At 37.2% G+C, this 71,142-nt stretch overlaps 5 protein-coding genes across 10 annotated transcripts in view; 4 read left to right on the forward strand and 1 right to left on the reverse strand.

Annotated features, from left to right (window-relative positions):
- LOC18783496 (serine/threonine-protein kinase EDR1) lies at nt 455–18,121 on the forward strand. Of its 4 annotated transcripts, none has more exons than XM_020560733.1 (18): nt 455–773; nt 2,802–3,179; nt 3,597–3,800; nt 4,080–4,268; nt 4,421–4,680; nt 4,813–4,932; nt 5,128–5,217; nt 6,701–6,763; nt 7,386–7,481; nt 8,244–8,336; nt 10,498–10,594; nt 12,052–12,280; nt 12,738–12,861; nt 13,015–13,034; nt 13,152–13,308; nt 14,759–15,047; nt 15,176–15,248; nt 15,371–15,688. In XM_020560733.1, exons 2-18 carry the CDS (start codon nt 2,931–2,933, stop codon nt 15,451–15,453), a joined length of 2,436 nt encoding a protein of 811 aa, XP_020416322.1. In that variant the 5' UTR covers nt 455–773; nt 2,802–2,930; the 3' UTR covers nt 15,454–15,688. The 4 variants fall into 4 exon arrangements, with proteins under 4 accessions (XP_020416322.1, XP_020416323.1, XP_020416324.1 ...); XM_020560734.1 differs by having other exon boundaries at nt 455–770; nt 15,371–15,669; XM_020560735.1 differs by lacking the exon at nt 6,701–6,763 and having other exon boundaries at nt 15,371–18,121.
- LOC18784278 (F-box/LRR-repeat MAX2 homolog A) lies at nt 15,569–18,073 on the reverse strand. Its single transcript, XM_007214923.2, has 2 exons — nt 15,809–18,073; nt 15,569–15,707 (listed from the first exon to the last, which is right to left on the reverse strand). Exon 1 carries the CDS (start codon nt 18,042–18,044, stop codon nt 15,855–15,857), a length of 2,190 nt encoding a protein of 729 aa, XP_007214985.1. The 5' UTR covers nt 18,045–18,073; the 3' UTR covers nt 15,569–15,707; nt 15,809–15,854.
- LOC18781710 lies at nt 30,304–33,270 on the forward strand. Its single transcript, XM_007215111.2, has 7 exons — nt 30,304–30,599; nt 31,383–31,479; nt 31,643–31,705; nt 31,803–31,850; nt 31,954–32,007; nt 32,767–32,824; nt 32,962–33,270. The coding sequence occupies exons 2-7, from the start codon at nt 31,423–31,425 to the stop codon at nt 33,003–33,005; spliced, it is 324 nt and encodes a 107-aa protein (XP_007215173.1). The 5' UTR covers nt 30,304–30,599; nt 31,383–31,422; the 3' UTR covers nt 33,006–33,270.
- LOC18781888 lies at nt 39,011–40,669 on the forward strand. Its single transcript, XM_020560391.1, has 4 exons — nt 39,011–39,449; nt 39,557–39,601; nt 39,811–40,262; nt 40,338–40,669. The coding sequence occupies exons 1-3, from the start codon at nt 39,324–39,326 to the stop codon at nt 40,252–40,254; spliced, it is 615 nt and encodes a 204-aa protein (XP_020415980.1). The 5' UTR covers nt 39,011–39,323; the 3' UTR covers nt 40,255–40,262; nt 40,338–40,669.
- The window catches only part of LOC18784213 (trihelix transcription factor ASIL2), a 4,160-nt gene continuing 586 nt past the window's right edge, over nt 67,569–71,142 (forward strand). Inside the window, exons 1-2 of one of the 3 annotated variants that reach the window (XM_020558754.1) lie at nt 67,569–68,960; nt 69,434–69,516. In XM_020558754.1, the coding sequence (XP_020414343.1) occupies nt 68,063–68,960; nt 69,434–69,516 (981 nt within the window). In that variant the 5' untranslated portion in view covers nt 67,569–68,062. Of the gene's footprint in view, nt 68,965–69,433; nt 69,517–71,142 lie in introns of all 3 variants that reach the window. The other 2 variants (XM_020558755.1, XM_007215679.2) reach the window with 2 other exon arrangements.

Consider the following 71,142-nt stretch of genomic DNA (forward strand, 5'->3'; position numbering starts at 1 on the left):
GGCTAAGCAAGCATAGGCTAAAAGCCCCATGGGGCTAATATTGTATTGACTGATTTGGTCCACCAAAGGTGTACTCTTGGTACTAAAAGACAGGTGGTGGTGTTTGGTTGTGGTTGTTGTTTGTCCATTTACATCTTGTACTACTTTCACACTTACTTTTATTATTATTATTATTATTATTTCTTTCTCTGCATTAATTAAATAATTAATTGGTTTGAATTCTTATTTTTCAATATTAATTTGTGAAAGATTAGAGATTTAAACGAGAAAGGGGTGTTTCACGCGGATGAAGGTGTGTGGATGTTGGTGAGCCACCTTCTCTGCCAGCTGGCTGTCGGGGAGAGGTCCCCAGATCCCCCCTCGCTCTGCACGTGACTTACCACCTCACACACACTCTCTCTCTCTCTAAAACCCCATCGCTTTCCTCTCTCTCTCTCTCTCTCTCTCTCTCTCTCTCTCTCTCGCTCGCTCTCGTTCATTTCTTCCTCGTTTGCATCACGCACTCATACTCTCTCTCTTTCTCTCTCCATATATATAGCGCGGAGAGGTATCTCTACCATATTTCATCTCTCTCACATCACTCTCTGTCGTCCTCTCTCTCTATGTATACGTATTTGTATACGTCTATATAGATACACAAATTTGGTTGTTTCTCTCTGGGAATCTGCGAGGGTTTGACGTAGGGGATGAGGCTTTAGATGAGGAAGAATTGAGATTCAAATGTTATTGCAACAAAAAGGGGATTGGAATTCAAATGCTTGGATCTGCTGGTGGTAAATTTTTGCTTTGTTTTTAATTTTGTTGTAATTTTTCTTGTTTTTATTGATCCTGCATTGGTTTTATGAAAATGGTTAATTTAAGTGTATGTGCGATGTGGAATTTAGCTTTCTTGGATTAGTGGGAGCTTGATTTAGATTTGCATAGAAATGTGGGACTCAAGTGTAACTGTATTGGCGATTTGAAGTGACTAAGGAGGAGCATTGTGTAATTAGCTATTTCTGAAGTAGTCCAATGCGTAAACTTACCTCTTCATGTGATATGAATTTGGAGCAGGTGGTAGGTTCTTTATCTTTTCTTTTTGGGGAGGGATGTTGGTTGAAGTTTGTGGATGTGGTGGTGATCAGAAATGTCTTTACTTAATAGAGAGTGGTGCTGACAAAAACAATCTAAGTGTTTGTGTGCTGAGGTTTTGTGGGTTGGGATGTAAGAAGAAAACTGTTTTTGAGGAGGCAGTTATAAGGTTGGTTTTGCGAGCATGACATGGGTTTCTCATGATATTTTTGTCTCTCAGCATGCACTTGTTTGGTGGCAATGGGCAGGACATGAGGTATAGAAAAAGGAAAAAAGCATCGTAATGCTATGAATGTCTACAACTGAGGGGGTTATCTTTTGCTATTGATACATGATTGAAGTTTCAATTGCACTCTAGTGTATTACTTTCGAGTGGGTGTGACTTAATAAAGTGTTTAGTGTTGCATATTGCTTTCAGTTTCATTGATGCTTAGCCCTAGAATGTGTGTTTGACCAAAGAAAATAAAAACCCTATAAGGTATGTTTGGAATGTGCTATTGGTTGGTTATTTTCACTCGTGTATTCCTCAAGTGTCGGGGTCACTTTGGTACTTCCCATATTTGCTAAAATATTAGGTGATAGAATAGTTAGTTGAATAGGAAATTATAAAACCGGACTTTCCCGTATGGCTGGTTGTCATATTGGATGTCAATAAATAGTGTAAAGAAGTATGGAAACTTAAAAATAAAATGAAAACCCCATGATACACTGCCTATTTAAGGCAAATTTGCCAATTTAAAGTATCCATTATAGCTCATCAGCTTTCGACTATCTTCCCATGTTATCTCATTCCATTAGCTCCCCCAACTGTCAACACTTCTCTCATGTAAACAAGTTTTCCAAATTTTTTTAATCTCTGATGTTTTCGAGGTGTGTGAGCAGCAAGGACATATAAATAAGAGTACATATAGAGGACAGAACAATGTCATTCTAACAGCCATGTATCATTTAAATTGTACTATAACCATCTATAGGAAGGTAAATTACATATCCTTTGAACTTGTTCGAAATAAAGTACATTACACATTTCCTTATCAAGTTCCAATGAAAGACAGGATATGAAACTCAAAAAAAGAAAACAAGAATGCAAAACAGATAATATTGTAAGAAGAATGTTTTATGTTTAACATTAGAACTTAGGCTAAGGGCATATGTAAAGTCTTATGCCTGACACAAAGGTCCTTTTCTCCTCAAATACATTACTCTTTTCCTATATTTGTTGTTTTAATTAACAAATGTATCATCATTAATTCAGATAGAAAGCCGTTATGTCTTTGGTGATCGATGGAGCAATACAAATATCACGAGACATAATTTAGAGAAAGCTGTCTAGTTGTTTTGTTTCGCATTTTTCTTTTAAAAAGTGATATCAAGCAGTTTAATTTCAAAGAGATGTCTAATATCTTTGTTGATTCACGAACTATATTTATAAGGAGGGCAAGACTGAACAATGGGTTTGAAGATTACTTATCCTTTGTTTTAGCTGTTATGTGTTGTTCCCCTTTACTTTTACTATACCATATTCAGGGCAATATATTTTTCCTTTAAAGGGTTTGCACTTGTACATACCTTTGACAAACTCTTACTTCAACGGGATTTCTTGGTTATTCTGCTCTACTTCGGTGTTATTTTCAGAAGACTGTCCTGCCTTTCTATAGTGGTCAATGATATTCCCCTTCTAAATTGTCTTTACTTTGATGTCAAATTTTGACCTTTTGTCTATTTTTCAGGTCTTATGGCCTCCAGCCTGAAGAAATCGGTGGAATTGTGTTTTGTAAGGAATGCTGTTAGGTTGAAGACATCTTTTATGGGGTAAGAAGTGGGGGAGAAATGGTTTTGAATTTCAGATATTTAAATACATGGAGGAGACACGAGATGATGCAGGGCCCGCAGAGCAAGGGCCTCCAAATGCTTCATGGTGGCCTTCAGATTTCGTGGACAAATTTGGATCTGTTTCTTTGGGTTCCCATGAAGAAACCTTGAGTAATACCGAATCACCTAGAAGTCCGTACCAAGATGTGTTGTCATCTCAGACAGCATCACAAGTTCTATGGCAAAGTGGAATGCTTTTAGAACCGATTCCCAATGGTTTCTATTCTGTCATTCCGGTGAGAATTAATTGTTGGTGGTACTTAGTTGTTATTTTCTTAGTGTTGATAATTAATAGCTGTTGTTTCTGTTGCTTCCTGTCACATCTTGCCTGTGTGTCTAAGAGATGAATGTCGCTGTAAAGAAAATGGTGCACCCTTGTTTTTCTTTCCTTCTTTAAACAATTTTGAGAAAACAGTCTGATTGTTTCTTTTTTTCACTATCCTAAAAATGATAAACACCTAACGTGGATCACTTGCTTGTTCAAAGAATAGATGTACCAATGCAGATAATGAAGCATTGTCAATGTATCACTGAGTAGTTGTTGTTATTTGGGCGTATTTAAATTATTATTGTCTTTGCTTATATTTTTTCTTTTTTACCTGTCTATGAGTGATGCTTCATCGTGTCAATTGATTAAATCTGACAATATACAGGATAAAAGGCTCAAGGAGATCTTTGATGATATTCCTACTCTTGATGAACTTCATGCAATTGAGGCAGAGGGTGTGAAAGCTGATGTCATTCTTGTAGATAGTTCAAAAGACAAAAAGTTGTCCATGCTGAAGCAACTGATTGTGGCACTAGTGAAAGGATTGAACTCAAATCCAGCTGCAATGATAAAAAAGATTGCTGGACTGGTGAGAAATTTACCTGTTTTTCTAGATGTACTTTGAAGTTACCTTGGGTGCACTTATTTTTTCTGTTTGCTTCTTTGATGCCTTTCGTCCAATGTTTTCAACTGTCGAAGACTGCCGCTTACAATGTTGTACTATTCATGTTTCTGTGATCATAACCAAGATGAGTCATGAGCATGATGCCATGTAGATCTGTTACCTGATTCTGGTCAGATGCTTTAATACATGTTTAAATTATTATTATTAAGAGATGATTTAACTTCGACTGCAATGCCTATACAGGTTTCAGATTTTTATAAGCGGCCACCTGTGGAAAGTCCAGCAAAAGCTGCACTAGAAGAAACGTCCCACATGTTTGATAATCGAGGAGTCCAACTTTTGGGGCAAATAAAGCATGGTTCATGCCGTCCTAGAGCAATCCTGTTCAAAGTTCTAGCAGATACCGTAGGTCTTGAAAGTAGGCTAGTGGTGGTAAGCTTTTTGTTTCCATGGACATTGTACGATTTCCAGCAAAAGAATAAGGAAATTGTCAAAGACATGTTATAATTTATTACTCCTTAATCACACGTAGCACTGAAATTTGAAGGCTGTCTCTTTTCCTCCTTTTTTTTCTTTTCTATCAGGGTCTTTCTATTGATGGGGCTGTTGAGTGTGTAGATTCATATAAGCATATGTCTGTGATAGTTGTGTTGAACTCTGTTGAACTATTGGTCGACCTAATGCGGATCCCCGGCAAGCTGTTACCCCGATCAACCAAGGCAATCTTTATGACCCATATTTCTGCAGCAGGGGAGAGTGATTCTGCGGAAAATGATTCCTGTGATTCACCACTAGAACCAAACAGTCCCCTATATGGATTTTCAGAGAGAATGGATCCTGACAGGTTAGCTGATGGGGTTTGTAAATCCTACATGTTTATTGAACTTGGAAATTTGGAACCTGTGATGCTTCATGTTCTTGTTGCAAGCATGCATTACAAAGAAAACTGAGTTATTTTAAATTTCTTCTGTTGCAGTGCTGAAAGAGATGAGAGTCTTCAGTTCCGAGGGAGATTTGATGTGCCCTCGAATGTACAAGGTCCTTCATTGCGAAATATGATGTTGCGACCTATCACTTCCATTGAAAGAAAACTGAGGTAATTTATATTTCCTATCTTGACAAGTTCAACTGTAATTCTTGAATGACTTGTTATGACCTTCTGTACGCTTTTTTTATTCTTATAATTATTCTTCTCATTAACTTCATCCTATTATTGGGCATTTTCTGGATTTTTTGAAAGTTCGGGAGACTCTGAGTTATTTGTTATTGAATAACTTTTTGAATCCGTCAGTTTATCACATAGTGAACCCAACATTGCAACTTCATTTTGGCGCCGTAGTCGAAGAAAGGCCATTGCTGAACAGCGGACTGCTAGTTCAAGGTTCTTCTTTATCCCAATGTGTTTTGTAATAATGTCTTTCAGATTCAGTTTTGTTTGTTTTGAAGATTCAGAACTCCCCATTGTTAATGATTATAGATCATGTTTTGGTGTGAGTCTAGAATCATAGAGGCACCGTTTGGTGACAATTGGTCTAGTAGGAACTTGATTCTACTGAGTTGTTTTTGTGTGCACATCTAATTTTTTGAGAGCTTGATATCGGAGGAGCTTTGTTCAAAATGTAGTTCTAACTTCTATTTAATTGCTTGAATGTGTATGACTAAGTTTTAAGACCATATGGGTTTATCTATTGATGGTGAATTGAGCGGTTGCTTGTTATACTAACCAATCCTTAGTTTACATTGTGAGGTTATAGGCTTCAAAGATATATGGTATGTGGTGTTAAAGGATCAGTTCCTCTTTCTTTTAATTTTTCGTCCTTTTTCAATAGCTTATGTTTCTACATCTCTCTATGGTGGCTATGGAGACCAAATTTTGTGCCTCTGTGTACATCCTGATTGCTTTTCAATCCCAAGGGAGAGATGGCTTTCTTGCATACTTCAGTTTAGGTTGGATAATAGGATTAAGTTTGTTTTACAGTTTTATTTTCATTTGAAAGTGATACTATTGAAGAAGCGTCTTGTGGGAGGGATGGGAAAAAATTGAAAATATACAAGCTAGTTTGACAATAAGCTCAACCTGGCTCTCCAGGAATTCTGCTGTAGAGTTTCTGTATGTATTAAGTAAAGTGCAGTGATAAACTTTTTTTCCTGCTGCTCGGTTTTCTTTTTCTGAAGATAACAGAGTTTTGCAGGTTTAACCTCTCTATCTATCTATCTCTCCCTCTCAAAAATTTGTCCTGTCTAATAGCAGAAATTATATGGTCTGCACCTCTCAAGAGTATTTCAGGACTTTTTTGGTCTGGTCTCTTCTTTACAGATGGCTTATTGTAAGAACGTGGAATAATGATCGTAAATTGCTTCTTAATGGTATTAAATTTGTAAAAATGTTCAAGGTAATTTGACCCGGAGCTAGATATTGATTTTTCAAATTACTTATGCCAAATGGAGTGTTTGTGTGTGCGCATGCGCGGCATGCTTCTGGGCTTGTTCCTCTGGATAGATGACAATAATACTAACAAGCACTAAAAAAGAATGCTGTGTGTACCAATTTCTCTATGATATTTTGATCCAAACCATGATATGTTTAGAGGAAAAGGATAGGCAAAATTTGACCCTGATATGCCCTAACATCTGAATAACTTTGATAATTTAGTTTTTCTTGGGTATGGTTGCTGAATTGTATTCTCAACCTGTTTGTATTTTTTTTAATCATTCATTGTTCAACACTATTAGTTAGTGGACATGTGAGTAAATGCAGATTCAGTATCTTATTATGGTTATAAATGCTGCAATAGTGAAAGGATAATTTATTTCGGCTGATGGAAAAGCAGTGACCCTAAAATATAGGTGACTGAATTTGGCAGTGTTGTGGACGTTGTAAGTAGTAATGACGGGTTTGATGAGATAAAATTTTGTGGTTGCTTCAGGTCAGTTCCTTACTAGGGTTTCTTGAATGGTTATCTGTATGATTATCCTTTTTCTTTTTTTACACTAATCCACTGTCTTAAAGCATGGGATGAGAAAGTTAGTCCAGTATAAAAGTAAGTTTTGTTGGTGGTCACACGATGTGCCCAAATTTATTAGTGACCTAAATTATCGAGGCCGTAAAAGTAAAATTTTGTGACTATAAATTTAAGATTCAATCAACACGTATATATGGTGCCATATTTTCTCTTAATCTCCCAATAATGCCAATAAGATACTGAGTTCTTGGTGAAGTACATGGTCTATATCAATGGTGACAGTTTCAATTTTCCAGGTATATTGATGCTATTGTTGAGAAAAAAAGATTTAGCTTCTTTTTCTTTTGCCATATAAATAACATGCACACTTATAGAAATGCTTGCACTTTTTCCTCAAACTTCAATTTTCTGCTCAGATGTATTTTTTTTTCATTTATCTGGTCTCCATGATTTGCCATGATTTTGTGTTTAATTTGCTGGGTAGGATGTCTAAAATTGGTCCAGAATCGCTTTTTACTCTTTAAGTCGTGTCATTGCATATAGTTGTCATTGTAGTTATTTCTTTTTATCTTTTTTGGTTTTTCAGTCCAGAGCATCCTTCATTTCGAGCACGTGGGCGGTCCATGCTCAGTGGTGATAGGAAATCTTTTAGAGATTATGCTGATGACATGCCTACCTCAAGGTTTTACATCTATTGATCCTGTTGTACCCCACTATATGAAAACTGAATCTTTGATGAATGCTTTAGTGAATTATCCACAATTTTCTTGTGTACTGAGGCAATGGATATTAATTCAGGTCTTATTCCTTAACCAATGAACAGTATTGAGGACCTCAATATTTTCATGTTTACAAGATTGGGAATGGAGTTGTATCCTGGGAATGACAATGCCCAGGGCAATTTTATGTGGTTTTTGACCATGTTTGCTTAACTGACATGACATAATCACTAAATCAAACCATGCTTGGGGCCCAAAAACTATCCCTTGTTCATTCAGTTAGCCAGAGAAAGACCGGGAGAATGCAAAATTGATCCCTCAGTGACATGAGGTTTTCAGTTCTATGCAGATGAAAAGTGAAAAACATTGGAATGGACTTCATTCTATCAACATGCATTAGCTATATTTTCTGTGTTATCTTGTTAAAATGTTATTATATTCCACTCATTGTCTCTTCTACTCAATACCATTAAACTTTAAACTTCATCAATTGTACTTGGATCATTTGGAGATAACTAACTGATATAGAAGTATAATATGCTGAGCTAGTTTCATTCCTAAGAGGTTTGATGTTATTGTCTGATGAAATTTTGTATTTGTGTACTTTTGTGTGTTATTAATTTTTTTTAGCTTGTATGTGATGTTTCTTTCACAGCTCAATCTACATATCCTTAAAGAAATATATCTGTGGTCTGAAACTACTTGTCTTCAATTCTTTATTGTAGCTACAGGTCAGATGGTACATCAACATCAGAAGCTCGTAGATTAAGAAGAAGAAGCATTAGTATTACTCCAGAGATTGGTGATGATATCGTAAGGTTGATGTTTATTTCATTATTTTCAAGAGAAATGTTTGCTTCATTATGAATTGTTAATTTCACAGCATTACTCCATTGTGGTTAAACTGATGTTTTCATCCATGTACTTTTGCATTCATCTGTTCTTATTGGTTACTTTATAAAAAAAATATTGTGGTTAATAAACTTTTTCTCTTTGAATTTTTTGTGCTTTGCACCTTCCATTTGATTTTGATTGTTTGGATCAATGTCTTTACAGTGCATGTTCTTATATTAGAGCCAAGTATTTGTTGAAAGTATCTGAAAGTTAAATGAGAAAGAGGTCCCAGGATTCAATGAAATTGTAATAGGAGGACAAAAGCCAACGAGAGTGTTCTCAAAGCTGGAAATAAGCTTCATTAATTGACCAGTAAAATGGGCATTGATCTCTGACACTCTGAAGTGCTTTGCTATCATAGTTTGCTCATGTGAGGAGCCATGGTGATGCGGACATCATTAGTTAGTTTCCTAGATTCTCTAGTTTTCCAGATTTCACTAGGATTTTAGTTTCCAGATTCTAGTAGGATTTTATTTAAGTTTCCTAGTTTATTTGAATTAGTTCCTTGGTGGATTTGGATTTCTGTTTTAGTAAGGGATTTTTATCCTATTGTCTCTAGGTTTTAGTTTGCTATAAATACCCTACCCTCCATGTAGTTCTTTAGAGTGGAGTTGTTGAGATATAAAGAAAAGTTTATTTTCCAGAGATTGGAGACTTCTTTGGTGCGAAGCCAAACCCCTTGGTGCGAAGCCAAAACCCTGGAGTGATTCCAGACCTATCCTTGTTCCTTCTATGTTCTGTTTTCCATTGTTTTCGCTTCCGCTAAACCACCTAAATCTACAATTCACCTGTGCCCTACATCACATGGGAAATTGCCATGAGGCAAATGATGTGGTTCATTTTTATTCCCTGAAGAAAAATATCTCATTTTATAGTTTATGCTTCCTCATCTACTATATTATATCACTTAATGTTACCAGATTCATCTCTAGGAGCATGTGCAGCCATGGGAATCAATCTGTCAAGAATATATAGTTTTCTAATACAAAAGATTGTGTCACAGAGCCTTATAGGCTTAAGGGCTTTTGACCGTTGTGGTGAGGATAGTTTTAAGTTTTCTGAGTGGTATCAAATTATATCTTGTCCTACGATATAAAGACAGACTGGGGCGGGGGGAAGGGGTGTCTGTAGTACTCTTGACAGAAATGGATTGAATATGGTGAGTAAGAGGGATTGACAATTATCTAACATGGATTAACTAAAAGAAATTTTGGGATAGTGATGCAAAATTTAGAGTACCTAGAGCTAAATGGTAGCAAATCAATTGCAGCACCACAGCAAGCATGCCTACTTTTTCTTCACTATAACTTGTTTTACATGTACTCTTTAGGGTGATCCATCTTCGCTGGTCTGGTATTTTGTACTAAGTGGTGCTTGTTTTTCTCTGATTAGTTGGGTTTTTTTTTTCTAGGTCGAAATCATATTTTTAGTTAGGTTTAGTATGATTTTGCTTGTAGTTTGAACTTCCATTCCCATTTAAACATTATTTTTCTCATTCTACAAAATTCTCATTTCCTATCAAAAGAATTTTTATTTTTTATCATGAAGGTTATTTACAAAACCTCGAAATCTATTATGAAGATTATTTACAAAACCTTGAAGTGATACGATTCCAAAACTAGTACACTTATATGCTGCTTAACCAATATGGACTAGTCAGTGGCCAAATTTCATTCTTAAGCCAAGTTCCTTGTAAACCTGATATCTAGCCAATTTGACCTCTAGTGTACGTGTTCACATGGAGACATTCATAAGCTCTGGATAGAGAATTATGCCAGAATCCGATGGATATTTTCAAACCAGTACAACCCTTGGACCATATTAGTTAGGCTAGTTTGCACTTGTTTGTATTTTCAGTTTTTCACTTGGGTTAATTGTTGAACTAAAAAAAATATTTTTTGAATGGTGAGTTGACTACTTCAGTTTGCTGGGACTGTTGAGGTTTCTGTACACTTGGTATATGATGTGCTACTCTTTTTTCTTTCTTAAGGCTTATGTTTTCTTGATTCTTTTTAAGTTTTATTTTATCAGATCTTTGGATATGTTTCTATAATCAGTAACTGGAGATCTATTGAACTATATTAGGGCTGTACGAGCGATGAATGAAACATTGAAGCAAAATCGTCTTTTGAGAGAGCAGGGTGATGATGACAGAAACATTACTTCTGGTCTTCAGAAAAATGTACGTGTTTTTATTGCAGTAAACCACGTCTGCATGAAATAAATGTTTGTTCTTTTGTTTGTTAGTTTTGTTTCTGTAGCATCTTTACTATGCTTTCAGGTAGCTTAAAATTCTGTATATTCATAGTCATTGTGAAACACTATAATTTTGGAATTTTATTCTCACACACACGCGCACACACACACATATATATTTTTCAAGTCTTCATTCATAGATCATCCTTAAAAAATTAGCCAAATTGAAAACAATGAAGATGTTTAGTTTGACCAACAAAATAGACGAATACAGTGCTTCAAGAAAATACTAAAATAACAACCATTAATTGAGTGGTCAAATTAATTTGAACTCAAGTGATTTTTTGCAGAGATGATCTTTGAAGGAATACCTATAAAATAGACTGTTCAGATCATTGAATTTCAATTCAGATGTCCGGATGTTATTATCGTGCGGACGCCATTGTAAACAAGGAGGAAAGCAAGGAGGAGTAGTAGGAATACCTATAAAATAGACAGTTTAGATCATTGTATTTCAATGCAGACGTCCGGACGTTATTACCGTGCGGACGCCATGTATTTTCTACTACTCCCTGCTTTCCTCCCTGTTTACATTGGCGTCCGCATAGGAGAAGAATGTATACATACTAGAATGACCGCTTGTTAATCAGTCATTAGATGCTTGGCATTTTTGACTGAGTTTGATCTTGCATCCAACAAATTCAGTTGCAGTGTCTTGCATTGTGATCCCCTCTACTCATATGTAACCTACTTGTGAACTTTTACATTACCTCCACATCCAGTGCACAAGTACTCTTGGATGTTTATCTCATTAATGTATATAATAACCCCTTTCGTGATTAGTGTTCTAGTCTCGTTTCCCTGTCTACTGTTGGTTATTAAACTAATGAATGCTGCTTAAAGCCTAAAGGGAACAAAATATGCCTGATCAACCTTACCGGGAAACATGCTTGCAATTTATAACAGGTGTAACATTAATTCAATGCAAACTTGGTGATGAGATAAGAAAAAAAAATTGATAATGAATATAAACCAGAGAAAATATGAAATGGACTGTTACTGAAAATAAGAAATATCTAACTAACAACTTTGGTTGACTACCCTCCCAACCCTAGGTGAATGCGAGAATTACATAGGCAATAAAAATTAATTAAATTCCACTGTTACATGATAATTCTAATTTTCATTCTAAAATTGCCATTTTCATTGATCTTATTTCATTAAATTCCACTATGCAGGTTGGATAGATGATTTTCACTCATCAGATATTAACAATTTTGTGCTTATTTTATTTTTTTGTTTTTAATTTTTCAATTGTCCTTGTACTCTTTAAGAGATTTAGGAAGAGTCATTAGAACATTGTTAGTTTTTATTTAAGAAATTTATTATGAAGCTTACAATGTCAGCTTATGATTGAAGACTGCTTTATGTTTGTTTCCCCAGGACCAAATCAGTTCTCAAAAAGCAATATCGTTACCTTCATCACCACATCAATATAGGAGTCAAACGTCTGAGAGAATTGGACCTTCTGAATTCACGAGAAATGATGAATTGGTCTTAACATGGAACAGAATTCTTGAGTCCGCCACGTGTGGTAATAAACCTCTATTGCCTTATCAGGAATGGAATATTGATTTCTCAGAATTGACTGTTGGAACTCGTGTTGGAATTGGTAAGAATCACTTCTATATCGTACATAGAATACTTCACTATCACTATATTGTTGGCTTGAGAAGTGTGGACCAGGTTAGTAAAGAGATATAAGTATTTATTCCTAATGTGGACAATTAGGAGAATAAGTTAGGAGAATACAAGATAGGTCTGACAAAAAGTAATAGTTCTGGTCCTCTTCTAGAGTTTTGTATGCCCCTTTAGACCAATGGTAATTGCCTGAGAACGCCTCTGAAACTTCAGGCTGGTTTTTTACATGCCACATGTCCATTTTATCCTTGAGATGCATAAGGTTTTGTGATCAAAACTCCCCAAGCCAAAAAAAAAAAAAAAAAAAAGGAATATACAAAGAAGCTCCACTTTTTTTGAGGAAAAGAGTAAATTTTCAGTTATAATTTTTTTTTTAAAGAACAGTTTTAACTGATTGTGCTAATTTTGGTTGTTCATTCCATATTTAGGGTTCTTTGGAGAAGTCTTTCGAGGTGTTTGGAATGGAACAGATGTTGCAATAAAGGTTTTCTTAGAGCAAGATCTAACTACTGAAAACATGGAAGACTTCTGCAATGAGATATCCATTCTTAGGTAATTTCTCAAAGATACCTTGATTTTTGTATTGTGTTTACGGCACTTTGCGGTAAGTTTTTTTTAAAAAAAATTTGATTGATGATATAATTTTCTAATGTGCTTTTTTTTTCTTTTCTTTTTTTCCATTTTCTTTTGTATGTGGGTTTCCAGCCGTCTTCGGCATCCAAATGGTACTTTCTGTTCTAGTTATTTATGCATTCCATTTTCATTTATCTATGATTGTTGTATAAGATGGTCATATAGTAGATATTAGATCCACACTGATACAAAATTGCCGTTGTCTGCAGTTATTTTATTTCTAGGTGCATGCACAAAGCCTCCACACTTATCAATGGTTACAGAATACATGGAGATGGGATCCTTGTATTATTTGATTCATTTAAGTGGCCAGAAGAAGAAGCTTAGCTGGCGAAGGAGACTAAAAATGTTGCGTGACATATGCAGGTCTGTTCACTCTGCCTATGGATATTTATGCAAACCATTTGGCTTCTACTAATATGCGTTCTGTTCCAAGAATACTCCTAAAATCCAGTTAATTTCACACCTTTATAGGGCATAAATTTATCTGAGTTATTTTTGGCTCCTTGGAAGAATTTATTATGGATCTTTTAAGATTGCAATAGCACGAAGCTTTCAACGTATTGTGATCAACATGTACCAGTCATATTGCAATAAATTCCATATAAGTACTATGACACCATCCATGCTACATTTAAAGTGCTGGTTATGTGAAATGCACGCTTGGAACTCAGTAGTACCAAATATACCGAAATTGAAAATGAGACAACGATGTAGATGAGCAGTTGAATAGGAGAGTCAATTATGGCTGAATGCATTTTTAGGACTTGTTGGTAGTAAAACAGGGGGCAAGACAACATGAGTTTCCATCTGCTCTATGGTCATGTGCCGTGAAACCCAGCTGTTAATGCATGATGGGTCCCTAACTTGGTGCAGTGTGTCTGTTTGAAAGAGGGATCATGGTGATTACTGGTTGGTTAGGGGAAAATGTTAGAGCTTTAAGTAAATGGTTAGAAGAGATTAGAAATAAGATTTATGTACCTAACCTAAATGGGAAGCTCAAGGGTTCAGGTTGATTTAGTGCTCTAACCTTTGTCATTTCTTATAGAAGGTGGATCTATCTATGGTCACTCTCAGGCCTGCCTGTTATTTGTTCTTGACTGCTGTGAATTGAATATCTTTTTAACACACACGTTTTTTTAGAGGTGACTGTTTGTAGATCTAATCTCTGTGTTTATTCTGGAAAAGAGGAAATCATTATTATTATCTGAATCTTGAAATCGTTAAAACATAATAATAATAAAATTATCTGAATCTTGAAAAACAAACTGACGTGTGTTTCCACTTATCTTAGGCTTTCAATACCTAAATTCAGATGTACTAGCTGCTAAAAGATGAACAACGTTAGCTCTATATCTTTCTAAGGCACCTAATTGACAGTTTCTTAGTCATTATCTAACATGTTATCAGTCTGATTAAGGTATCAGATGTTTGCATTGGCTAATGCTTGAAATGTTCTTTACTTCTCTTTTGGGGGTCTGGAATTTTTTTTCTCCAAACGTTTAACAAAGTGGCACAAAACAATTTGATCTTTTATAATCTCTATTTGCGTGAAACTTCTTGGAATTTGAAAAAAATTAGAAGATTCTGTATAAGATACTGCCATAGGATGAACTCCAGTGGCATATTTCAAAGCATGACTGTAATATTTGCTAAGAGAATTTGGCATTTCGTGAGATTTCCATATAATTTAAACATGGCTCTTGTACTTTCAAGCGAAAGCATTTGATAAATTTGTTCAATTTATTATTATATTTTTATTTTATGTGAGTGGTATAGATAAGTAGTGACTGGAATCTTTTGTTTGCAACTAAAGGGGGTTGATGTGCATGCACCGGATGAAGATAGTTCACCGCGATTTAAAAAGTGCAAACTGTCTCGTGAATAAACATTGGACTGTCAAGATCTGTGATTTTGGGCTCTCAAGAATAATGAACGAGACAAACATGAAGGACTCCTCGTCTGCCGGAACTCCAGAATGGATGGCACCTGAACTTATTCGAAATGAACCCTTCACCGAAAAATGTGATATTTTCAGCCTCGGGGTGATAATGTGGGAGCTCTGCACTCTAAATAGACCGTGGGAAGGTGTTCCACCAGAGAGGGTATACATCGTCTGTTTTTATTTTACATGGAACGTTTCATTCTTGTTCTGAATATGTACCTTGTAGAATCCAACCATCTAGCATTTTAAGAAGGCTATAACTGAATTCTTAGCTTTTCTTCTATGCAGGTAGTTTATGCTGTTGCCAATGAGGGTTCCCGATTGGAAATTCCGGACGGTCCACTGGGCAGGCTTATTTCGGGTGAGCAGTTGCTTAAGCTTAATGAAAATGTGAAGAAGTTGATACATTTTTTCATGATTTTTCATGCATTATCAGGCTTCCCAAGCTGACACATTTACCTTTTGTTTTGGGTTTTATTACAGATTGTTGGACAGAACCGGATGATCGGCCAAGCTGTGAGGAGATACTCTCCCGCTTGTTAGACTGCGAATACTCACTTTGCTGATACAATCTTTGTTTCTTGTGTATAGAAAACATGGTAGAGGTGTTGCATTGTATTCTCGGCTTAAGGTTGTATTCTGCTGTCAATTTCTCAATCATTGTAAAATCATAAATTTGGCTTTTTTTTTTACTTTTTATGTTCTCCGTTTCGCATCTTCCTCCAATGTTGCTGCGACTCCGCTTTTTTGTGCAATCAAAAAACAAATGAGTTTGTTGAGAAGCTTGGATTTTGGCTTTTATTCTTGTTACTTCTGTTATCTGCAACCATAAACAGCAGGAAAAACGACAAAGGAAAGTATTATTTGATGGAAATTTCAAAATGATAAAACAGGCATGAACAAGATTTTCAGAACTCTTACATTCCTCTTACAACTATTTTTTTTCTTAATCACATTAGTTTCATCTTCAGTCAAGGATAGGCCGCCTGTTGAGTGCTTTTTCAAAGCGACGGCACGAATCCACCCTCATCTCTGTACTCATTTCGTTTTCTGGTGCCGGATAGTAATCCTCCCTCAGCTGCACATCCCTCAAGTTGCAGTTCAAGCTTGGAATTCTCACCAGGAACATCATGAAATGCTCATGTGCCGTGCCATGGATGAAAAGCTTCCGCAATGTCAGGCATTCTGACAGCAACCCAGCGGCCGGAAGCCAAAGACTCCTCTGGTTTACGTCCCGATCCTGCGGGGGCCAGTAATCGAGTTCACTGAGGCTCAAGCTTTCAATCCCACTCAGGAAGAACCTCTCCCAAAGACTCAGGTCCATCTGCCCCGGGGGTGCAGTAAGTGCATAGCCAACTGTATCACCACAATCCAACTTCATCTTGGACAGCAGAGGATAGCCGGCGAGGCAGCTCAACCCAAAATCTCGTTGTGTGGGTTTCTGCCTTCCCCTGCAATCCCCTTCTACCCGGATCCGAATCTCCTCCAGATTGGGACAGTCATCGAGACCAGCCGTTGGCAACGGGGTCAGCAGCTCACCAACCCCAATCCAAAGTGAAAGATAATGCAACCTCTCCCAGCTCTCACCACACCAAAACCCATTTCCATTGCCATAGCCATATCCATTGCTTGGTGGCATATAGGAACAGTCCCCATCCAACCCCAACTTGCATTTCTTGCTGCTTCTGTGCTCATACTCAGCCGCCCAATTCAACTCCATGTAATCAGCATCCTCCCCATTCCGATTCAACACACTGGCTTCACTATTAACATCTTCTTGATCATTCACTTGATTGAGATCAAAATTGCGGGCATGCTCATCCTCCTGCTCCCAAACACAATCAATGTGGAGCCTTTGAATCCGATCACGAATCGGCTCCAAAGCCCGCAAAGAAGCAGCAGCATCCAAGTTTTTGCAACAAGAGATCCCAACATCAACCAGAGTCTTCCTTAACAAGCAAGCCATCGTCCTCAGCCCCTTCACCGTGATTCTCTTACATCCCTGAACCTCAAACTTGGCCAATTTGCAGCACCCTCTAGCGATCTCAATCAACCCCATATCCGTCAAATCAGCCGAGTTCTTGATCGACAACGACTCCAGCCCTGAACACAACGCAATGCCGTCTAGCTCGGACCCAATCGCAGAGCAAATCCCATGAAACTGCCCAAGCTTGAGAGCCCTCAGCCTGGGACACTTCGACCCAAGCACTTCCAACGCCAACCCACTGTCTCTCACGTTCTTGCACACATCCAACGCCAGGTCCTCCAACAGCGGAAGCCCCGAGAAGAAATCCACCAAAGCCGCGCGCCCAATCCGCGCGTCCTCCGACGTAAATCCGTCGTCGTTTGGATCGCCGCGGGCGTTGGCCAACGATGACGTATCGATCAAATGGACGACTTTGAGCTCCGGGCAGTTAGCGGAGATCGACAGCAGAGCCTCCTCGCCGACGAAGCCTATGTATCGGGGATCGAACATACACGCGATGAGAAGATGCTGGAGCTTAGGGCAGGCGGTGACGATGGATTTGATCTCGTTCGCTCTGAACCCCTCGGTAAACGACGTCGTCAGGAGATCCAGCTTGGTGAGAGATCGGGCCACGTTCGGGTGGGCCTCGAGGACCGGGGGGAGGTCCTCCGTCCAGTAGTAGAATTCCGACAGGTCGAGCTCGGAGAGCGAGTGGCATTGGTCGAAGAGAGGATCGAAGTCGGCGCCGGGGGGCGATTGTGGCCGTTGATGCCATCGGACAAGCTTGACGCGGCGCAATCCGGGCCACAGATGGGAGACGATCTGGACGGTGGAAGGAGATCGGGAGTAGACGATGAGGGAGTCCACGAATGGGAAGGCGGCACGTAGGCGTTGGGCCAGGAGGAGAGGGTCGGTGTCATTGGCGGCGGCGGAGGGTGAGAGCAGAGAGTGGCCCCACGGAGAGAGGAGGGAGAGGTCGAGGTGGGTGACGGCGGCGAAGCAGAGCGGGAGGTCGGGGAGGTCGCGCGCGTTTCCCCGTAGTGTGAGGGAGGTGCGCGTGGCCCTCTCCGTGCTCCGGAATTTGCGGCACGCGAGGGAGAGGGAGTTCCGGGTTCGGGTGCCGGATACCATCCCGATTATGGTCGAGAGTATGGCGTCCGGCAAGTCATTGATTGTGGTGGCGGTGGTCATGGTGGGTTTATGACAAGTCGTTTGATTGTTTAGTGTTGCTCTGTGTGTTTAGAGAGAGAGAGAGAGAGAGAGAGGAGTGAGATTTTTGGAACTGTGGATGGAAGATGGGGGAGGGAGGAGGAGTTAATGGCTGCTGGTGAGGGGAAGCGTCGTCGTTTAATGGGGGAGACCCACGTGAATACGATGTATGTTTATGGATATGAGGCGAGTATACTAGGCGCTGTGGGGAGCGCGTGGGAAGAAGAGTGACTTCCGTGTCCCGTGGGCCATTTTGGGTGTTTTGGATATGGGTGGATGGATGGATGCATCAATGGATAGGGAACACAATAAAAATCTTCACTTACTTTTGATCTTGAGTTTGAGCCTTCATTAAGCTCTCACGTAGCATTTAGTTTGGATAAGGACATATTCACACCTTTAAATCTTCAAAAAATAAAATGACACTTTAGAGTAATAGCATTTCATCAGTTGGTATCAATAAGTTGATATATTAGTTAATGTCCGTGGCATTATTAAGAAGAGAAAATAATTTCTTAACTTCTTTTTTCTTCTTTCTTTTTTCTTGTAATAGTATATGTAGTAGCAAATATTTTCGTTTCCAATCATAGCACGTCACGTGAGATTATCTCTTAAATTAATTAATTGAATCAAATCTTTTTTTTGAGAAATTCTACGATTGCATTTATAATTTAGCCAAAAAAGCCATTAGTCACAAAGGGCCAATACAAACTAGCCACAAAAGGATCATTACAATAACGGAGCGGTCTAATATCAAAATTAAGAAAATCAGGTATGTCTCTACTAACGATCAGGCAAGATCGAAGAAACTCTGGCATAGGCATCCCAACTAAGATTGCAAACTTAGAATAATAAAAAAAAAAGATAAAGTTTTAAAAAACTAAACCATAACAATACAAATAAAACTCTCACTAAGGAGAGATGAAAAGCTGTCACAAAAGAAGATGTGAAAACTACATAAAGAACCCAAAGAGTCTCTGCAACTTATTCCAAATATAAAGAAATTGCAAAAAAGATGGTGGTGGAGATCCGACGCTGAAATGCATGTGAAGATCCGACGCTGAGCCGCAGCCGCCTATAATGGTTGGATGAAAATCATAACAAAACTAAGAAAAATAGGGAAAACCCTTTGTCTCTGAAAATGGGGGAAGAGGTGAAAGGAGGAAGAGAGGAAGAGCAAAGGGGAGAGGGGGGAAGAACCATGGCTTCCTCCCCCCTTAAAGTGGAAAAGACTCTAAAAGTGTTTTTTGGGAGAAAGGGAGCTAGGGTTTCAATACTACATTTTTTGTTTCTTTTAGTTTCTTTAATTGAATCAATTTATTTGGCTAATTAATAAGATATTATCTTTATTTAATAAGATAATATCATTAATTCATATATTATCCTAATAAAGAGAAGATAATATCATTAATTCAGATATTATCCTAATAAAGAGATATAATCAAGTCCGACTCAATCTCTACGAATTTAGGTAAAGAATAAACTCCCCCTAAACCCTAAAATTTATTCTCTACGAAACCCTAGCCCCGAGGCTCCTAAAAATAAATGACTTCATTCATCATTTAAGGTACGTCGAAAAACCTACATCTATACCTACGCCGAAAAACCTTCATCTATACCTACTTCGAAAAACCTGCTCCTAATACCCGAGAAAAATACCCGAAACTCTCTCTCTCTCCACTCTCCACTCTCCATATTTTCTCCACACAGCTACGGCCACCACACACGGCTATAGCCACCCAGTTCACACCATACATACAACTCCGTACCCTTTGCTTAGCTATTGTTTTCCTACAAACACTCAAACTAACTTAGCATCAGAGGGCCTTTGGCCAACACCCCCCGAGTATGGTCTATTTACTTTGGTATTTTTTACAGGAATCGAGGAAGAGAGAAAAAGAAGATCGAAGGTTGAAGGATTTAGGAGCGAATATTCTCCCGCGAAATTATTTGCACAAACAGTATATTTCTAAACCCAAAACCAAATGCACAATTATTGCACTAACAGTAATTTTATTCTTTTGAGTTGGAATATAACATATTGTACACACGTCTCTCTTTGTATCTCTCTTATCACATGACTAATCATACGATAGGTAAATTTTTCTTAATTCGTTGGAGAGACAAAATTTCATGAGATAAAGACGCAAAGTCCCACATACTCTAATATGATTTCTCAAATCGTTAACGGAGACCAACACTTTTGGGCATTAACATAAAATTATATTTGTCTTGGAGGTGAACCCAAGTAGGGTTAAATCATGATAAAATAGATAATGTTTGTTGATGCCCAAATTTGGTTCAATAGCAAGACGACCTTTTTGAGATCGAGGTCAAGCAATTCGTCCAGAGCAGATTAGCATGACCAACCAAGTCGTCCTACAGAACTTACAAAAATAGAAGACCTAATGGTGGGTGACACCAGTGTGGTGCCGGTATGGCATCTGATGCTTAAGTCAATCGAGTGTTTGAGAGCAAACTGCACAATATATTGTGGTGCTTAGAATTGCATAACTTTGAAGAAGGGTCTTTTCAGCTTTTTATATCATCTTAGAAGACCTAGTCCTTCTCATAGTAGAACTCTAGAATAACATAGTCCTCCTCGAACTAGGACTCCAGAACAACCTAGTCTTCATCGAACTAGGACTCCATTTAGATAGGCGTCTTGGTGAACTTGAAGTGTCATAGTTTCTCTAGGATTATAAGTCCTCTTGGTGAACACCACGTAAATTAAGTTTATCTCAGCCTCACCCACAACTTGAAGCGTCCTAGTTTCTCTAGGATTATAAGTCCTCTTGGTGGACACCAAGTAAATTAGGCTAATGTCAGCCTCACCCACATGACCCAAGCTCATGGACCAATGTGCTTACAACCCCACCAGAGTCAAGGTGAAAAAATATATGGTGATCAACTCAACCCCAACTTGACCATTAGTATTTACCTGACCACCAGGATCCGAGCTCAGCTCAAGCATCTGTGTCTTAGCACAACTTGGCCTAGAGGTATTTTACCTCACAAATAGAAGTCTCTCACATTCAGGGGCGGCCCTGGAGTGGTGCAAGTGGCGCCATTGTACAAGGTCCCTGATTTTTTTAGGACCCCACAAAAAAAAAAAAAAATTTCCTTTTTATTATAGGAATGGTATATATACTTTAGCCAATTTGGCTATAGTTTTGTATGGGAAGTTGCATTTTCAATAGTTTGGCCAATTTGACAATATTAAATTATTAATTTTTTTTTTTTAAGAATGCTAACAACTTTCTCTCCTTTGGACCTTCTCCTTTTTCCTCATGACATGTGCTATTCTCATTACACTTAAAACAATGTCATTAATGCATTATACAAGCTAACTTTTGCTTTCCAAGTTTACCCTATTCAATTTATCTATATATATATATATTTTTTGACAACTTTCTTACTATCTTAATAAATAAATAAAAAAATTTTAAAAAAAAATTTAACGTCAGTTATTTTTGGGTCTTTGCTTCTTTTTTGTACAGGTTTTGGCTCTCGTCTAAGCCTTTTGCCTTGGGTTGTTATAAATGTTTGTCTTCATGACCATTAAAAAATAATAAAAATAGAGTAGAGCAACATATTATAGCCGTTTGTATAATATAGATGCAGACCACTCTTTCGTTTTGCTTTTGTTAATCTAAACTGTAATTTATTTATTTATTTTCATATTGAATTTCGATTTTGATGATTTTTTATTCTTTTCCTTCTATATATTTTATCTCAAGTCTATGTTGTTAGGGGATATTTTGGTTTATTTAGTAGTATAAAAAAAAATGCAATCAAGCAATTTCCTTTATTAAAAAAAAAAAAAGTTAGTCTGTAAACTTTGTACCATTGGGGTGCTTACGGATGTGAATGACGTCTTTTTTATATATAAAATAGAAAATTAAAATTTCTTTTGTGTTAAAAAAGAGAGGAAAGCAAACATTTTCTTTCAAAAAAATAACTTACGTTATAAATAAAAATAATTATTTTTTATTAAGATGTTAAGAGAGTTGTTTAAAAAAAAATTAATTAATTGAATAGGGTAAACTTGGAAAGTAAAAGTTAGTTTGTATAATGTATTAATGACATTGTTTTAAGTGTAATAAGAATGACACATGTCATGCGGACAAGAGAGAAGGTCCAAAGGAAAGAGTTAGAGAGAAAGTTGCTAGCATTCCTTTTTTTTTTTTTTTTTTTGTAAGTCTCAAATCGACACCATGAGTCCCCAAGTCTTCATAAAAAAAGCTTGACGAAAGGACTTGGACAGTGTCATGGCTATGTCACCTCTTTTTTTTTTTTTTGGTTGAATCACATATTCACGATTAGGCTATGTCATGGGTCTTAATTATTTGAAATTGGGGGCGTCACTTTTTTTGCTTTTCTAATTTTGGTTTAAACGAGAGACGTGACGTTACTCAAGTCGTCGCATGTTTTTTACTCCTTTTGGTCTTTTGTGTTTATGCGGCCTTTTGCAGTTGTGCATAGATTTTCCCTAATGGCCAAAAACAAAAGAGAAAAGCTTATCCATTCTTGTTTTGGTACAAAAAGTTTAACTCGTGAATTATACATGTGAAGTTTAGGGCTACATAGCAAAATAAAGTTGTTATGGCTTTGGCCATTATAGCCCTTGGCTCAATTGATTTATTTATTTATTTTTAATTTTAGAATTAAGAATAAGAAAATGAGTCTAGTCGTGTCCTATAAAAATAGAATATATTTTTTATTTTTATTTTTATCTTTATTTAATGAATAGTTTCATTTGTTAATATTTTTCATTAACTAAGGACATTTTGCGGTATTTTGAATGTTTCACAATTTTTTGCATTTGCCTTTATATATATACAAATATATAAGTCATACCATAACCGAAAAAATAATTTAAAAGTCATACTAAAAAAATCGTAAAACTTAAGAGAAATTTTCTAAACTTGTTTTCAATCCAAACTCTTAAGTCACATCGCTTAACAAAATTAAACTTGTTTAATCTCAAGGAAGAGATCCTTGGATTCTTAGGCTTTTTGGTACAACACATAAAATGCCAGATCTAGAGGTAATTAAATTTCACATTTAGGAAAAGTGGTTGTCTTTTCTAAAGGTATTGAAATTCAAGGATATGACATGGGTTGGGTGCATGTTATCTACTACTTTGTACGTTTTGAAGTTGAAATCAATTTGCATCACTCATTTTGACTTATGAGCTAAATTCCAAAAATAAGGTACCAGATAATTCAAACAAATATACAAAAATCCTTCGCAAGATGAAGAGGCTCACGAGTCACGCGTGCTTGTTGTTTTCTTTTCTTTTTTTATTTTTTATTTTTTATGATTTGACTCTTTCTGTAATTTCGATAAATTTTGAAATGTCTATTATGATAATCCAACCATCAAACAAGTTCCAATTTTACAACTGATTTTTATTGTAGAGACGATTCTTAAATGATGATATAAAGTTAAATGATTCAAAAAATTAACTCTCATTTAACTTTTAGACGGTTCAGAATAATTTCGACATCGTGATCTGATCTATTTTTTGAATAAAAAGAGTCTTCTATTTAGTTAAACAAACCCAAATAATAAAAATCTATTGGACCACTAGAGATCTGCAAGGATAGGAATTGTAAGTGTGAAGATTGAAAGCACACTCAACAAAAGTTGACCTTAATACAATTCAATAGATTTGCTCAATAAAAAAGGGAAAGAAGAAAGAAGGCAATCTGTGTAAATGGACGGCAGTGGCATGACGTGTATCGTGTACTTAGAAGAAAAATCTACACCCATGGAAAAAGAGAGAGAGGCGTGGCAAATGCACAGGCACAAATACAATGAATGTATGGGTCCTCAGAAGCTGCGGGAAACACAGCTTTCTCACCATACATCTGGCATCAATACATAAAGAGTTGGTGAGTGGCCTCGGAGGAAAGGAAATGCTATTAAATTAAGCATGCATTGAATTCTCAGAGTTATATATTTTCTTTATTTGCGTTTTTTTTTTATTTTTTTTATTTTATGTTAAAGATGTTCTTATTTTAAGAAAACGATAGAGTCCAATAATTGAAGCTTTTATTATATTTCAAGAGTGATTTATGCACGAAGTATTCAGATTGGGAGCTTTTAGGTCATATAAAATGTACAGCAACAAAAATATTGTTAGTTAATGCAAGAATTATTTAGATTGGAACGGATTTTAAGGGAAATTACTTTCTATGTCATTTCTCAAGGGATGAGGAATGAAGATTCATTTTTCATGTTTAGTAATGCTAAGAAAGTAACCGGGAGATATCACTTTATTTCATTTTCCATGTTTGTTTTAAGTAGGAATGGAAAACAAAGTTTGTATAATTTTCCAATTATACCAATATTAAATCAAATAAAAAAAAGAATGCATTAAATGATATATATTATAATTCTAAATTGTTAATGTAGACAAAATAGTCATTAAAAATGTGCATTTAATGTTGGCTTATTTTTCTAAAATTTTTCATTATGAGGAAAAACAAAACTCAATAAGAGAGGAGGGTTTCACTTTCCCTCTACTTTCTTATGTGCCAGGCAACCATTTCTCATGCAGCCATGCTTGGACTTACTAAACATGAGAAATCACCATGCTTCCTTTCTTATAAACCAAACAGGACCTTAAAGCATGAAAGAAAGGAGATACACTAGAACCAAACACGTATACATCTCTTACATACTTTTATAGATTTGAGATATAAAAAAAAAAAAAAGACAAAAAGAAAATATTATTTTTGTTAAATTGATAATTAGGAAAGCTTCTAACCTTATCTCAAAGAAGGTAAGATTCTCTATGGATTAGGTTTTTGGTTATGTTTGGGGCCCAGAAAGACTGCCCATTTTGGATTTTTAAAAATGGATAAAATGTGAATGAAACTTTGGAGCAAACAAAGACATTCATATAATGACAAGTTGGCAATTAGATAGAATCTGATGTGTTTGCATCAGCTGGTGCCTCAGGCATCTATGTATTTGCACACCATTCTTTTATTTTATTTTTAATTATTATTTTTTTAATAGACATTTGTATTTTACATCTTGTCTTCAACTGAAAATTTCTAGGGCTACTTCGAAGTATATATGTTCTTGGGCTTCGAATTAATATAAATATTGGTTGAGCCTGGGCCTGAAAATTTCAAGATTTATATAAGTCAGAGCATGAAATCCAATGGGATATATGTTAGTGGGAGGTAGGTTCTTTTATTTTTATTTTTGGATAGTGTGAGAAGACTTTTAGATTTCCTAACTAGACAAGGAAAAAGTGGATCACCCTTGATATCTTGCATCATAAGAAATCTTGACTTCTAAGCAAGTCATTGTGCTCCAAGTGGGGATTGGCATGAATTGGTTCTTTTCTACGCTTTGCTTGATTAAGGACTTAAATATCTCACTTGTGCGATGTAGAACTCGAATAAACATAACAATAAAGAGAAAGCATATTGAAAAGATAACTTGTATTATTCATAAAATTGTGTCTGAATGGGCATTACAAGCTGAAGAAAGAAAAATAAGTTCGATCTGATTGAAAGACAACATAAGGAAAATGAATCGAACTGCGTGAAACTAGAAATCCTAGCATCAAAGAATGGATGAAGGCATAGCAAATAAAAAGAGATTCCTCATGAGTTTTCAATTGGAAATTAGAAAAGTGAAAGCAAAAATGCTATTGAGAAACTTGAGACCAAGTTGAATCTTGTTTGAGAGATTGATTATGTTTGTTGTTTTCAGCCTCATTTTTCTAATAATATAGTTCCACTTGATGGCATAGTGACAACAAGAGTATAGCTTGGCTATTAGAGAGTAGCTACCTATCAATCCTTGCTCAAATTAAGCAAAGCCCGCTTGAATTCGGAATGATGGAAGTTAGTAGAGAAACCAACAGTTTGTGTAGGATTTGGTTGGGTTTTAGACATAAGCTCTTAGACCATCTTCAACTAAATTTTCAGTTTTGAGCCAAAAAATTTTCAACTCATCTATTTTGGGGGGTGGAAATTTGAGAAAGGTGAAATTTGGGGTGGAATTCCAGTCCAAGTTTTGCCTAAACTAGTAATTTGTGCGGAGCCCAAAGCTCTATTTTGTAGCCCATGTGAAGAGGAAAAAGAGGTGGGCCCCACATGACAGCAAAGCTGTCTGGCCGACAGTCCTTTTGCGCAACACATGGCAACTTCAGGAGAGAAAGACGTTGGAATCCAACAGCTGAAAAAAACTGGATGGTTTTTTTTATTTTATTGCAAAAGCTGGGCTATACTTGTTTTTATTTTAAAGTGAAATTCTATTATGCTTTGGAATTTTAATTTTTTTAGGTTAAAATGTTCACAAAATTAAATTACGAAGGTTGAAACAAAAATAATGTCAAGAAAAATTAACAAAAAAGAAAAATTATGAGTTAATCATTCTTAAACAATTTAATAAAGTTGTGGACTCAAATTATGAGTCTGCAAGGTTGGAAGAAAAAAAAAATTTTAATCCTACAAATACATGAATAGTTGTATTTTAGAAGGTAAAAATTTGAGTTTAGTCGCAACATGATTAGAGATGGTCTTAAGAGCTCTTAACGCTCTGCTTAACATGTACTTTCAAGCTAAACCCACGTGAAAAATGGAAGCAAAACCCCCTTCTAATTTGGACCCATTCCCACATGTCCTAATTCCTTTGTTTTGGAAAACAAAGCCTCAGGCCCAGTTCACTACTTATTTCTTTTAAAGCCATGAACTTGGCCCATAGTCAATCCGACCCAAACAATATGCTAGGCATCATTTTACATTTACTTAATCACGCGTCATAATTTTGAAAGCATGCATTGCGTGCTGAGTAATGCTTCACTTTTCATTATCCTATATTTCTATACCACATTATGTGGCATCACTGACATGTCTATATTATATGTCACATCAATTAAATTAATGAAATGTATTTTAATTAAGACAATTAAAAAAATAAATACTGGAATAAATCATAAAAGAAAGAAAACATTAAATAATTTTAATTGATGTAGCTGTCCGCATAAAATGATATAAAGATGTAGTATATAAATATAGTAAGAGTAGCATTATTCTTGCGTGCGAGTAAGATTCTTAATTGTAGACATAGTTACCTTCTTCGTTTGATGAAGGTTAACTTTTTATACAGTCGTTGGGTGATTAGTTTCTTGCCATTGAAAGCCACCTGGCATATGCCTATTTGGTCTGTTGATTGGCTGTTTGACTTGGGGCGTGATATAATTAAGGGGTTTAATGCATGTGATATTTTCCCATTACATACATAATAGCCGGCCCTCGGTTTTCTAAGGCCTAGGGCAAATTTTCTCAAGTGTGGCCCTTTATACAAATTAAATATTAAAATTAAAAAATTTATTAAAATTATAAGAATTTACGAAAGATAAAGAAAAACACTTTGGGTCCTCATTAAAATTTTGTTTGAGGAAAACCTAATGGGACAAAACCCCAAACGAAAAAAAAAGAGTACCCCGCATAGGAAACATTGCATTCACAAATAAAAACCAGCTTTTGTTTGTTTAACAAAATATTTATTCAAAGATTCTTTGTAAACTTTGAGCAATTTTTTTTTTTTTTCGTTCTTTGTCTCTTGAGATTTCCAAAAGTTGTTTCTTAGGAACCATTTTTTAATTTTTATAATAAACATAACACAATAAAAATAAAAATAAAACTAATTAACAAAGAACAATAAAACTTGGATTTTGAGTATATTTTCTTCAACTTGAAACTTCCAATTATAAAGAACAAGAATAACATCCAAGTTTTCTGTTGAATCAAATAATAAAGAAAACAAATTAATTAATAAAGATATGTATTACAATTTACAAAATTTATACATCTATATCTATCTATATAAAAAAAAAAAATTACCTTCAAAGAAAGCCAATGGTCTAGCTTGTAGATGAGAATCACACAAAAACAAAAAAAAACAAAAAATGCTTGGGTTATGACCTTCTGAGAAGGTCTGATATGTCATGAAGGGTTTTTTCATCTTTTTATTTTTGGGCTAAGAAGGTTTTTTTTTTTTTTAAATAAAAAATAAAAATATTTAATGTGGAAGAAGGTTTGTTGATTTCCCCATGTTTTGTTTATTTTGTTTTATATTATATTATATAATTAATAATTGATTTTACTTCTTCAGTAAGTTTCTTGAGAATATAAAAAGTAATTGATTTGGCTTCCTCTTTGGTACAGGTATGGCTCCTTCTAGGCGGTTTGGCTTTTCTCTTTTATTATATATATATATATATATATATAATATACAGAGAGCTTCCATTGAGGGATCCCTCAAATAAGCTTATTTGAGGGACACTCCTTGTAGGCCCCACTCCAGATTGTATTTCACTAATCCAAACCGTCTATTTTGTAGATACTCATTCAAAGATCATCTCTACAAAAAATCACTTGAATCCGATATCATGTGACCACTCAATTGAGTTATTGAAATTTTAGTACTTTTCTTAAAGCACCGTGTTCATTGATTTTGTAAGACACAATTGGATGTCGAAACGGTTTCCGATTTGTCTAATTTTTTGTAAGGATGATCTATGAATGAATACCTAAAAAATAGATGGTTTGGATTATTGGGAAAAGAATTGTAGGGTACCCTAAAGGACGTCCCTCAAATAAAATTATTTGAGGGATCCCTCAATAGAAGGAGACTGTATATATATATATATATATATATATATATATATATAAGAGTCGGGAATGACAAAACAATAATATCTCAATTTCATGTAAGTATTTCTCCCACTCTACCCACTATGCTGAGCCCATACAACTAGTTACGCTTGGTGTTTTGTTACTTTTTAAAATACATAACATTATTTTATTGTTTTCTCCAAATTGACAAAATTCCCTGTATATAGTTGACAAATTATTGTGGGGAGGGATATAGTACACACATGTTTAAGCCCAACAATAGGATAGAGATGGGTGAAAAATGTAAGTTTGAAAAAATCCAAATTGGTTTGGTTCAGTTTGGCCAAAGAATTTAAAATTTTATATTGTAAATCAAAGCACGTTCAACACCATTTTTTTTAAAAAAAAAAATAAACCCGCATCAAACCAGCTCGACTAATTTGATTGATCGAGTTTATTAATTTGGGTTGGAAATGCCCAGCCCTTAGATAACATTGACGTTGGGAATGAAAATTGATGATTACATTGATTTTTTTATTTTTTTTCTTGAATACAAGCGATATTTTAAATTATAAGGGGATGAAGTTTCACAGACTTTAAGTCAAAGTTCTTTTTGGTTGAATTATGAATGCAATTTCAGAATTTTTCAAAAAAAAAGAAAGAAAAGACATAGTTGGCGATGGTTACATTGATTAATTTGCAATGTAGAGTACCAAAATGATCATCAAAACTAGGGTAGGCATCAAGACAAGAAAACAAGAACACTAAGTCGTATCGGACGAAAAAAATGGTGTTGACTAAGAAGTCAACAAACCAGCATCGAACTAACCGAATTGAGTCAATCGTTTGATGCCGATTTCACACCTTACAAAACTGGAGACCGGACCGACTGTGTATTATTATTATTATTATATTTTTATCTTTTTAAAAATTATTTAAGTATAATGTTAAATTTCTAATCCCATAATTAATTCCCTAAGCCTAACTTCAAACCACATCCCTTTTCTAGGCTCAATCATCTCTCTTTGCATGAAATTGGGTCATTAGTGAATTTTTAAGCACAAAAAAATAAAATTTTAGTAGGAATTTAAAAAATATAGTAAAAAAACCGAAAAACTGAAAGCCACACTAGAAACTAGGGGTGGGCAGGGTCAGATTTGGTCTGATTCTCACCTCAAACAAGAACTGGAATTGGTATTATTTAACCAGTCCGGTTGAAGTAAATTTTTGTTTAAAAACTAGCCGGTTCGATTTTGACCGCTTCTAATTTTGAACCAAATTATTAAAAATTTGTAATAAAATAAAGAAAATACAACTGGTCTGATTTGGTGCGATGTGAAATTGAAGCCAAAATCAGTTGAAACCGGTTCAGTTCAATTTGTTGACTTTTTGGTAAATCAATTCTTTTTTATATGTTTTTTTTCCGCCAGTCTGATTCGGTGTTCCAGTTTTTCGGTCTAGAATGCCCATAGCAGCCAGAAACGGTTTAAATCAAACCAATCAAAAAACTGGACTAAACCCCACAAATTGAATAGTAACAATTGTAGTTTAAGATAAAAATCTAACCAAACTGGACCGCGCCCACCCTAATCAAAACCCCTGTTAATAAACTGTTTATCGTTTTTGTTAGCCCATGATTTAACCAAAGAAAACGCGTTAAGTTAGTTACCAGAAAATGACAGACTAAAATAATTGATCCAGGATAATCAAGTTCAGCACTACCACCAATTGTAGAAACAGTCCTCGCACCACGTGACGAGATCTCCTCCTTCTTCCCCAACCCCACACCATTTTAAACCCTATTCCTCCTATCTCTCTCTCTCTCCGTCTCTCTCGAGCTAAGATTCGCTTTCTCTCTTTAGATTTTGATCTAGATCGTTTTCAGGTACGAATCCTTGACGCCCTATGTTTAATTTTTTTAAATTTTGTAAATTTAAGTTGCATTTCCAAAGATTTCTTTTGCTTCTCATTCTCCAAAATGTGATGATGGATTTGTATTAAACCACAGCTCGATCAGATCTAGATATTGAAATAAATGTGTAATTGAATTAATCATTAGCTCACTTTTAATATTAATTTTTTATTGTTGTAGAATTTTCACCAAAATTTTCGTTTTTATATTGTTCAATGTTTTATAAACATGGATGAAATTTGTTCAGAATATTAATTTTTGGGTTTTGTTTTTTTCTAGTAGACAATAAAGGTAACTGTTATTGTCATTATTTTTCCATAATTTTCAAGGAAATTGAGGTTAATTGAGATCTATACACATGATTTTAGTTTGCACTTGCTGGTTTTAGCTGATTGAACTTTCTTTGAAGGAACTATGGACCTACTTGAGAAATAGAATGAATGAGATATTCTTAGAGCATTGCCTGGAATAAGTTTGGGGGTTTAGACCATGTAGGTTTCATGCCAAGGAGATTGTCTAAAATCTTTCTGGTTGACAGTGTCTCCTTTTTAATGACTAAATTGCCAATATACTTATGAGAGTACTAATGTTAGTATTGAATTGTTTTTCTTCTGAAATTATATGTCTCTAATTCATTGAGTCTATTTTCTCTTATTTTAATGTGCTTGCAAAATGGGGGTTTATATTTGATGCATTGTGAATTAACTTCACGGGGTACTTGTTGATGACATATAAATAACTAGTATGGTGTTGCAGCTGGTATTTGCTAGGGTGGGGTGAGGACTTTATTCTGGGAATGGAGGATGGCAAAGAGCAGCGAGTGGATGAGTCTGAAAAATCATCGCCACAGGAGGTTGTGTTCAAACTCTGGTTATGCAAGATGCATAATGCCTGTTTTTTTGTTTTTTTGTTTTGTGTAAGCTTATTTACTGCTGAGGAAATTCGTATTGAAAATTATTTGTACAGAAATCGTTGTATTGATATAGAGGTTTGACCAAAGTTTATTCTTTTCTTAGGAGGAAGCTATAAAGAAAAAATATGGTGGCATTATTCCCAAAAAACCACCACTAATTTCCAAGGTGATTTTTGAATTGGATATTGCTCTCATTTTATGTCTGTGGTTCCAGTTATAAAGTTTGTACTAGATTTTATCTGAGACTTTGAATTTGATCTCAGGACCATGAACGTGCTTACTTCGATTCTGCTGATTGGGCTCTTGGAAAGGTACTTTTCCCAGCACTGTAGATTAACTTTTTAATTACAACAGTGGGAAATCTCTGCTATGTGAATTACTTCATATCATTTGATTCTTTTTGGATGATAACAGCAAGGTGTTGACAAGCCAAAAGGACCACTTGAAGCCCTTCGGCCAAAATTACAGGTATCGTTCCCATTTTCAATTGAGGTTGTCTCCACTTTTAACTTTCTGTTTTGGCTGTCCTCTACACATTTTCAATACTTTATATTTTGTCTTAGATGATAGTTTGCAGGCTTCTTGAGCCAAGTTTTGTGGCATGTTGGGAACTCCGTATTTAAAAATATACATTCTGTCATGTCAACTAGTTGACTGCTATGAACTGATTACCTGTGCTAAAAAGTAGATGAAATTACTTGACTTTATTATTGGTGGTTTGGTTGAATATAAGTGCTGTTCCAATGTTTTCATTAGGCCATAACTAGGGGCAATGTAGATTAGATCAAGCTTTTGGATGAGATGGCAAACTTTTATTGGGCCTGATGACATTTTATAATGTTTTCCTTAAAATATTATACTAACGTCCACCAAAGTATATTGGTTTAAGTTTAATGCAACAGATGATGCTGTTCTCTTTCAGAATTATTGCATATATTATAGCACATGCCAAATAGTGGCATTTTAAGCACACTGAAAGAAGTTGCTAGAGTTGGAACACTTCCTGTATGGATAAAGAAAAAAAAATCAAGTAGATAAACTCTGCAAAAGAATCCTTTTTTTTTTTTTTTCGATACATGATTATTTCAATTGATGTCAAACTGATATTCCCCTCCCCTCCCCTTCTTATGCGTTACCAGTTTTACGGAAGAAACGAGATAATTTACATATTGCGTTGTTCTCTTTAGTTATTTTTCGGCCTCTTTAATGCTCTTTTTCATGCTTCAGCCCACACAGCAGCAAACACGATACAGAAAGTCTCCATGTGCTCCATCAGATGGTGAAGGTATGCTAATCTTTAGAACTCTGTAAATCTGTTTCGGCTAGGTACTTAATCTTTCCATATTGTTTTTCCCAACCAGAAGAAAAGTTAAAAAAGAAAGAAAAGGAAAGCCATTTACCTTTTTGTTCGAATTTATGTAGATGGAGGAAGTGCTCCTTCTGAGGATTCAGCTGCCAATGAATGAGAGTGCTTTTGGTCTTTTAATCCTCTGAGACCTATCAACTGTTGTTATGGTACCTATATTGGTGATGGATGATATTCTGTTGTTCCTGAAAACAAACTTGGTGAAGATGATGTGAACTTAAGCTATAATGAAAAAAGAGAAATGCATTACACCAACATTACTACAGTTGAAACTAATCCATAACTTCTGGTGTTCCAAGTTTTGTTGTGGGACATTATTGCTTTCGTTATTAATGATGGAAGAGCTATTTGCAAAATTCTAAAAATTTATGAGTTTTCAGCTCCGTATTTAGGGCTTAGCTTAAGACTGGATTCTTCTGTCATAAAAAAATCCGGTTAACGTGTATTGTATTCTGATAAATGCATTTTAGTAGTTTCATAACAAATCTTACGGTTTAAAATTTTAAATTTACATAAAAGTTAAAGAAGTCTTATGCATTGCTGTGGTCGTTGTAATTTGGGGTGTGTTTGTTATAGAATCAGAAAGAGTAATGCTAGGGAGATTACATTATTATACTACATTGTGTTTCATCTCTCTGATTTAAGTAGGGTCCATGAATACAAAGTATTTTGCAATCGGAAAATCATATTATGTTTTTGGAAACCTGAAATCCAATTTAATATTAAAAAAGGGTGTTTAGCAGCCCAAACATGGGGCTATTTTCAGGAAACGATCAAACATTGTTTTCCAAGTTTTTTCTTCAAGTCATCGCAACATTGCATGGACGATTCAGGAAGGACGATAGTGTTTCTTCCGTCACTTCTTGAGAAGGAGTTTCCCCTAAGAGCATTTCCACCAATTAGTCCCTTGCCATGGCAAGGGGAGCTTTAGGGCAGCTACTATTCACGTGAATAGTGACTGCCTTAGTCCCCTCCAGCAAAGTGTGTTTTCAGCAGTTTAGGCTTGCCATGGCAAATACTATTTATTTTTTTTATTTTTTTCACAACTTTGTTTACTTAAACAATTAATTTGGATAATATTTTTGGATAAGATTTTTAGGTTCCTATGTGTCAATACTATTCATATCGGATAAGATTTTCGGTTTCAAATTTCAGATACATTTCAAAATTCAAATTTCAGATAAATTCAAAATGTCAAATTTCAAATACATTTTGAAATTTAAATTTCAGATAAATTTCAAATTTCAAATTTCAGATAAGATTTTCACCCTCTAAGATTGCGCCGCGTGTCATATCTATCTGTCTACATTTTTCTATAAAACCAGAGGTTCAGCTCATACCTCCCACACAAGTTCTTCTCTACATTTCCATTTCTCATTCTCCATTCTCAATGGCAGACATGCAAGAGGTTTTGGAGAGGCAAGAGCGAGAACTAGAGAAAGAATGCGTAGACGAGCTGCAAGCAAAAGGGCCAGAGAGAACTAGATGAGCAACTTGGCATAGCAGTTGCTTTGCTGGAGGAAGAAAACCAGAGTCGCCGTGGTTCACGAGAAGGCCGTGGCCCAAATATGGACAGACATAGACATTCTCGGGGTAAGAATCTTATGGAAGATTATTTTATCCCACAATCTCTGTACTATGATGTTCATTTTCGAGGGAGATATAGAATGCAACCCCATTTGTTCAATAAAGTCATGCATGATATTTGCAATTATGATGAATATTTTGTTCAAAAGAGAAATTGTGCTGGAAATTTGGGACTTCTTCCAGAGCAGAAGTTCACAGCTGTGATACGAATGTTGGCGTACGGGTCATCTGCTGATTAGGTGGATGAGATTGCCTGGATGGGGAAGTCCACTGTTTTGGAGAGCTTGTTGTGATTTTGTGATGCAGTGGAAACTCTGTACACCAGAGACTACCTACGCAGACCTACGCCCAGGGACCTGCAACGGCTTCTCCAAAAAGCTGAGTCTCGAGGATTTCCTGGCATGATTGGTAGCATTGACTGCATACACTCGCAGTGGAAAAATTGTCCAACTGCTTGGCAAGGGGATTACGAAAATAGAAAAGGGCAGAAAAGTATCATCCTGGAAGCAGTTGCTGGTTTTGATACATGGGTTTGGCACGCCTTCTTCGGAGTTGCCGGATCTCAAAACAATTTGAATGTCCTAGGTCAATCCCCAGTGTTCAATGATGTTTTGAGAGGTGAAGCCCCAAATATCACATATGAAATTAACAATACCATCTACGAAAACGGGTATTATCTAGCTGATGGCATCTACCCGAGGTGGACAACATTTGTGAAAACAATTCCACATCCCAATCCCATAAGCAAAATTTTTTTTTATGCTTTGGTTATGGTTTGTTTATTTTTTATGCTTTGGTTGTGGTTTGTTTTTTTATGTATGGAATGTTTTGAATAAAAAGGATTTTTGTTGAATATTTTCTTTATTCACTAAAAGAAAAGCAATACAACTAATAAAATAAAATACATGAATTAAACAAAACAAAAAATACAATGAAATCAAAGGCAAGTAAACTAAGACATGAAAGACAAGCAAACTATTTTAATGGTTTTCATCATTTAACCAATCCGTGTTGCTAGGTCCATTGTCACGAAAAAGTCTTCATCTCATAACATCCCTTCGTTCTAGCTTCTAAAATTATTTTGTTTCAGGGGACATATGGCTTGTATCCATGGCCATGGTTTCCCGATCTTTTTTTTCAATGTTTTGTTCGCGTACATACTCCCTTTCTTTTGCATATTCTAGTTGAATAGCCATATCGTGCTCTTGTTGTTTCAAGTCCATTTCAATTCTCATGGCTTGGTGCTTTGAAAGTTCCTCCAAAAATTTAGATGCATTCTTGCTAGAATTACTCCCTCTCTTCGCCTTCGCTGCCTTCCTCCCACTAGGCCTTGGCTCCTTTTCAATGGGTGAGTCTTGACTCATCCGGAAATCCATAGGTGAATCCGATGCCGGCGTCTCATGAAGTGGAGTCTCGTTCAAGACTACTGTTGGACCGGTTGGAATAATTTGGAATCTCTTACAAGTCTTCACCACCTCCCAACAATGGGTATGGTTGAAACTTTTTTTCCCTTGCCCAGTAGCACCAAACCACATTTGTGCTTGCATAATCTTAAAAAAAAATTAAATGGAAATGCAAGAAACTTTAAAAAATATTGGCAATGCAACATGTAAAAAAAAACTAATGCAAATTCAATAAATTTAAAAAAAATGCAACATGTATAAAAAAAAAACTAGAGACATATTAACAAAATATATAAATTGCAAGAAACATTTAAATACAAATTAATATGACATAGAAATTAATAGAACGAAAATGACGAATAATTTACCTCACTGCTAAGGTTTTCTCCGCTTCGATGGTTGTCCATCGCTTTTGCTAAAGCATTTCTCCATTTCGCCAACTCTTTATTAAGAACTTTCCACCTACTGGATAATGTCATTTCTGTACGTGTAGAACCAATTGCCCTTTCACAAAATGCTTGATGAGTTTTTTCCACATATGAGAAAATTTAATCTCATTGCTCGTTACGGGACAATGACTAACTTGGACCCAAGCCTCACACAAGCTAACATCTTCCATCATGCTCCATGCCCCTCCATTTTCAGTAGAAGAACCCATAATATGATAGAGAAAAATACAACTTGAAAGTGAAAAAATATTGAGTAGAAAGTGAATAAATATTGAGGAGAAAGTGGATAATAGTAGAAGGAGAAGAAAATGTAAGAGGATTTGGTGTTAAAAGTGAAGAGTATTGGTTGGTATTTATACAAAAAAAATTCAGTAATTTTTGTGTATTTTTTTAAAAAAATTTCAATTTTTTTTCAATTTTTTATTACAGAAAAATTGGCTGCCGTTGAATTGAAGGAAAAAAAAGAATCGGAGAGCCAATAGGCCGCCACGTGGAAGGTAGCTGTTGGCGGCTACTGTAGCTCGTCGTTTGAAATTTTTTTTAACGTTGGCGCGTGCATGCCAACGGTAAAAAAAATTTCAAACGCTGGAGGGCTGACGCCAGCCTGGCGTCAGCCTTGGGCGCTTGCTTGGGCCGAACTCCACCTCGGGCCAGCCCAGTCTCGTGGCCCCCACCTCTTGCACGGGCTGCCTTCTGCTGCTAGAAACCCATTTTTTTTCCCAAACCCCCCCCAGCCCGAGTCCAGCCTTGCTGCTGGACTTGCTCTAATGGTCTCGCATTTAGATAAAACTCTCCTTAAAATTGGTCATGTGTCTTGATGTGATCAACTTGAAAATGGTTTTTTCAGAAAAAAAAAAGAAAAGAAGAAGCTCATTTTAGTCATGAAACTCATATTTTTTTTTTTTAATCTCTTCTCCACTTGTTAGCACATTTAGGGTGTGTTTGGTATGCCTCACTAGACTGGACTATGCTAAATAAGCCTTGAAACCCATGTTTGGTAAAATGGGGGACTAAGTTAAATGGGATTGTGGAGTCCAACAGTTAAAAAACCTCCTCACTCGCTCTCCTTATACAGAGAGACTGAAATGCAGTTCGCAAAATAGCAAGCGTGCTATTTTGACGCGCAAGTTCGACTAATCCAATCGCAAGACCAAATCCATATCCAAGATTCAAGAATCAATTTCCTCTTCTTCTTCACCTAGAATTATCACCACCATAAATCCAGTCACACCAACCAACCACCACCAATTCAAACTCAACCACTTGAATCAACCACCACCAAATCAAACCCAGTGGAACCACAACCCAATTGAACCTTTCGAAAAATTACCAACCATTGACCGTGGCTCAGTGAAACCAAATGGAGATTTGTGACTTCGAAGAAGATGAGGATCTGTGACTTCAAAAGGAACAAGAGACCTTGGCTGCCAATCACAAGTTTAATCATGGCCTCGATGTTTTTGAAGAAACTCCTGCTTTCCTTAGAGCCACTTTAGATGTTGATGCTCAAGGTCCTGCTAGACCTCCCCTTGTCATATTTAATTGTTTTTGTTTTGGGGCGTTTACCCCCTCTGTAACAACAACAACAAAAAAAAGGAAGGGGGGGGGGGGGGGGGGGGGCGGGGGGAAGAAGGGGGAAGAATAGAGAGAAAATGAGAGGGAAGCAGAGAAAGGTTTGGGTGGGGCATATTAAAAAAAAAAAAAAGGGATACCAATGTTGTGTCAATATTGGAGAAAAAAAGAGAGAGAACCAGAGAGAGATCGGGAGGGAGAAAGAAAAGAGAAAAAAGAAACAGGGCTGGGAAGGAAGAAGAAAAGAGAAGGAGAGAAAAGGAAGAAAGAAAGAAAAAATAGATAAAAGATAAAGATAGTTTGTCTTTAAAAAATATTAATTTTTTTTTATATAATAAATTATACATATCTCATTGGTTTCTTTGTAGTATTTATTTAGTTTTAGGTCAAAATCCCAAATTAATTTTAAATATTTAAATAATTTTTTTAGTCCAACACAGTACCAAACATAGGTTTTCACTATTTTTACAATCCAGCTTCTTAGGGCCAGTTTGGCATTGCTGTGCTGTGAAAATAATCGCTGTCAAATTTGCTGTGAGAGAAATCAGCTGTGAGAGAAAGTAGTTTGGTGTTTGGTAAAATTTTTGTTAAAAGTGTTGTTGGTATTGATTTTACTCATAATCAAAAAATGATTGCCAATTAATCATTAAACCCAACTCCTCTTCGAAATTGATTCCTGCATAATCAGAAAATAAAAGCACCACATTAGCTGCTTTCCCTTATAGCTTTCTCTCACAGCAATTTTTAACAATAAGTGATTTTCTCACAGTTTACCAAACAGGTTGGGCTTCCTAAAATTTTTTAAAAATCACTTATCACCCCAAATAAGCAATGCCAAACGGGCACTTAGTCCGACGCATCACCAAACGCAGGCCAGTACTTAATCCAGCTTAGGCCAATCCGAGCTAATCCAAGACAGTCCCAGGATTTAGTCCAATGCATGACAGTCCGCCGTACCAAACGACCCCTTAGGTTCCATCAAAGAGAGGCAATAGCACTATTGAGCAAAAGACGTAAGCTTTACTTTGTGCTAAGGTTGGATAGGTTGTGTTTTAACAAAAACTCACATTTAAAGTTAGTCACGTAACCAATTTTAACGAATATTTTGACGTAATGCAAGAAAGTCTCTTTTGCATACTCGTGACTCAACTTAATTGAACAGTGGTTTCTCGGTTTAAAATTCGAGCCCTACTTTTTATTTTGGCAACGCAACAAATATTTCTCTTGTGCATGGTTTGGGCACCTTTATAATAAAAGAACAAAAGAAAAGAAAAGGAAGATACTAATTGATAATTAGGCCGGATATGCAAAATTGGATGCGCATATTAACAGAACAGTAGTAGTAGGTCATAAAAAAGCTCAGAAAACTCAAAAAAAGAAAAAAGAAAAAAAGCAGAGCTAGCGAAGATGGAGACCATGAGAGCGAGCAAAGCGAAGACGAAAGGCCTCAACGACAAGCTGTCTCTCGAAGATTACCTTCTCCTCATTCAATCTCACTCCGACCTCCATCTCACCAAAGTTCATCTCAATCAGGTTCTTCCTCTTCTTCTTCTTCTTCGTCTTCTTCATCTAATTTAGTTGCATTTTCCTTTTTATTTCTGAACTAATTTCATCTTCTTTTCGGAATTTTGGTTTTTCAGATCATCAGCATGCACGGTTACAAGAAACTCCACAAAGTTCCCAAGGTAAAATTTCATTCCTTCTTAGCATACGTTTGGTTCCAGAGAAAATTTTATGAATTAGTACTGTAATTTCCTTTCTCGTTTAATTCTTTGTTTTTTCAGTTGAATTTTGCTTGAGATCTTCCCCGATTTTCTCACACTTTCTCGGAAACCAAACGAATCCTAACCAATCACATTTCCCTCTGTTTTTCCCCAATTTTTCTACTCTCAAGAAACTTCTAAACGACGCCGTGAGCACACTGACTCTGGTCGAGCCGAGCCGCTCTACGCTCAGAAAGTACATCTCTCCCTTGGTCATCACTACGCTCGAGGACGTGGTCGCCGACCTCGACCACCTCAACTGGAAAGAGTGCTGCATCACCTCCATCGAAACTCTGAGCTCATGGCAAAACGCCCACTCTTCCCTTCCTCTGACGAGCCCTCAACAGGACGTCGTCCGCTACAGCAAGCATCAACCATCGGCGCTCCTGGCCCTGGATTCGACACCCTACGGCTCCGTTTCCGCTCCTGACGGCGCTTCGCTGCCGTCTAGAGCTTCTGAGACCGCTCGTCATCCAGCGGAGAAATTGGCGCCGAAGAGGAAGAGGAAGACGTCACCGAGAGGCGGCGGTGGCGCTCATGCTGCTTTGCATTCTGTTTCGTACGGATCGTGCTGACGTCATAGGTAACGAATTGTCACGTTTTGTTTGTGAATTTTATTTTATTTTGTCTTTTTTATATTTTAATTTCTTTTTCGCAGCACCCAGAGCAATTTTTTTCAGTCCTTTGCGTTGTCGTGGCGGGAGTTTGCTACAGGATTGGTGCTCCCTCAGTGGGTTAGTTAAGGAGTGTGAATTTCGTAAAAGGGAAAGGGTATTTCTGTACATTCCTTTCAGACAGTGGTAAACTTGTGTTTTACAGGTAATATTAAGGGTATTTCAGGTTATTAGTATCACAAATTGCATTCGGATTTCATCCCTAATTGGTGTCAAAGTATTTATTACCACTTTGTTGCGTTCATTGTGTGCTATTTCTTCTACCATTCAACTTTTTTTTAAAATAATTTTTTTTTATGCCTTCAAAGAGGTTCAAGAAAAGCTGCAAACAGTCGCCATATTAATGTGAACATCATACATAACTTCATACCTAATAGATTGGGCAGGGGCTTAAGCGTAATTAGATATAAATTAAAAATTAGGCTTTTTATCATAAATGGTCCTTCAGGCTTGCGAAATTATTACATTTAGTCCCTAAGGTTTTTTTGTGACACTAATGGTCCTTAACGTTACCCTCCACACATCAAAATGGTCCCTTCTGTTAGCTTCAGTCAAATTTTCTGTTAAATTGATGATGTAGTACATATGTGGAGCCCTACATCCAATGGTATAGAACCATGTGGTTTTAAATAAAATATAAAATATATTTTAAATATTTTAAACTTAAAATCCATATAAAAAATTTAAAAAGAAAATTAAGTCTTTTTATAAATAAAAAACTAAAAAACCTGCAGCCATCACCTGCGTTCTCCTTCTCCCAGCACCCCTCCTCCCCCCATCGCAGACCCACTCTCAAGCAAATTAAAATATTTTATTTTCAATTCAAATGCTTTCGAGTACTCCAACACTAATTTCTGAATCGAACCAAGTTTCTACTCGTTGGATTTCATCTCTGTCATATTCTTCAATCAATATTTGTTTGTTTGGCTAAACCTCCTGTACAATACCCTACAATTCCTTGGCTTTAGTTCACATCACCAAGTTAAAGTTCAACTCTTTGGCTTCAAAATCCGCCAATCGAGAGGCCATTTCCTTCTTGAACAGCTCTTGGAATTCCTTGGCTTAAGGTGCTCGATGAGTGGGTCTGCGACGAGGAGATGGCTGCAGGGTTTTTAGTTTTTCAGTTTTAATATTTTTTTTATTTATAAAAAGACTTAATTTTCTTTTTAAAATTTTTATGTGGATTTTAAGTTTTAAAATATATTATATATTTTATTTAAAGCCATGTGGCTATACTATTGTATGTGTAGGCTCCACATATGTGCCACGTCATCAATTTAACATAAAATTTGATGGAAGCTAATGACAAGGACCATTTTGATGTGTGGAGAGTAACCTTAAGGACCATTTGTGTCACAAAAAAACCTTAGGGACGAAAGGTGATAATTTCGCAAACCTAAAGGTCCATTTGTGATAAAAAGCGTAAAAATTATGTATCATGAGGAGATTGGTGAGGAAGCAATCCCAAACCCAAAACACAACAATCGAAAAATAAGAAACAATTTTCATAAATAGGCAAAATTATCTGAAACCCATCCGTAGAAATTTGGAGTTGGAGCGGGTGACTTGAATGGTATTAAGCTCCCGAGTTGCTTTACTTTTCCGAGAATTTGATGCAGAGACAGAGGAAGAGAACGAAAGAGTTGCAGGTAGAGGAGCCACCAAGAGGTTGGTTATATCAGCAAGAGGCTCCCTCCTTAACCCTATGCTACTACATTTCTGGGAAGATGACCCGTTTTCACGAACCGGGTCGGTTAGCTTTGCCCTTGGGAAGAATGGAGGGATCGTGTTCTCTTTGTTGTTGTGGTCAGGGGAAGCAACGGCCTCCATTTATGATAACTTTGAGAGTCCGAGACACTTTTTTTTCCTTCTTTTGATATCAATACAAGCGATATTGGAAGATGGGGAATCGAACCTAATAACTCGAGTGCAGGTGTAAACACTCTTAATCACTTGAACTACAAACCTCTTGGAGGACACGAACTTTTTGAATCAATGGCTGTTGAGTTGAAGATGGACTTGGGCATCAGAGCAGGGAGGGAGTGAGCTGCTATTTGTATTGTTTGTTTGTGGGATGGCTATTTTGGAGGGATGTTTGAATCTTTCTTGTTTTCTTCAGCGCAAAATATCATTTTGGGTGTTTGGATTTTGTTCTCGAAGGTTTAAATTTTTGTGATTGCGGTCGTGTGGCAATTAGGGGAGTTCGAAATTTTGACGTGGCAACTGGTAAATGCCAAAATGTGAGAAAGCGTAAATGCCAAAATGTGAGAAAGCGTTGAAAAAAGTTAATTCCTTCCCGGGTCATTTGTGAAAGTAGAAAGGCGGGCAGTGGAAGGAGAGCCAAATCCCAAACCCAAATGTCACTCAAATCAAGATTTGGCTTCTTTTATGTTTTTTCAATTGGCGCTACTTAGAGACGGGAATTTTTGGAGGCTATTTTTTCTTTCCCGATGGGGAGCTCTACACTAGGATTGCTAAATTCAGGGCACCCAAATTTTTTAATGTACTAATTTGAGTATTTGCAATTTCTCATTTTTGTTAACTTTTCTTAAAATTAATTTTATTTTATATTATCTCAATTTTTCTTATTTAACATGTCAACCTAAAAAAATTCAAATTCCAACAAGAAAAAATGAGAGTAAATCAAAGAAAATGATGGGATGTGTAGATGTTGCAAAAACGTTATCAAATTAGTTGAATATAAGTATAGTAAATTGTAAAAACAAGGGGTCGCTCTCTTGTTCATGCGAGGAGAGCCTAACGGCTAGGGTTAGGGTTTCTCCAATTTTCTTTACTCATTCTTTGTGCCGTCTCTCTCAGTCTTATTTGATTTTCTCTTTGGGTTTTTTTGGTGAATTGAGTATGAGGTTTTTTTTGCTCTTTTGGTCTCCGTGGGGTGGCTGCGTTGGCTTCCTTTCTAGGTTCCCAAGGAGCCAGTTGCTGGTGATGGGTCTCCATCTTAAAGCTATGGAGATAGCCACCGCCTCTTCAGCTCAAGGGGATGACAAGTATGCGGCTCCAAGTGGGAATCAGAAGTGTGCGAAAACTGGTGTTGGGTATCTGATTGTTACTGGCATGAATTTTTTTGGTAAGCATAGTTTTTGTATCGAGGATTTTGTTGACAAGGCAGAGGAGACTAGCCTTGAGGGGTCTCCAAGATCTCCCTAATAATTTTCCTATGGAACGTTCGTGGGCTTAGCAACTGATGAACATTCCTACTATGATGATCTTTCTTCGGAATTTTCTTCAGGCTAAGAGGCCAATCTTGGTCTCCGTTGCTTGTTAGCTAGGGTTTTGGATCAAGAAAATTGGAGGTGGAGGTTGGTGTTTGGCTGGATCTGTTATGATGCTCACAATATGTCAAACTTTAATGACTATTCATAGATTCAAACTGCAAACAGAATGCTAGCATGATTACAATTTGGCCTTCATTCTATTTATCATCCAGAAACAGTAAATGCAGAACATTATATAAAAGCAATTTAATTAAGTATGCAAAACAAAACTTGCCTAGATAAAACTAGTTAACAAAATCAAAACAAAACATAACTGTAAAACTCTAGCTCCCACTAACTCTCACTGACTTTAGGCATCAAAGCTGAACTGCAATCCCATGCTTGCCACATGTCTGTGAAAAACATGATTAGGCAACCCTTTATTCAAGGGGTCTGCAATAATAAAATCGGTGCCAATGTAAAACTCTAGCTCCCACTAACTCTCACTGACTTTAGGCATCAAAGCTGAACTGCAATCCCATGCTTGCCACATGTCTGTGAAAAACATGATTAGGCAACCCTTTATTCAAGGGGTCTGCAATAATAAAATCGGTGCCAATGTGACTTAGAGCAGTCTCTCCATCTCGAATCTTTTCCTTTGCAGATAGAAACTTTAAATGCAAATGCCTCATTCCACTTGATCTCTTATTTCCTTGTGCAAAATACACTGCTGCAGTATTGTCATTCCATAACTGAATCGGCCTCTGTATTGAGTCCACAACTCTCAGCATGGACATGAAAGTCTTAAGCCACATTGCCATTGAAGTGGCTTCATAAACTGCCAAGAATTCTGCTTGCATGGTGGAGGTTGACACATACAGTTGTTTTATGCTTTTCCATGCCATTGCAGCTCTTGCAAAAAGGAAAACAACTCCTGATGTGCATTTCTTAGTATCCTGACATCCTGCAAAGTCTGTATCTGCATATCCTTCTAGCTGCAAATTTTCAACCTATCTATAGACCAATTTGTACTCTTTAGTTCTCTGTAAGTACCTTAATACCTTCTTGCCTGCAATCCAATGTGCTTGGCCTGGGTTTGACTAGAATCTGCTAAGAACACTTATGCAGAATGCCAAGTCTGGTCTAGTGCAGAATTGCGCACACATCAGGCTTCCTACTAATGATGCATAAGGCTTGTCCTTCATCTCTAATCTCTCTTGCTCTGTTTTAGGGGATTGTTCACTGCTCAATTTATCACCTTTCGAGAAGGGAACATCACATCCTGTGCAGTTTCCCATATTAAACCTCTTAAGCACTTTCTCAATATATGCCTTCTGGCATAAACCAATCATCTTTCTTTCTCTGTCCCTACTGATCTCAATTCCTAGAACGTAGTTTGCCTCTCCCAGATCACTCATATCAAAATGATTTGATAGCATTCTTTTAGTGTCATGCAGCATAGACAAATTGCTAGTTGCTAAAAGAATGTCATCCACATATAGCAGCATAAAAATGAAATTCCTTCCATTGAATTTCATATAAATACATTCATCCAATGGGTTATCAATGAAGCCTTGGGACTTAACAACTTCATCAAACTTGAGATACCATTGTCTTGATGCCTGTTTTAGACCATATATCGATTTCTATAACCTACACACCAAATTCTCTTCCCCTTTTGAGGCAAAACCATCTGGCTATTTCATATATATTTCTTCAATCAGATCTCCATTTAGGAAAGCTGTCTTAACGTCCATTTGATGAAGATGCAAATCGAAATGAGCAACCAAAGCCATGATAACCCTGAACGAATCTTTAGTCGACACTGGAGAGAAAGTTTCATTGTAATCAACTCCTTCTTCTTGTGTGTAACCTTTTGCCACTAGTCTGGCTTTGTACTTGTCTATTTGTCCTTGTGCATTTCTTTTGGTTTTATAAACCCATTTGCATCCTATAGGTTTACATCCTGGTGGTAAATTAACTAGTCTCCATACCCCATTTTTGCTCATTGATTCTAGCTCAGATTCCATGGCTGCAGACCACTGTGTGCATTTGCTACTTTCCACGGCCTACTTGAAAGTTGCAGGGTCTTCTTCAGTGTTGATGTCATGCTCAAATTCTAGTGGATGCCAGTGAGGTATAGATAAGTGGGTTGAGCTCTTTCACCTCCACCCACGTGGAGAGAGGTTCGAAACCCCTAGGCACCCAATGAATATTTGTGTAAACTTTCCTCCCCCAATCTCTTGTACTAAGAATAAAAAAAAAAAACTAATTAGTGGATTACCGGATTTTGTTTCAAACCATTGGACAAATTAAAATATGTCTTAATATATCATAATTATCCAATAAAATTTTGATTGAATTCAAAATTCTTTTTATTAAAGAAATAGATTATTTACATGTTTTTAAATTTTTTTTTTGCTTATTTATTGTAATACCTCATGAAACTTTGGTCAAATCTCACTTTGTCCCTGAAATTAAAGTGACCCACTTAATCCCCTTGACCATAGTTTTGTGTTCTACTTTACCCCATATCGTCAAATCCATCCAAAAGCGTGTTAAAATTGGTGACATGACAGGGATATTTTAGTTATTTTTAACATATGGGTCATTTACCCACCAATCTGATAAGGCAAAGTGGATCCCACATCTAGCATGGACAAAAAAACTAGCAAAGTGGATCCCACATCTAGCATGGGCAAAGTGCATTTTCCTATGTCCTTTACTCTTATGTGACAATCTGTCTACCATGGCACTTTCCATCAATCCAGTCCTTCACTCTAGTGTCAAACATATAGAAGTTGACTGCCATTTTGTTTGCAAAAAGGTTACCAGTGGTCAGCTGAATTTGCAGCATGTTTCTTCTTCCCTTCAGGTTGCAAATATCCTTACCAAGGGCCTCTGCTCTCCTTTGATTTTCACTGCAACAATCTCAAGCTTAGGCCACCCCAACTTGATCTTGCTGGGGGATGATAGTGAGAATAGCACGTGCCTGTTAGTTAAGAGCTTAGTATAGTGTGCCAAGTGTAAGATTGTTATTGGTTGTTATCCTAATGTAGCTATTAGGCTGTTATAAAGCAAAGTATTGTACACTCATTCTCATTAAGAAAATATACACAGCTCTTTTCTATCTTCTCTCTCTTTTCAGGGAGCACTACAGTAAATGAGTTTTTTTTTTCTTCTTCCAAATACATGATTCTTTATTTCAACCAACACGTCTTGGGATGGACTTAAATATGGACGGTATATCGGTCATTTTATGGATAGCAAATGTTAAATTGATGTGGAATTTAAAGTGAGGAGGCTATTTGAGGAGGCCAATCCCACCATCAAAACATTTAAAATATTTAAGTCCCATGATTTCTTTATATTTTGTTGATGGTAAGATTAGCCTGCTCAAATAGCCTCCACACTTTAAACCCCTCATTGTTGCCTCTCCCGAATATGTTGATTGAACCTATGTGGCAACCAAAGAGTATAGCCCATACGCAATTATGGAATTTACCTTCGTCTCTTTTAGCAATTAATATATCAAATTAATGAGCGTCACCTTTCCAGTGAAAGTTGCAGAAAAATTCTGTAGTTCCCAGTATATTAGGTTTAAAACTGACAAGAAATCCAACGATGCAACACACAGATCATAGGTCCTCCCCACAACAAATTAAAGCCCAAAACTAGGCATAAAGTTTGGTCCACACCTAAAGTAGGAGATTTTTCAATAACTAGCCTAAGCACACCAAAGCCGCCGCCGGCGTTGTGAGGACGAGGACCAGCGCCACCGTAGCCAATATTGAGAGGTCACAGCGTTACTATAGCCAATATTAAGATCCACATATCTACCACCATAACCAAACTCTTACATGGAAAAGTTAAAAATCCACACACTCGTTAGTTTGATTAGCATTGTTCAAACGGAAAACACAAGTGAGACCATGTCCAACATTCAAAATTCCATTTATTGAACAAATACATAATTTTGATCAGGTTCTTTGTTTTAAGAAGCACTTAATTATGAAGGGTACTAGGATAATGACTGTTCCACGGATAGCAAATGCCAAACTTGACAGTGTGACGGTCAAGCCTACATGGGCCAGTGGGGCTTATACTCCATACACATTAAAAGCAATTAGCAGCATCTCCTTTTCCAACAAATATATCAAAATATTTAAATTGGTCCGATCAACTAAAGCTGCAATAAAATCGTGTAGTCCCCCAGATATTAGGAACAAATCCGAAGAAAAATGTTTGACGGGTGGGGAGAACTTGGAGACCAAGATCATCGTTGAACCCTTTACAATGAAGAGACTACGATGTCATTTGTGATGGTAACATTTACATGTCCTCGACGAAAACTACACATGCTGACGGGCAACAAAAGCAGTATTATTATCAATGCCTCTCTAACAGTGGCGGACCTAGACTTTCGTTCATCTGGAAACTTCAAAAAATTCCAATCGATATATAGCCAAACAAAAAATATTTCAAACTTTAAATATTAATAGCATTGTCTAATAAGTAAATTTACAATTGTCCTCGACGACTTTTCATATTCTGAAAACGTTGCATAATAAGTTCATTATCAAAATTATTAAATATGTTTTTTTTTCAAGATATACTACCAAGCAATCATTCATCCATTGGTCTCCCATTCGATTACACATTTTGTTCTTCAAGAAGTTCATAGCAGAGAATGCCTTTTCTATTGAAATTATTGCAATTGGAAGTGTTAATGCCAATTTTATGAGAAGATAAACTAGTGGATATGCCTTGTCCTTTTTTGTCTCAACTAGTTTTTTTGAAAGAGTAGCAATACCTTGTAATTCTGAAAAGTTGGTGTTGAAATGCATATCATCAATATAAGTTTGAAGTTGATCTTTAAGTACCTCAAGCTCTTATGTAGAAAAATATTCGGTTATAGTTGAGCAAGCCGAATGAGCTTTTGCTTGTCAAAAGAAGAAAATGAATCATTTGGACTCAAGCATGCCAAGCAAAGTAACAACTTAGTGTTGGCCTCATTGAAACGACTATTCAGCTCTTGGAGTTGCAAAGCTATCATTTAAGAGAAAAAACCAACACGATAATAATACATATTTGTGATTTTTGGACTGTTGCGTCTTGACCTCCCTTGAGCTAGAAACATATCATGCATGAGGAACATCAATACTTCGATACATGCAAAAAAAACAAAAAATTACCTTAGTTGCTTGAATCCTCAGACTCATCGTGGCCATGAAAGGCAAGACCTTGTCGTAGAAGAAATCTAATACAATCAACAGATGCATTCAATCTGATTCTGTAGTCAATTCGAGATTGATGTGAGTGCTTATGGAAAACATTTTCAATATGTTGTTTTTCATTCATTAAGGCTTGACATTTTTTCAGAGCTTGGTTATGGGAACTGTTAGGACCTCCAACATGAACTTGAAATCTTTCCTTTTTCTTCCAATTTGGAAAACTTGCACCAACAAATGAGTCACCTCCAGCTTTCTCTGCCAAATATGTTTTAAAAAGATTATAATATAAGCAAAATGCAACATCTTCTTTGATGCTATATTCTAACCAATAAGGGAATTCATCAAACCATGCTGGGTTGAATCATCTTGACTCTTTTTCAAATTTCTATTGAGGAAAATCATGATTTCTAGGTTGACAAGGGCCTTTTTGTAAGTAAGCTCTTCTAATTTCATCTTGAATATTTGGATTGTGATCTAAAATCCGAGTTCGTAAAACAGGATCAGAATGAAGATCTGACATATTGATTTCTATGCGACTTTGCTTTGAACTATCATCACTTCTCCCAATAGGTCGTGACAACTCCAACTCGGATTTTCTTTTTTTCCATAAGTGTCATAAATTGTTTATATGTGATCACCCGATCCTAAATTACTATTTAATTATTAAATTATTAAAGTAAAAGACAATTTTACCCCTAGAATATTTTAATAGGTTTAAAATTGACTTTTTGTTCGGGAAAGAATTTGGGGATTTTAGTGGTACAGTTGCATAGAGCGCGTCGAAATGAGTTCGTAGACACGTAGTGGGCTCAAATCGAAGTTTTAACGAAGAAGTTACATCAAAGGAAGTGCAGTGGCACAACCGTAAATATTATGAAGTCAGATTTGAAAAACAATAAGATTTTTTTTTCCTCTCTCTCTCTCTCTCTCTCTCTCATGCAACCTCTCTCTCAAGCGAATACAGCACCGACCATTCTTTGGCCAACAACTCCTCCGTCCGGCCATTGTTGGCCACGAGACCAACTCTGTTAGAATTGTCTCGACTTCCTCTTTCCGACCCATCCTTTCTCTAGCGAGCTTAGCCGCTCCTTCGCGGGCGATAGCTCAACAAAGTTCCGTTTTCTTTCAAAACTTTTCGTTTTTCGTTTCCGACAATTCCAGCACCAAATTTGTCGATCCAGGTATGCTTTCTCATCATTTCATCATGACTTAGCTGATGGTTGGGTTGGTTAGGATTGATTTTGAAGTTCTGAAACTGGAATTACGTATCAAATTCTTGGCCGGTTTTCAGCTTGAATTTCCAGCAAGTTCTAGCCACTTTTTTGCCATGGCCCAAGAACAAAAGTTTCTCCACTAGTTGTCCTGATCACATAGGTATAGTAATTGTTGGGTGTTTCGAGAATTTTTCGGTTGCCAAAATTTTCTCAAGACACCCACGCGCCGGCAGCGCGTGGGCCAGGTTTGGGTGGTCCATTTGGTCCTAAAATGATCCCCATGTCATCCCGAGCACGACGGTATGCTCAGATTCGAATTTGGTTATCGTTTGACGGTCGAACGAATTTTTACATATTAGGCGATATCCGGGTTCGATATGTTCGGACCGTTGGCTCGACTCCATTTTCAAATATGTTGATGTAGGAACCTTTAGGATCATGTAAGAATTCACGGATCGAGAATCGGAGTCCCGAATGCTTCGATTCAATAATTCAAAGATTATATAAATGGTGACCGTCCGATCGTACGATATTGAGTGATCCGACCGCTCGATATAGACCAAACTTGCAGGATGTGTTTAGTAAATTTTGTTGAACATATTGGAACTGTCTGATTATTAATCAGAAGTCGTGGACCCCACGGGAGATCGGGTTGACCAATATGAGAATTTAATCGCATATTTAATCTCGGGTCTTTTCAGACCATTCCACCTATCATAATTATTGAAAATGGGCCGATGAACTTTGTTAAGTTATGCATATGCACTTTTAAGGCCAGGGTCCGGGTTTTGATTAAATATTTGTGGTTGAGCTATTTTATTAATTAAATATTTTAATCGCTTAAATAGGTACTCGAGCTCCACCAAACTAGCAGGAAGGACCCTCGAAGGGTCAGGCAAGCTCGGATGCTCAGTGAGTGGACTTTTGTTTTATAAATGAATTTTATGCAGTAAAAGTTTTATTAATTGAATATGAATGAATTATTTATTGCTTTTGCTTTCCAAGCATAAAGTTTGAATTCAAATATTTTTATAAAATTTTGTGTATGTTTAAATGTGAATGGCTTGGAAAGTATAAAAGGAAATGGTATCAGGATGTTAGGATTTAATGAGGAACAATGTTATAATTTTCCAGGAAAGGTTTTTTTTTTTTTTTTTTTTAATAAAAAAAAAACCACCATAGGTACCCAAATAAACTGTTGGCTTCGGATATAATGATGTCCATGTACATCCTAGTTGCCTTCGATTGGGTCAACATTCGTTTGACAGTTGCCCCACGAGTCCTAGGGATGCCTGGGCCGTGAGGAGCGAGGAATGTGACTCAGTTTAATTTTGTGTTTCCCGAGTTCTGTGAGGAAGTGTCGCATTTGTGACACTTGGAATTGACCGTATAATGTGGGAAATAAATAGAATAGTCATGGAATTGACGAATTTATGAAGGGTACACCTAGGTGGAAAGGAATTATTATTTTTCAATGCTTTCAAATGATTTTGATAAATTGATTGAATGTATGAAACAATTGTATGAATATAAATATGCATGCTTGATTTTTGTACGAATATAGAATCTGGATTAAATGAATTTTCAAATGGTTTTAGCAGTAGGGTTAGTATGTTGACATTATATTTTGCAAAACTTTCTTTTGTCCACTCACACTTTTAATGTTTTGGGCCCCATGCAGTAATCGAGTATCGGAGCATCACCACCAGACATTCATCACCCACCACTCCTTTACTTCCATTATGTAGTATATGTTACCGTAACTGTACTATTCTTGTAAATTAAATTAATTAGTATTGCTCTGATATTGCCTTAGGATTTCTGTAAGGCCTGAGGCCACACAGATTTACTGTTGGATTGTGTGTATTTTAACATTATGCATGTTGAACAATTGTGGATATATGAGTTGCATTTTGTACAGGTGAAAATTTTGGGAAACAAGCAAATTACAGGGGAGATTCTACTGAGTTTTCGACAGAAGTTAAACCTTAAAAGAATTTTTTTTGAGTTTTAGTTAGAAGGGCAATTTGGTCAAGTGGGTTGGGTCCTGTCATTATATTATTTTTCATCAAGATATATATATATATATTATAATAATAATAAAATCAATCATCAGTACAAATTGAATGCATATAAATAAAAATATAATGAAATTAGTTTGTAAAAAGAAACTAAGTACTAACCTGTAGAATCAATTGAAGTAGCGAGTTTGATTTTGTTGGGCTGCAGACTTTTGTGAAATAACGAGTTTGGCAGCTTAATTCTCCATAAAATTATAGAATGAGTGAACTTGGTGGGACTTTCATTCTTCTTTTTTAACATAGGGTTTTTCTTTTTAATGTAATGTTTGGGCTTAAAGTGTATGTATTGGATGGGCCATGTGGGGGGCTCCACCTGAGAAGGACCTAAAAATAATTAAAAAATGTGAGTTTGGGTGGGATTATATGGTTGAAACTTTTTTTGTAATTGTGGGCAGGTGCCCACAGTTGTTCTTAATTGAGTCCGCCAATGCTCTCTAGTTTGTGGAGCCATTCTTGTTTTTGTAACATATTTGTTGGTAAGAGAAACACATTCTCTTATATAGTAGATTAGATATAGAAATTGTAGGAGCAAATATTCTGGTTTCCAATCACAAGGTGCCATGTGGACAAGAAGAATATCTCATTGGCCAATTATTTGATAAAAAGAAGAAGGGATATTATCTTAAATATGGGATATTATCTTTATTTGGGACTATAATCAACAATTAAACAATAATATCATCAATTTAGGATATTATCTTATTTTGGAGATATTATCATCAATTAGTGATTTGATCCCAATTAAATCCCTAATTGACTCAATCTCTCCATTTAAGGGAAAGAATATCTTCCTTCCAAATAAGAAAATATTCTTTGAAAAACCCTAGATGGCTAGAGCCTTATAAATACATGGCCACATTCAACACATGAAGTAATTCTAAACCTAGTTTAAAAAAACCCATGAAAACCCCTCTCTCTCTCTCTCTCTCTCTCTCTCTCTCTCTCTCTCTCTCTCCTAGTCGTCAACCACCCTAGCCCCCGGCCACTCCCTTTCTCATCTCTCCCACATGGCTAAGTGCCACCACACACAGCTCTAGCCACCTGACTCTCCTTGTGGGAGAAAACTCCGTCCAGCTTAGTTGTTGCCGCATCTTTGGCCAACACCCGTGGTCTTTTACTCCTATTTGTTTTGCAGGAATCGAGGAAAAGAGAGAAGGAAGCTCAAGAGGTGAAGGATCTACATGTGAGTATTCTCCCGTGAGAAATTTGCACAAACATTTTGGTGCTTTCATTGAGAGCGCGAGTTATACTCAATGCGTGCTCTTGAATCAAAGGAACCTGTTTTCTCCTTTCCATCATTCGACCGAAGCCTTCCAAATAAACTATGGATGGAAGCAAGTGCACGAGACGCAAAACCGCCATGATGACGCAATCCAAATAACCAAGACGGCACGACGTCGAGCCATCCCTCTCGCTTCATCGCAGTAATCACCAATCAGACCGCATAAGTAGCTGCTCTTCCTCTTGACCTCGTGGGCCAGAGTGCAATCCTGGCTCATAGCACCGCGCCTCCTTGCTGCCCTGTGGCGAGCACGTCCTTGCTACTGCATGTCCTCATGGCTGATCAACCAATCAACCGGACTTGAAAAAAATTGAAAAAAATTGTGTTGACCAAAAAGTCAAACCCAATTAAAAAAAACCAAACCGAACTGGTCCTAATAAGTTCCCATTTCGGTTCTACACCCCAATGAATCGAACCGAGCATAACCGAACCCGTAAAATTAAGAAATATATAATTTTAATATTTATTTATATCCAACGCTATATTTTTAATATCATAACTAATATTTACCCAAGCTCAATTTCAAAACATCTCTCTTTTCTAGCCTCAATATTTTCTTTTTGTATGAAATTGGATAATTTGTTAATTTTCAAGCCAAAAAAATTAAATTTCAGTTGAAATTTCTTAAAAAAAATAATTAAATAATAATAATAATAATAATTCGAATTTCAAATCCTACAGAGCGTGATTCCGGTCTGAAATAACTTCACTAACTTGAACAGCAACCTGAATTTTTCCTCCTGCGGATGGGGAACGAGAATCTGTCAGCGATCCTCAAAATTGAGCCAGACCGAAATCGGTTCAATGCAAACCAGACAGTTTTATAAATTTTTTTGCTAAAATCGGATCGAACCGAACAGGATAAATAGTATCGGTATCGATTCCAATTTGAGGCAAAAATCGGCACGAACCGGACCGTGCCTACCCCTACCTGCAGGTAGTTCGAGAGGTCCCATACAAGTTGAGCGGGAGCAAGCAAACAAGGAGAAGGAGAAGAGCGTCCTGCTCTGCACATCAGCATGTCACAAGTATCTGAGAGCCTCGCTCAAAGTAGGTTGAGTCTCCGATTGAGATTAAGTCCGAGGATCAATGTGCACGAAAGGTTGGGCTCTCAATCGATGTTCACACCTGCTTGGAGCCGTAAAGAAGCGTTCATGCGAGACTAGATCCCCAAAGAGATCAGCCTTACGATCATCTTTATGAAGTACGAGAAGAAAGACGCCCACCTGCTCGATCCCAAGGAGCCAACTCACAACGACAAGCTATAGAGGCTCCCTTGCAAGCTCAGTCCACCAACACATTGCGCAGGCAAGACAGTCGAGGAGATCTGCTTTGAAGAGAAAACATGGAGGTAAACCAGTGGCGCTCAAATCATGGAGGACACTGACGCGAATATCAAGCCATGCAGGCAGAAGATGTTAAGAAGCTTGTCAATGACCGACTTCAAGACTTAAAGATTGGAGGAGATTTCAAAGATGCTTTGCACAAAGAGGCGAACCAAGTGAACTCCTCACCATTTACCGCCGAGATCGAGTAGGTGGCTTCACTGAAGCGATTCTCAACATCATCTTTTAAGCACTTTAAAGGGGATTCTGATCTGAGAGCCATCTGAAGCACTAATGTGCAAGGTGTTTGTCATGACTTTATGAGAAGCAGCCCATGATTGGTTCCATACCCTGCCATCCAGGTCAATCAGGAGCTTCAAGGAGCTTGCTTTCCTCTTCACCAAGGAGTACACTTCCTACCGAATGATCAAGAAGAATCCTAACTACCTGTTAAACCTATTCAAGAAGCATGACGAATCCCTCCGAGACTACATTAAGAGATTGAAGGCAGAAAAGGTAAACATCGTGGGATGTGATGATTGAATCACAGCCTTAGCCTTCAAGAAGGGTCTACCAGTTGAGCACGACCTGTATCGCTAGTTGACTAACGCTCCCAGTCAGTCTCTGGCAGAGATCTTTGCCACCACGGAATGCTACGTGCTATGGGACGACAATCTAATCACCATGAAGAAGTCTGCTAAGCAAACTGACCTATCACCCAAGGAGGCAGGTGAGCAAAGTGATAAGCCCAGCAGTAATAACTATGGAGGAAAGCGCAAGGCATCATTCCAAGGTGGCACACCAGCAGATGAAGGCTATACTAAGTTCACTATCCCGATGCATCAAATCTTGGCCTAAAAGAAGTACCAACAAGTACTGTGCCTTTTGTGGGACTCATGAGCACGACATAGCCAACTGCAGGTCTGGGGGATGCACCTCGAATAGTTCGTAAGAGAAGGCCATTGCACAGAGTTTGTGGCGAAGAAGGTCATTTAGCAAATTGAGGATAGCGACGCCGCCAAGCAGCCCCCGCAAAAAGTCATAAGGATTAACACAATCCTGGCTAACTCCGAGGAGTCCTAGCTGACCAGCAAGGAAAAGAAGAGGAAGATTAAACAAGCCACTATGATCTCCCGTGTCTTAATCAGTTGCCTAGCAATTGAAGATGATCCCATGATCAGTTTCTAGAAGAAAGATTTGAGCAGACTTGATTTACCGCACAATAACGCCATCATCATAAGCATCTAGATTGCCCAAGCCATGATTAACCAAGTTCATGTCGACGAGGGTAGCGGAGCCAATATCCTACAACTTTCGATGGTCCAGCAGATGGGAATGGAGTAATGATGATCACTGTGGGAACGGTAGAGCCCGATGTCTATTCATCACCAGTGATCAGCGCTCAGACATTCATGATAATTGACAAAGTCTCCCATACAATGGTATCCTAGGCAGACCATGGATTGGAAAGATCAACGACATCACATCTGTCATGCACTAGAAAATCCATTACCTAATCCCTGGGGCGGTGTTAGCCAGATCAATAGCGAACAAGCGATGGAGAGAAAGTGGGCAGCTCAAGGGCTAAAGAAAAGCTCGTCCCTATAAATCAAGCAGATTTGAAGGGAGTAGAACAAGCACTGGAGGAAGCAGACAAGAAGGGAAAGGGAATAGCGATTCCCCAATAGCAATTAAAGAATCAAGACCAAGAAGAGGGAATACGCTCGAAGGTCACTCTCGAAGAAGGATGAAAACCCGAAGAGGACGTCTAACTAGTAGCTTTTGATCTTGACAAGCCAGAGAGAAAAGCGAGGATCAGTTGGCGCTTAGGCCCAAAAGAGAAGGTAAAGCTTACAACCTTCCTCCAGAACAATAAAGATGTGTTTACATGGTCACCATCTGACATGTCAGGCATCGATCTACAGATCATCTGCCATTACCTTCACGTCAACCCAGCCAGCAGACCAGTAGCGTAGAAGAGACGCAACTTCACTCTTGAGTGAGTTGCCATTATTGAAGCCGAGATTGACAAGCTCTTAGCTGCCGGTTTCATTGAAGAAGCCTTTTACTCATAGTGGGTGATCAATGTTGTTCCAGTGGCAAAGAAAGACCAAGGCAAGTGAAGAGTGTGCGTGGATCACACCGACCTCAATAAGGCGTGCCCAAAAGATAACTTTCCCTTGCCAAAAATTGATCAACTCGTAGATTCAACTTCTGCCAATCAACTACTAAGCTTCATGGACGCTTACTCCGTCTATAATCAAATCATAATGCAAGAGGAGGATAAAGCAAAGACTTATTTCATAATTGAAAAAGGTGCATACTGCTATAAAGGATCTAATGGGTAGAGGCTCGTGAACAAGATTTTCAAGGAGCAGATTGGCAAGACTATGGAGGTCTAAATAGATGACATGCTAGTCAAAGTTCCCCGATGAGCAGATCACATCAAGAATCTAATGGGTATTGCAACAACTCTCAACTGTTTCCTTTCAAGATCCACCAACAAGTGCAGGCCATTCTTCAAAGCCTTGAAGAAAGGACAAAGAGACAAGTTTAATGAAGGGTGCGAAGTAGCTTTCCATAACTTGAAGACTTACCTCACTTCACCTCCCATGCTTTCAAAACCAGTACCAAGCAATGATTTGTTTATCTACTTGGCAGTGTCCAACTCAGTAGTCAGTTTAGCGCTCATTCGAGAAGAGCTGCGGGCACAACATTCGATATTCTACACGTCAAAATCCCTCCTCGATGCAGAGACTCGCTATTCGAAAATAGAGAGACTCATTTTGTCACTTGTAGTTTTTGCAAGAAAGTTAAGACCCTACTACCAAGCTCACCGAATCATTGTCGTGATAAAATTTTCTTTGAGATCGATTCTTCATAATCCTGATGCTTCTCAGTAACCCATGAAGTGGGCTATCGAATTAAGTTAGTAAGACCTCCTCTACAGGATGAAGACTGCTATAAAAGCCCGGGCTTTAGCAGATTTCGTTGTAGAGTTCACTCCATTAGTTGAACTAGAAAAGATGGTCAAGAGACCCAAGGAAAATTCAAGAAAAGATAAGACATCCTCCGCCGGTCCCAACAAACCCAAAGACATGTGGCAGTTGCGCGTAGATAGAGCGTTAAATCACAAGGGAGCTGGAGCAGGTGTCGTTAGTCACCTCGGAAAGAACCTTGTTGGAGCAAGTCGTCACACTTAATTTTCAGCCTCAAACAACGAAGCAGAGTACGAGACACTACTCGTTGGCCTACGCGCGGCAAATAAGCTGTCGATCAAGGGGTTAGCCATCTATTCAGACTCCAGCTGATCACCAATCAAGGTTCAAGCGAGTATATGGCAAAACACCCGAGAATGATCCAGTACCTCGACAAAGTCCAAGAGCTGTTGAAGGCATTCCCTACCTTCACTATATAACAAATTCCCCAGGCAGAAAACACACTTGCAGATGCTGGGAAGTTCGGGATGAACGTTGGATACCCAGTTCAGACGTTCAATTCAGGTTGAGCACCCTGATCCACCAAGCATCAAAGAAGCAGAGTTGCCAGACCTGAAGCATATCAATGAGGATTCCAGTTGGCAAGACCCCATCATTGACTACTTCGTAAATAAAAATTTGCCAAGGGAGAAGTCCGAAGCCAGAAAAATCAAGTAGAAAGCTACAAGATACTACATGAAGGACAATGAGCTTATTCGAAGGTTATATTCCAGCCCTCATCTCACTTGCATCAAATATCTGCAAAATTCATGATGGTAAGTATGGCAACCATTATGGGGGAAGATCACTTGCTCAGAAAGCTCTAAGCATAGGCTACTTTTGGCCTACCATCCACAAAGTATGTGAAAAATATGACCGATGCCAACAGTTATTGGTCATTGACAATAGGTCGCAGTTCATTAGCAAACAGATCACCGCATTCTTTGCAAAGTATGGCATCAAGTAACACTTATAAACTCCTAGATATCAGCAAGGAAATGACCAAGCAGAGGCATCTAACAAGATAATGCTGGATTGCCTGAAAAAGAGATTGGAAGGCACCGAAGAATAATGGGTTGATGACCTGCTTGGAATCCTGTGGGCTTATCGCACCACCAAAACATGATCAATTGGCGAAACCACATTTTCCCTCACCTATGGAACTGAAGCAATCATTCCACCACATATCACTGTTCCATCCGTGAGCATTGAGTGGGCAGCCTGGATCAGAATTGTGAGTAGATGAAGGTCAACCTTGACCTGCTCAAGGAAGAAAGAGAAAAGGCTATTGTTCGAGTTGTAGCTTATCAACAGTAATTGATGTCCTACTACAACAAAAGAGCCAAAGTTAGACAATTTCAACCGGGAGACCTTGTGCTAAAAAAAAGCCTTCATTACAGCACAAAAGCAAGGATCAAAGAAGATGAAACCCAGTCGGGAAGGTCCTTACATGATCAACCAAATTGGGGGCAAATGAAGCTATATTGTAACATCCTGTCCCAAAAATCATTGTTCAATTGATTATTTATTGTGAAATTACATTTTTGGTATTGGGTGTAGGGGCACTTTAGTCACTTGTTATTTGAGAAGGATTTTGGGGAATTGAGTGGCATCGTTGTGTAAAGCTCGACAATACGAGTTCGTAGACAGGTGGCATGTTCAAATCGGAGTTAAAATGAAAAAGTTGCGGTTTGTGGAAGTGTAGTAGCACAACAGAAATTTTTCCAAAGTTAGATTTTTAAATACCACAGCTCTCTCTCTCTATCTCAAGGCCCGACTCTCTCTCCTTTGTTTCTCTCCGACCAGAACACCGTCACTTTCAATGACGGTTGAGGCGCCGTCCGGCCACTCCAGATCAGGGGACCAGTCAAAAAAGAACCGGAAGGAGCCGGCGCTCACACCTGGGATGAAGCCCAGCCACCTCAAGCCATCACACCGCCGCGACGAGTTTAGAAAAAGATAGAAAAAGAGACTGAACAAAGAAAAGAAGTTGCTTCCATAAACAGAGAATTCTCTAGCACCTTTTTTTTTTTTTTCATAATTCCATAATTCCACTGCAATTGCCCCAAATTTCGAAATCCACAAGAATTTTAAACCTGGGTTTTGGTTATATGGGGTTGTCTAACATCACAAACTATGGAATCGATATTGGTTCCTCATATTTAAAGCTAGGAGATGATGAAATTGCCATTATTGCTTCAGGGACCACATGCTATCTAAGCATGAGTTGGTATTATTCCTATAGTGAACCCATATTTGACCAAATGAATGTCGTATTGCCACTGTATTGCCTCCCTAGCACCTTTTTTTCAATTCTGTGTTTGATTGAAATTATAGTGGGATTATGTAGTTTTTGTATTGCCATCATATATCTCCCTTATTTAATTCTTCTTCTTCTTCCTTTAATTTAATTCTCAGTTTCTTTCAAATTTTGGAATTTAGGGCAAGGATTTAGGTATTTGAATTGGACATGAAAAATACACATTAATTAGAACCAATTATGTCTGGTGTAACCAATTGTGTCTGGTGTATTGCCCTTGTATTAGCATCGTATTGCCTCCTTAGTGCTCCTATATTGATATACTATTGCCTTTTTTTTCTCAAGTCTACCTAGGAATGAAATTATAATGCAGTTTTTGTGTCGCCTTTGTATTACTGTTGTATTGCTATGATATTGCTTTTATATTGCTATGGTATTGCCTTTTTTCAACTTTGTCTGGGAATGAAATTATAATGTAGTTTATGTATTACTTTTGTATTGTCGTCGTGTTGCTGTTTTATAGAACCCAATTTCCATATTTTTGCCTTTATGATTTTTGGCCTTCTTGCAATTTCCATGTAAAGCTGTCCTGGCTTAGATGTTTACAACATTTATGTTATGGGATTTGTCAAAAGAAGACTAGAACATCATAAATTGAAAATCATAGCTTTTGAAGTTACGCATCTCAGCTATAGACCTCTGGAGCTCGTCGACCGAGTCACTTAACTCATTCTTTTTTTTCTTCATTCTTTTTCTTTCATAAAAGACCAATATGAGAATATAATATGAGGTTTTAGAACGCAATTGGGAATACGACTACCAAGAATGTAAGTGTTTATTATGAATTCTTTGATTAAAGGAATCAAACACTTGAGAAGAAAAGAAAAAACATGGTTGAAATTTTGAAATTTTCTTTGATTAAAGGCACAAATACCTTTTCTATCTAGGTTAATCTTCATTTAAATCATATCCTAATATGCATATTTTTCCATCAATCCAATACATTGTTTCCAGAGTTTGCAACATTGTCTTTTGAATGTATATGACCTTATATACTATTAAATCAGTTGGCATGCTATTTAATTTAATTTTAAAGGCTTTAACTTTGATTTCAAAAATCATTGCATGCGTTCTGCCATTTACTCACTAGTTAGGTGTTTTCAGTTCTTTTGCTTTAAACTTTCAGGTGTAATTTGCTTATTCAAAAACTGCTTTGTGCCTTGCTTAATTCTATTCAGAATATTTCCCAAGAAATTTTACACATTTGGTTCTCAATCTCAGTGTTAAAACATGCTTCCCAACTTGTTTTTTAGACATCTGATGATGGAGCAATAATAATGAAACAAAAAAGAAACTAGAAAAGAAATAGGTATCTAATGGATATAAATAGATCTTCTGAATTTTCGTATCCTCTGTATTCCATGTTCAATGTATGGTAATTCATTTTACAATAATATTACCCTGCATAATTGAAGTGTTTCCCATACCAAATGTCAACGTCCCTTGCAGCAATATTAGGAGGTGCTGCATGAGTCGTGACTTTGGTGGGGATATGGTCTTTGATGGAATGAAAATCCTAGACATGGTCCTTGCTTGCCCACCGAACCCTGAGTTGTGTTATAAAAAATAATAGTTTTCCTCTTTCCGTAAAGCCAAATACAAAATATTTATATTATAAATAACATATAAACAAATTGGAAAGCTTTGAAGGTATAATGAAATTGAAGAAAACAAAATAATAGGTAAGTAAAAGGAAAATAAATAATAAGTAAGAAGGTGAGTTTGGTACGGTGAAGCACGTCAAAGACGCTGTCCTAAAGCCTTTGTAGCCTCCCTACGTGCAGGTACTGACGGTCTACAAGACTCCAAGATACGACCCTTTGTACACAAACCCAAGATCCGCTATGAGCACGTTCACAGACAGATATAGGTATCCAAGTCACATAACCGTTGCCCAAAATAATAATAATATAAAGTAGAGAATATATGTAAAAGTAGAAAAGGAGAGAATTAGAATGTGTATGTGATATTCTGATCATGTATTGTGTGTTATTGTGTGTTTTTGTGTGTTTCATTGTGTGTTATTGTATGTTTCAAATGTGAAGGAGGAGTGACCTTTTATAGACATCCAAAAACATATAATCTTCACCAACTATAAAAGCTCACCAACCAAAAAATTAAGGCATTCACCAACCAGAAATAAAACCTGAATATTAAATATTTATAACTCCCATAATAAATAAAATAAAACAGTCAAAATAATTAAATAAATAAAACGGTTAAATTTTTAAAACCTTTTAAAATTCCAACAAGTTGCACATACAAGAGAATTGGAGGACGTATGATAAACAGATACAAGAGAATTTGACTGTGCATTTTCAGTTTGTGTGAGGCCATTCTGAGTGCACTTTTGCTTGGAGACGAACATCTTCATTACAAACCTACTATAGCCAAAATTGTTTCATGAGTGTGTCAAATATTCTTCTTAATGTCCAAAGTTGTGTCTAGCCCCCTTTCTCCTAGAAAACACTCATAGAGCCATTTTCACTTTGAGGGGGAAGGAAGCCATTGTTCTTCCTCCCCGGAAGCCATTGTTCTTCCTCCCCTCTCTCCTCTTCTCTTCCTCCCTTCACCTTTTCCCCCTAAAGTTTTGGGTATATAGTAGTTAATGCTCTTCACTACTATATTGCAATATTATCATGGCTTTTACTCAATTTATATTTCATGCCCATTTGAAAAAGCCAAATAAATTTTGAAGTCGTGTTTAACCCAAGCCAGAAGTTCCGAACTCATATGCATTGAAATATGTAATTTGAGAGATTTGATGTGGTTATTTGAACCTATAAGGCACAAGGTCCCAAACTGTCATTTTGAAAAGACGTAAAAACCACATGTTGAAGTTTAAGAATTTACCCAATTATTATAACAGGAAAGAAGCATACAACAGATAGATTCTTTTTACCTGCAAGGAGCAGGCTCTGTAAAATCTATAAAATTCCTTTATGTTCTGGAAGCCTCTAAAGGAAGAGGACGACGCCTCTTAAGCTTAGCCATAAGCCTCTCGTGGTCTCCCAGAATCTTTTCATTGGAAATCTGCAGCATGTCAAGCCTTGTCTGCATATCAATAGAGTATGAACTCACCAATTTCAACAAGGCCTTATTTTCCTTTTTAAGTTTTTCAACAAGGCCTTGTCTGCATATCTTGCTGAGACTCATGAAGCATTCTCTAAAGAGATGAATTTTCAGTGTTCAACTCCTGGATCTCGTTTGCTCTGGCACGCAAACGATCAGCCATGTTCGAAACAGGAGCAGCACTCTGAATGCTAAAAGCCATTAAGTCATCAATAGCCTATTCGCCAGACCTTCTTGTTAATAGTATTTTATCCATAAGAGTAAGGAAATTTTTAAGTACTATGACAATAGTCGTATCATTTATCATTAACCATGAGATGACGATTTTGGGATACAAAGGATGGACACCAGACTTTGGCGTCACGGGTTATTTTGATAGCAACATTTAAATCGAGATGCTTTGGGGGAGAAGAAGAAGAAACCATTTTAAAAGGGTTTCGAGGAAAATCTTAGAAAAGCTGAATTTTTAGAAAATGGAAGAAAGTTGAGTTGAAATACAATCAGGCCTTGCAGAGACAATATCTATAGATGAAAATGTGGCACCGTTTCCAGGATCCCAATATTTTCTCGAATCCCCATATTCTCTTTTTCTTTTCCAGATTCCAAAACTTCATGCGGCCTCCATTAATGTCTGTTGGCACTTTAAGGGTTTCAAGGACTATTGTCGTCAAAGTCAATCTTGCTTTGTGGATTTAACGGAATTACTTTTTCAACAGAATCTCAAGAACCTCACAAATTTCTGTGGTTAATTTGAAATTCACCATATCTACCTATTCCTCTAATTTGTGTATAAATATGTTACTAACGAAATCTTCTTTGCAGAATACATCCAGTTTTATCCATATCTAATGATGCAATATCCACTCGTTTTTCCTATCAGTGAGCACTCGATGTGCTTGAGAAGCGAGACTATCTCTGATCATCCATTCAGGAAGCGAGACTATCCCTGATCATGTTTCAGCGATGTTGGGGAGCTGTAAGGATGACCACATGCTCTAATCTCCGGAAGTTCTTCTATGCTAGGAGAAATGAGAGTTTGTTGTCTGTTACCTCACCAGTTTCCTTCTCTGATTGCTCGCGTACCTCGCAATCAATATCACAATTCCTTGTATCTTTTTATTTCTTTTATAACTCTCTGTTCATAAGGGATTTTATTTTTTTAGAACAAACATCTGAAGAAAGAATCCATGTAGTGATCCTAACACTAAGGGTTATTTTTTGACAGAGACGGAAGAATTGTGATTTTTGCTCTTGCAGGATATAACTAGATCATCAAGCATTACATTGTAGTCGCTAAGCCGATACGAGCTTGAATGATATTTGAGCAAAATTCCTCCCACCTAAGGATGTAAGAAATACTTGTGTTATTTCATGCTTGTACTCTTATTTTGATATTTTGGACGACATCCTTAAAGGTAACCAAATGGGGAGATAATGTCTTTCTAGAAGAACGCCATGCAAAGGACCATTCCAGAAAAATGACTTGCATTACATATCATTCCAAAAGAATGACTTGTATTATGACCATTTCAAAAGAATGGCTTGTATCATTCTGATATGTATCCATGAATTATTAATGCAAATTTCACAGATTGCAAGTTGGATACATTGATAATACACTGCATAGATTAAAGTCCCATAAGAACATAACATGGGTATAGCAGTGATTAATATGATGCACACCTGTTGCGTAGCAAATGATATGGATTGAAGTCCTGGAAGGACAATCCATTAACATGTCAATATTAATACGGTGCATGCCTAATGCGTAGCAAATTATATGGTTTAAAGTCCCAGAAGGACAATTAATTGACATGTATGTATTAATCTGTGACATGCTTGCAGCATGACAGATACATGAGTTCTAAATGTTCCAACTCCCTGAATGGAGATTATCCACGCCCTACTATAAGAGATGTCTGTCTGGAAAGAGACAATAAAAGCCTTTTGAGTGGCTTGGGTACCCAAAAGCAAAGAAATGCTATAATTAATGCATGTGCATGCACATGAGAATAGTGGGATTACGAATTGATGAATGACAATTTTTGATTTTGGAGTAGCTATTCAAATCATCAATGGGCTGTGTTGATTGGAACTACGTTCTGTTATTAAATGTCGATAATATCATTGCCAAAAATGGAAAGAGGCAATTCTATTATAGATGAGAATGAACGTGAAGGAACAAACCTATAGTAGGAACCCCAAAAGAAGTTAACCCTGAAAGTTATACTTGGCTGTTCGGAATAAAGAGAAATATACTCACTTTATATGACACAATGTTTCTGGTAGAAACAGGGAATGTTGGTTTCTCCATATTTACAGATGCAATAATGCCTTCTTGTTGCACATTTACGGAGACCAACATGTTATCTTTAAGGGTTATTAAATGCACAGAGCATATCGCCAGAAGCGATTCCTTAAAGATATACAAGCAGAACAAATAGTTGGATATAAAACTATATAATGTGTCATGAAGTGTAATCCCTTAAATAAAATCCTTGAAGGATTGAAATTGCATGAAGCAAGTCCCTGAAGGACATGTGCCTGAAGCACAAAATCTGTACTCAACACTAATTATGATATGGTTGCAACACATTACAACTCTTGAAGAGTTGATAATTGATCAAAACTCCTGAAGGGTTAATACTTGGTTAAAACTCTTGAAGAGTTCAAGAAATATTTGTTTCGGCCTGAAGATCAAACATTATGCGAACGAAATTCTTGCTTATACTAAGAAAGTATTGAAGCATTTTTATGTGGATTATCCGTTGGGCACTTGAATGATTTTTCAGAAGTATTGTATTTTCCAGATAAATCTCAGCTCTATTACCATCACTTTGGGATGATGAGAGGCATATTTGATGCTATATCCGCATAACACCATATACGGGCATATTCTTTTCAAGTGAACTCACAAATAGCCCAAGTTTTATTGGATACGCGGACTCTGAAAATTCCTATGATTTACATAGAGATCACTTATGGGAAGTATATTTAGTTAATCAACTAAGTAATTTTTGATGGCTACATCCTCCACTCACTCCGAAAGATTTTCCATCCAGAAAGTTAGTCATGAAGATTTCAGGAGGAGATATTCATCATGGGGAGCATCTAGAAGTGTGCTACACTGATTTCTGTACTATTCTTCTTTCAACTAGTTTCCTACTTCACTAGGTTTTCTCCTAGCAAGACTTAAGTAAGCAACCAACATATTACTAGTGGTCTCCAAGGGGGAGTGTTGTAAAGTTAGTGGAGACCAAGCCCACATGTTCGGAAGAAGCATCATGATGCCTCCTTTTACTTTGCCTATAAATAGGCATCCTTACTACTTGAAAAGACAACCATCAGAGAAGGAAGAGAAAGCCCAGGCAGGGAGGAGAGAAAGGAAGAGAAAAAAAGAAAGGGACAATGAGAGGAGAGGAAAAAGAGAGCATGAGAGAAATTATTCAAGAGAGAAAAATCAGTGAGCCACATATACTCAGGGCCGTCCTTGAGATTTTGAGGGCCCTGTGCGAAACTTAATTTGGGGCCTCACATAATCTAATACAAAAATACTATAAAAATTTCCCATAATTTAATGTCATAAAAAAAATGTATAACAAAAAGTCACCATCAATAAATATGTAATGACAATCAGAAATCATATTGTTTTCAATATCTTGCAATTCCTCAAAATCATCTTCTTGTTGTTCATTGAAAATATTTTCATCAATTGTAGCATGTGCTTCTTTAACAATGAATCTATCAAGAGCTTCTCTTTGAGATTAAGTCAATTCTTCGATTTTTCTTCTTTCTAAGTCGTTTTGTATATCCAAAAACGTATTTCCTAGTAGGTAGCATGTTTAGATTACAAAGAAAAATTCCAAAACCCTATAACCTGGAAGAAAACCCTAGCAAGAAATAGATAAATATTTAGTAAGTTTTAGCTACACAAAAAATTTCACTTTTGGAAAAAGCCAAAATTTTTTCAAAAAAGACAGAAAAACCTCTCAATTTTCAAATCAAAGACATGCAAATATAAATGATTCCTTAGGAAATCAAAAAATAAATAAGGGCAATTTTGTCCATTTTGGCTTCTTTTAAAAAATTTCTCTCTCCTTTGACCTTTTTATCATTGTTCTCATTTCTACAAACTATATTCTCATATAACCAATCATCAACATGATATTAATTTAATAAAATTAGTCATATTTTTTTAAAAGGCTTTCTGTTTTTATTTTATTTTATTATAATTATGTAAAGTTTGAAGCAAAAATAATATAAAAAAATACAAATAGATCAACCTCAACAAAAATCAAACTCTGGCACTTTTAGTAAATGTATATGCTCTCCAGCCAACTCCCCCGAACATGCTCTTGTGCAATATTTAGCACGTTGTACTATATATACAATTCCTCTAATATATATATATAATATAAAGAAATTTTTTTTCGGGGTCCTTAAGAATCGGGGGCCTTATGCGGTGGTGCCACTTGCGCCACCCTAGGACCGCACTTGCATATACTGTAAACACTAAAGTTGTAACCTATTATTTTACATAGTGAAAAAATTACTGTTGCTGCTCTCCGAAGATGTAAGCATGGCCGAACCTCGTTAAATGTTGTATCTCATCTATTTTACGTGCAACTTAATATTCTAGCATATCCTATTTATTTTACAACAGTACATTTTGTTGTCCAATGTTGGAGCCGAGCCGAGCCAATGAAACATAATGGCTGGCGTGTTGCAGGCACTAACTAAGTCAAGTCTCCGGCTCGTCCCGCACGCTCATCGTCGTACGCTCGCACTTTCTCCAATTTGAAACTCACCGTTTCTCTCTCTCACACTCTCACTCCCAAACTCAGCCAAAAACTCCAACGCTCAGCCAAAAACCCCAAAACACACAGACACACACGCATGCACCTCTTCCCAGCCGGCCAACCGTCGCATTTCAAAACCGACCGCCACACGCACACCGCAGCCAATCAACAGCCGCGACCTCACCTCCCATGGACTTCGTCGCCGGCTCTCCGTCACCGGTGACGGCACCCCGGCCCAACTCCAAAACGGCGTCGGTTCCGGTCCGCGAGGACTGCTGGAGCGAGGACGCGACCTTCACGCTCATAGAGGCCTGGGGCGAGCGCCACCTCAGCCTCAACCGCGGCAACCTCCGTCAGAAGCACTGGGAAGAAGTCGCCGACGCCGTTAACGCCTGCCACGTCACTGCCGACAACCCCAGGTCCCGCCGTACGGACGTCCAGTGTAAGAACCGCGTCGACACCCTCAAGAAGAAGTACAAGATCGAGAAGGCTAGGGTTTCCGACTCCAATGGCGACTACACCAGCCCCTGGCCCTTCTTCTCTCTCCTCGACTCCCTCATCGGCTCCAAATTCCCCAAGCCCTCGCCGCCGCTCCCTCGCCGGAGCACTCCCTCGCCGCCGCTCCCTCGCCGGAGGCCTCCCTCGCCGCCGCTGCAGTGGACTTTTCCAGTTGCTCGGAGATCGGCAACAGTCAAACGGCCGGCGGCGGCGTTTTTTCCGGCACCTGGAGACGAACCGGTGTTGAATCAAAACTTGGATTTCTCGGCGTTTGCGGCGGTAGCTGCGGCGGCGGCGGCGGAGAGCGAAGAGTCCGAGCGGTCGCCATCGAGGTCGAGCGTGGGAGGGAGTAGGATGAGGGATCGTGATAGGGAGGTTGGTTGTGTGGAATTGGCTATGGCCATAGAGAGGTTTGCGGAGATATACGAGAGAGTAGAGCAGAGGAAACAGAGGCAGATGGTGGAGTTGGAGAAGCAGAGGATGCAATTTGCTAAGGACTTGGAGTACCATAGAATGCAGCTTTTCATGGAAACAACGAAGCATCAGCTTCGAAAGATAAAGCGCGCCAAGCGGTCATCTTCATCCCCTGGTCGGTGAGCCTCTTCCTCTGAAATTTCTGCTCCATTTTCAGTTTCGCACGATTAACTTGTTTGCCTCTTTATTACAATTTTACAAATAGTTGCATATGTCATTTTATGGTACTGTCTACTTGACTGATGAATGAGATTCGATTGTTCAATTGTTCAATTTTACGAATAGTTTTTTATTGTGAGGAAATTTTTACAAATAGTTGCATATGGCATACGGCAAATTCTTTTTTCGTAAAGCTGACTTGACCTTCGATTGTTCATTTGTTTTGTTCCAACCAAACTGCCAAAGCAGAACCACAGATTTGAACTTTTCATATCATTTTGTATAGAATCCATGAAATTTATAGGTTTTGTCTCTTTCTTATTGTTTATTAAAAACAGGCTGTGATTTTTTGATCAGTAGATCATTCTGTTGTTTTTATATTGCCATCTTTGGCTTCCCTCTTCATTTTGGTGTTGAACCATACTATAGGTAATAATGGCATCAAGGGGAAAAGGCTCTCTTTTACTTTTATGGTGGAGAAGTTTAACAAAGAGAACACTGAAAATTTTTAGGTAATTTCCTTAGAAAAAAGAAGAGGGAGAACTCTTACATTAATAAATTAACCATTCACAATTGTCATATTCCTTGTCAAGTCCTATTTTTGTAACATTAAAACTCTTATTCTTAAAAGTGAATTCAAATTAATATAGCAGGACAGAGGCATGATTTAAGTTTTGGAATGAAATGCATTTACGTCCAACCATACCCAGTGTACGTTTGGAGAATAATCTCCTAGACCTACAAGATGAGAAAATGGGGGAAATGAGTCATCAGTCGAGAAAGTCATTTAACATCTTGGGCTCATTTCCAACTTTGTGAACAAAAGGTCAATTATTCTGGTAGTTAGGTTTAGTGAGCCAATATTCAACCTTGCATGTATAGACAGCTTGGATAAAAATTGTCAAAGAAATGGAAATATGAGATAGAACGAGCTGACATATTCCAGAGGTAATGAAACTGTCAGCGAAAATGGTTAAACGAAGCAAACAAAACTTAATAGTATCCCCAGAAGTTGAGTCAGTAGTAGTTGCTATAGGTTTGGCATTCCTATAGTAATAACGTCCGTAATAGTTTGCTATAGGGGAGTGATTGCAATTTGAATAAGGGTCAGGTAAAATCCTCTCTTTGGAAACTTTAAGATGGCTCACCTTATTTATTTATTTATTTCATTTAATGAAGAGTATCTGCAATGACAAGGAGATGGAGTGTTGCTTGACTTGGTTGAAGGATGAGCAGAACCCACTTTTATATAGTTGATAATGTCATGCAGACAAATCTATTTCGACTGAAGTGATTGTCAAAGTAGTCAATGTCTTATCAAATACATGCATGGGTATTAACCTAAAAACTTAAATATTTAATGTCTAGAACAGAACCCTCATATTATCAATAAGATGCTTTAATTAGTGTCACTGTCTTAGTAAGAAGGGATAGTGTGCTTGTAAGTTTGATCTATTTGGGTATTATAAATTGCTTCTTTTATCTTAGTTAAATGTTTAGTGTTCCTGATGTTTTCTTTTCTGTTTTTCCTATAAAATGTTCTTGGTGACAAACTGACAATGGCCAGAAAAGTTTTGGAATTTGATTAAAAGAAGTCAATGTTTATGCAGCATTGATGTAGGGGCTGAATTACGAAAAAATATGCCTGCAGGTTTCATGTCCCAAATATTGATGTTTCATTCAGTGAGTGGCGATATAAGAATTGATCAATTAGTCTTGAGTACATTGGTGGGAGGAGGGTAGAGGTAACATTCATTTGGGATAGGATCATTGACGGTGAAAGCTGGTCTTACTTTTTGTAACTCAAGTAAATAGTAAAGGCATGCACTCCATAAAGAGCAATATGGTTTAATTTGAATGCGTTAGGCCTGGGGAAGGAAAAAGTAGTTTTGGTTGAAACAGCAAAAATGTAGCCACACTTACTAAGAAATGAATCTTGTGGGTGACATGAAATAAAATTAGTTTTGGATGAACATGTTATTGCATCACTAATCTCTGTTAGGAATCTTTGTTTCCTGACTGTTAACCAGATGAGCACCAGTCACCCAAAAATGTTAAAAACCTAGGAAAACATAAATCTAACAGTCAATTTGATCCATTTTCTTGTAATGCACTTTTTACTGGTAGTGTCTTTGTTA

The sequence above is a fragment of the Prunus persica genome, chromosome G3 (assembly GCF_000346465.2).
Source record: "Prunus persica cultivar Lovell chromosome G3, Prunus_persica_NCBIv2, whole genome shotgun sequence".
Lineage (NCBI taxonomy): Eukaryota > Viridiplantae > Streptophyta > Magnoliopsida > Rosales > Rosaceae > Prunus > Prunus persica.

What these genes read in the sequence shown, in the direction of transcription:
- LOC18783496 (XM_020560733.1), top strand. Translation starts at nt 2,931, where the DNA reads ATGGAGGAGACACGAGATGATGCAGGGCCCGCAGAGCAAGGGCCTCCA. An exon ending in TTGAAAGTAGGCTAGTGGTG is followed by an intron (nt 4,269 to 4,420) that starts GTAAGCTTTTTG and finishes CTTTTCTATCAG; the next exon opens with GGTCTTTCTATTGATGGGGC. An exon ending in TGGAACTCGTGTTGGAATTG is followed by an intron (nt 12,281 to 12,737) that starts GTAAGAATCACT and finishes TTCCATATTTAG; the next exon opens with GGTTCTTTGGAGAAGTCTTT.
- LOC18781710 (XM_007215111.2), top strand. Translation starts at nt 31,423, where the DNA reads ATGGAGGATGGCAAAGAGCAGCGAGTGGATGAGTCTGAAAAATCATCG. An exon ending in AAAAATCATCGCCACAGGAG is followed by an intron (nt 31,480 to 31,642) that starts GTTGTGTTCAAA and finishes TTCTTTTCTTAG; the next exon opens with GAGGAAGCTATAAAGAAAAA. An exon ending in AACCACCACTAATTTCCAAG is followed by an intron (nt 31,706 to 31,802) that starts GTGATTTTTGAA and finishes ATTTGATCTCAG; the next exon opens with GACCATGAACGTGCTTACTT.
- LOC18781888 (XM_020560391.1), top strand. Translation starts at nt 39,324, where the DNA reads ATGGAGACCATGAGAGCGAGCAAAGCGAAGACGAAAGGCCTCAACGAC. An exon ending in CCAAAGTTCATCTCAATCAG is followed by an intron (nt 39,450 to 39,556) that starts GTTCTTCCTCTT and finishes TTGGTTTTTCAG; the next exon opens with ATCATCAGCATGCACGGTTA. An exon ending in AACTCCACAAAGTTCCCAAG is followed by an intron (nt 39,602 to 39,810) that starts GTAAAATTTCAT and finishes TCTACTCTCAAG; the next exon opens with AAACTTCTAAACGACGCCGT.
- LOC18784278 (XM_007214923.2), bottom strand. Translation starts at nt 18,044, where the DNA reads ATGACCACCGCCACCACAATCAATGACTTGCCGGACGCCATACTCTCG.